This window comes from Pseudonaja textilis, chromosome 2 (assembly GCF_049901715.1).
Source record: "Pseudonaja textilis isolate UNSWEBS1 chromosome 2, rPseTex1.2, whole genome shotgun sequence".
Taxonomy (NCBI): domain Eukaryota; kingdom Metazoa; phylum Chordata; class Lepidosauria; order Squamata; family Elapidae; genus Pseudonaja; species Pseudonaja textilis.
The window spans coordinates 12054729-12126817 of record NC_141991.1 but is presented as its reverse complement, the minus strand read 5'-3'; the positions used below and the strand labels follow the sequence as shown (position 1 = coordinate 12126817).

Sequence of the window (72089 nt, the reverse complement as noted above, 5' to 3'; positions counted from 1 at the left end):
AAACTCTAATTGGATTAAACAACTATTTAAACTACAAACAGTGTTTGTCATCAGTGTGTGTAAACTCTAGGGCCCTTCCTCTCTCATTTGGCTGCCTGGCTTGACTGCTGCTGCACATTCTGTTTTGGGGGTTTGTCCCCAAACACTAACAATGTTCCCTCACTGGGGGGGGGGCACATTAATATGGACTTCTTGGCCCAGAAGGGGAACCAGGGAGCTGAGTGGGGCGGGGACTGAAGGGACAGGCAGGCCCACCCTGGCAGGGAGGAGCAGAGGAAGGCCCGTATCCCAAGTCCACCACTTGGATGTTCTCCCCCTGAACCTCCCTCGGATTCTGCTCTCAGGGCCTGCAGACCAGATCCTGGGTGGCTCCGGGCTCAAGCTGTGGCTTTTCAGGGCCAGGTTGATCTGCGATGAGACTCTTCTCGTCCAGGAGGTTCCCAGCCATGTCTAACCAAAGCCGGGTGAGGCCCAGAAGGGAGGAAGCCCCTCCTGGGTCAGGAATGAGCCCACCCCAACTTCTGGGTTTGTCCCATGGAGACCCCAGAGGAGGGGAGGAGGGGGCTCTGGTCATCCAGGGCTTCTAACAGGCCCTGAGGAGGCTCCACGTCTCTGGGGGCTGCAAGGACCCCGGCCTGGTCAAGCATGTTGTGTGAACGGGGTCCTCTCCAGAAGAAAAGGGTCCCCAATACAGGTAGTCCTTGACTTATGACCACAACTGAGCCCAACATTTCTGTCATTAAGTGAGACATCCCTCAAGTCAGTTTTGCCCCATTTTATGACCTTTCTTGCTACAGTCATTTAGTGAATCATTGCAGTTGATAAGCTAGGAACCTGGTCGTGAAGTGAATGTGGCTTCCCCATTGACTTTGCTTGTCAGAAGGTCCTAAAATGGGATCACAATGGCCCTGGGATGCTGAGACTGTCATAAATGTGAAACTGTGGCCAAGCACCTGAATTCTGATCTTTGCATTAGATGCTATAGAGGTCATTAATTGTGAAAAACAGCCCAAAGTCCCATTTCTCAGTGCAGTTGTAACTTGGATCGTTCACTAAATGAACGACTGTAAGTCGAGGCCTGCCTGTGTATCAGCTCCTCTTGTTCAGCTTCTCTCCCAGGAATTCATCTTCTTCCGAGTTCCCATCATCCACTGACTCCTCGGCCAACAGGCTCAACCTCGGGAAACAAACCATGGTTAAGAGTTGCAGTTGTGAATGCGGCCACTGGGGAAGAGACCGGGTTCAGAGGGTTGTGTGGATCCCACCAGAGGCAGTTGGGTGGGGTGGGAGTTCAATCCCGGGGACCCCGAGTTCCAGTCCTGCCTGGGGCACCAAGCCAGCTAGGAGGCTCTGGGCCAGCCGCTCTCTCGGAGCCCTGGAAAAGAGGCAATGGCAACGGCTTCTGAGCAGCCTTGCTAAGATCTCTGGGCCAGCTTCCCCTGAGGGCTTCCGGACAACCTTCCCGCCCAGCTGGCCGAGACTGAAGAGCCTCTCTGCACCTGGCTTCCTCCTTGCTGGTCAACGGCCTCCAACAGGCTGGATTCGGAGAGGGTTTAGAAGGGGGTAGTGCTGTGAGGAGGGGGCATGCAGGGTTCTGCAGGGCCAGGTGGGGTCTGCAGGGGGTCCGCCCCCTCCCTAGTGAGGGCAGGGAGGGAGGAGGACTGGAGGAGAGGGAGGCAGGGGGAGCCCCCACCCAATCTGGTCTGGGAAGTTCAGGTGCTGTTGGAAAGCCTGCCTCTGAGGGGCCCTCCTAGGGGCCGGTGGGGTCCAGGGGGAAGGGGAGGTCAGCCTGGGCCCCTGCTGCCAATTTCCACCTGGGGCAGCCCTTCCAGGGGTTTTTTCTTCCTCTGCTCTGGTAAGTGGGGCATCCCATGGAGAGGGCTCCCTCTGGTCTTTCTGGGCAGGTTGGGGGGATCTTCCCCATGGGGGGCCCAGGGCAGGGGGGGAGTGAATGGGGTGAGGGTCTCCAAGTTGCATCTCTTGCCAGGATCCGAGTCTGGTATGCCAGCTTTGCACCTGGCAGGTGGGGCTGCTTTCCCCCAGGTGTGAAGCCCACCAGCTCCTGGTCCTGGCCAGAAGGAAAGGCCGAGGCTGGAGGAGAGTCTCTTGATCCTTTCAGAAGTCAGGAAACAGCCTTCTGGGCAGCAGGAGATGCCAAAATCAGGGAGGTCAGGCTGAACCTCTGGAGCTCTGGGCCCCCCCGAAAGTCCAGCTCATTTCCCTCAGAACCCCGAAAGGGCTTCCAGGCCATTTCTTGGCCTGGAGGAAGATGGATGGACGGATGGACAACTGATTGGACAACTCGAGTGACTGTGATTGGCTCTCTAAGAGTCTGCCACGATTGGTCAATACCAAGAGCGGGAGAATTCAAAGCGAAGTCATTGGTCACTAAAGCCCCGGTGAGCCCTATAAAAGAGCTGCCGCGGCTACTATTCTTTTGAGCTGAACTGACTGATAAATAAAGAGCTGCTGTTACTGAACCAGAGTCTCTCGTCTTTGTGAGCCCAACCCTTCGAATATAACACTGGCGACGAGGATGGGATAAGAAGATGAGACTAACCAGCACGTGGCAAACAGCGCAGAGCAACCACCAAGATGGCCAGCAACGCCACGCCACCCGCACCTTTTAATCCAGCCACAGAGGACTTGGAGTCCTACATCGACCAGTTCCAAATGTTCTTGGAATGCAGCAACCTGAAAGACGCCAATGGCAACCGGAAACGGGCCGTATTCCTAACACACTGCGGACCCGCCCTTTTTAAAATGGCTAAGGCTTTGGCAAAACCCGCGGACATCAAGCCGATGGACTGGGGCAACCTTGCACCCATCCTATGAAACCACTATGCTCCAGCCGTACCCAAACTCATTCACCAACACGACCTTTACCGAAGAGACCAGCATGAAGGTGAGAGCATCAGCGAATTCATGGCTGATCTAAGGGACCTAGGAGGGTTGTGCGGATTCACAGACCTAGAAGAGGCCATGCGAGACTGGGTCGTCCTCGGCCTAAAAGACCCCACACTACAAAGCAAGTTAATGACAAAAGGCAGCATCTCCTTCGCCGACACCATAGCTGAAGCAACTGCAGCAGAAGCCACCTGCAAATCAGCGGCTCGAATGCGGCGATCAAATACAACCGATCACCATCCTGCCAGCGAGAAGGCCTCGACACCGGAGAAACACACCGCCTCCACCCACCACAGCAACATCGAATCCCACTCTGACAGTGAATACGAGGAGGAAGAAATCCACCGGCTTCAATCAGAACATGACCGAAGAGACCAGCGGGTTCGTAAGTCAGGGTTCCAGTGTGCCAGATGCAGAGGCGATCACCCCCGCTCTGAATGCCATTTTCTTGACGCCTTTTGTCGGCATTGCGAGAAGCGGGGGCACATCACAAAAGTTTGCCAAAATATATGCAACCACAGTCCCCGGCGCCGAGGCAGCAGCCCAAGATGACGAGAAGGCACCCCCCCAAAGCATCGAGATCACCAGACTGACAGTCAATGGAGCCGAGATGGCTGGACCAAACGTTTCAACGAGGCACCTCAGAAAGAAGAGACCCATCAAACGGTTGTCATCGGCCATTCTTCTACCATCGATGCCCGAAAAGTACGTGTAACAGTAAACACCGAAAACCAACCGTGCTCCATGGAGGTGGATTCGGGATTCTACCTCTCCATGGTCTCCTGGCACACCATCAAGTGCCTAATAGCCAGCATACGCCAACACGAACTAAGCGACCAAAAGCTGATTCTCAGAGACTACCAGGGAAACCGCATCCCCATCACCGGCATCGGGCACATCAAAATCACATTCAAAAGCTGCACCAACATATTGCCACTCACCATCATGGACAATGACCGCCGCAGCTTGCTCGGGCTACAATGGTTCGAGCCGCTAGGGATCAAAATGGCTGGCATCCACCACACAAATGTAGAGGATTGGGAAGTGGCACTTGCACGGGACTTCCAAGAGGTTTTCGACAACACCTTAGGCAAGTACAACGGATCCCCAATCTCTTTCAATCTTAACCCAGATGTCGCCCCTATCCGCCTCAAACTGCGGCGAGTGCCATTTGCATTCAAGCCTAAAATTGACGAGCAACTAAATAAGCTCATCGCCCAAGGGGTATTGGAGCCTACTCACCACACCCGATGGGAAACGCCTATAGTCACCCCAATCAAACCAGATGGCTCCTTAAGAATTTGTGGAGACTATAAGGCCACCCTCAACCATGCCCTGCAGCAAAGCACCTACCCCATACCAGTAGTCCAACACCTCCTGCACTCACGGGGGGTATTTGCAAAGCTCAACCTGGCACAAGCCTATCAGCAGCTGCCAGTCGATGCAGAAACCGCTGAGGCACAAATGATTGTGACACCCCATACACTCAACTATGCACTCAAAGCCATCAAGGAAGCCCCCAGACCGAAAAACAAAACGGAGCTTCAGGCATTTTTAGGACTCATTAACTTTTATAATGTTTTCCTACCCCAAAAGACGACCGTGGCGGAACCATTGCATAGACTGTTGGACAAAACTGCCTGCTGGACTTGGGGAAAATGGGAGGAAAATGCCTTTCAATGAATAAAAAACCTCTTAACTTCCAATGCAGTTCTCATCCAGTATAGTGAAACTCTACCACTAACAATTACATGCGATGCATCACCTTTCGGAGTATGAGCAATCATCAGTCACACCTTACCAGACGGAAAAGAGGCACCCATTGCCTTCTTTTCAAGAACCCTGTCCAAACCGGAAAGAAACTACAGCCAGCTGGACAAGGAAGCCTTAGCGATCATCTCCGGAGTGAAAAGGTTCCATGAATATGTATACGGTAGGAACTTTTCAATTATTACTGACCATAAACCTCTGCTTGGCATATTGGCGGGCAACAAGGCTGCCCCAACCATCCTCTTACCTCGCCTGACAAGGTGGTCCGAGTTCTTAGCCGCCTACAATTACCAGCTCATACACTGCCCCGGCAAGGACATTTTGCACACCGACGCTTTGAGCCGCTCACCCCTTCTGGATGTGCTAGATGACCCAGCACCCACCACTCAAGTCCTCCAAATAGAAACCCTACACAGCCCACTTCTCACTGCGCCAGACATTGCCCGTGAAACAAAAAAAGAGAAGTGGCTGGTGTGAGTCTTGAGTTGGGTAGAATGGGGCTGGCCAGAAAATGATAAAGACGAACGTTTTAAACCCTTCAGGAGCCAGCAAACTGAACTCTTTGTTCAAAAAGGGTGCATTCTTTGGGGAGATCAGGTGATGATACCTGAAACATTACAAACCAAAGTGTTGGACATGCTGCATGAGGGACACCCGGGCATTGTCCGGATGAAAGCCCTGGCACGAAGTTATGCTTGGTGGCCAGGAATGGACAGGCAGATCGAAACATGGGTCGCAGCTTGCAACAGTTGCCAACAAATGCGATCCACCTCCCCCCACACAGCACCACCCCTGGAATGGGAAACACCCAGAGGCCCCTGGTCCCAAATCCACCTTGATTCCACTGGCCCCACTCATGGACACACTTTTCTGATAACCGTTGATGCCTATTCAAATTGGCTGGAGGTCTGCACTATGAAAAGAACAACCACAGAGGCCGTCATAGCCAAACTTAACAAGCTTTTTGCCACTCACGGGTTGCCAGATGTGATAGTGTCCGACAATGGGCCACAGTTCACGGCACTAGCATTCGAACAATACCTAGCTGCCCGAGGCATCAGACATGCATTAACATCACCCGCTCACTTGGCGGCGAATGGGCGGGCGGAACGGATGGTTCAATTTACAAAGAAAACCATACAAAAAATTGAGGACGGCAACATCCAAGAAAAACTCAACAAAATGTTGCTGATACAACATATCTGTCAATGCGTGCTCCTTTCAAAATCCAAGAAAGAAATACCCAGACTCCATGGATCAGAGCAAAGTTATCCTTTTACTGGAGAATGAAAAGGAAGCTACAAATGGAATTCTGAAACTGAGAATTTGGCGCGCAGATCACACATACAAAGAAATGGAATTGTTCCCACCCCCCGAAGTCCAGAAGTCTCTTCCAATTAAAAGTTCTGAATATGATCATGTGGGCATCTTCAGGTGGTGATGAGGCCTCTGTCCATTGACCTTGACATATTTTGATAAGACTTCGCAGCTGCGCAAAAAGAGATAGAGGCTAGCAAGGAAATGGAAAGTTGAAAAGAAGAAATCATACACCCCCTCCTTTTTCTGCCCACAGTAAAGGAATGTAAAACACCTCCAGCTCTCTTCCCCCCCACAATTACCCCTCCCCCCATTGCTAATGACAGCCGAAAGAAGTAAGCCTAGCAGTAGAGAAAATAAGGGAGAAATAAATGAGATAGATAGCAGTTAGGGTACCCGAAGAGATCTTGAGGCTGACAATATCACACCTAACACAACCGCTAACAAATGCCCAGCAGAACTACTTATGGGCAGAAAACTCCGCTCACCACTAGACCGGTTGCATCCCACTTACAATCCAGAGAAACCCCCCACCTCCACAAGCCGACATCGCGCATTCAACATTGGCGACACCGTCTTCGCAAAACGTTTCACTGGGGACCCCCTCTGGGTACCCGCATGAATCACCCAAATAACTGGACCCAGGTCGTACCGCCTAGAAACCACCAATGGGCGTAGCTGGAAGCGCCATATCGATCAACTATGGTCCAGGCTTGCCAGCACAGACCTTAACAAAGAAATCAGAGGGGGGGGGGAAACCCTGAACATTGAAAAAGAAAAAAACTCAACGCAAGCAGAACACCCCCCAGGCAGAAATCAACCATACTCACCGGAATATACAGAGCCGTTGCAGACAGGTGCTTCACCTGAAAGGAGTAGCGGGACAAGCTTGACCAGCCCAGAGAATCCAAGCGGGTGCAGCAGAGCAAATAACTCGACCAACCCAGGTGAACCAGGCGGGAGTCGCAGCTATAGGCCCGGCTCTCCCTTCCAGACGGTTCCATCGGGAGAATTGAGAGCGACGCAGAGCCCGTCCGAACCGTCCGACGACCAGGGACTGAATGAAGCACACAAGTCAAGTAGGCAGATACGAATACCCGCCTACCTGCGTTACTACATCACCCCGCCCTTTGGATGATACCATATCAACAGACTTGAAACCCTGCGTTTCTATTGGTTCAATTAACCACTACCTGATTGGACAACTCGAGCGACTGTGACTGGCTCGCTAAGAGTCTGCCGCGATTGGTCAATACCAAGAGCGGGAGACTCAAAGCGAAGTCATTGGCCGCTAAAGCCCCGGCGAGCCCTATAAAAGAGCTGCCACGGCTGCTATTCTTTTGAGCTGAACTGACTGATAAATAAAGAACTGTTGTTACTGAACCGGAGACTCTCATCTTTGTGAGCCAAACCCTTCAAATATAACAAACAAGATGCCCCCAAGGAAGTTTCCTCCACTGGAAACGACCCCCCTCAACTCCTGAATTTGGCCACCCTGTTCTGCTCTGGACATTGGATCCCTCCCCACTTTTAAGCAATGGCTTTGATGACAGGAGGGAGGGAAGGAATCTTAGAATTTAAGAAGGATTTCTAATACCAGAGAAGACCGAAGGGGCCATTCAGGCCTTGGATTTTGGGTGCGTCCATGAGGCTGCCTGCATCAAAAGGGATTAAAATGAGGATTTATTTGAAATTGTTCACCTGGAAATGGACTGAAATGAGTCTTGCAGGACTGATGTGTTCCCTTTTGAAAGAAACCTCTCAAGGGGGAAAGGGGCCATGAGTGCAGGAGGGCCAGAGCCTGAAATTATGCAGGGACAATCAAGGCCTAAATCTTAGGCCAAGCCAGGAATTCTCCATATTCAGGTCTTCCTGGCTCAGGACAGGACATAATTCTGCATTATTCCTTGTATTTTTCCATTCACTGGACTGGTTTCCAAGGCAGCAGCCGGAAAACTCCCTGGGGAACCAAGAGGGGGAAAGAAGTAAACCCCAGCCTTTCCCTTCATCATAGTGGGGAAGAGGCTCCTCTGCAGGGCTGGGAATGAGCCCGTGAAGAAGTTTCAGAGCTCCAGATTTGGAAATTCATTTGTGGAAAGCAAATATGATTTTCTTGCTGAAAGGAAACAAGGCTGAGATGTGGTGATGAAAGAAGGAGCAATCCTGGTTAGTTCATGCCCAGGTTTCCTGCCCTCCTGAAAGGGCTCCCTGCAGATGGAGACCCTCAGTGGGCTCAGGGTCCCTCCATTCTCAGTGAGCTCAGGGTCCCTCCGTTCTCTGAAAGCCAACCCACCTGCGGGTCTCCTCTACCCTTTTCTGGCTCTGGGGCACATTTGTCCTTTGGTGGGAGGTCAGGTCCCACCACAAAATGGGGCTGGGGGCAGCTGAGGGGCCCATTCCCATTGCAGCAGCTGCATCAGACCGAAACAAACCCCAAACTTGGTCATCAGGAAGTTGCAGCATGGGAATAAAAACAAAATCCCTTTCCTGATAGCAACCTATCGATGCATGAAGGTCCTTCAGTGAATCCATGGCCCAGCCAGGGGAAGCTGGACACCTTAGATGGACTCCTGACTGAAAGGAGAAATAACAGATGGTTTCTGGGTTTAAGGGGTTTTTTTTAAAAAAAAATAATGGCAATATTTTTCCTTGTGAACTCTATTAACATCAGCTGGGATGGTAAATAAATAGATTAAAAATTAAGTTCTTTATTCAGAGAAAGAAAGCAAGTTGTTGGTGCTCAAAGAAGCGCCTCCCCTTTGGGTAGAGCAGAAACAAGGATGAGGCAGATACAGAGAATCAGGGGTGGAAGGGATCTTGTAGGTCATCTAGTCCAACCCCCCCGCTCAAGCGGGAGACCCTACATCATTTCTGACAGATGGCAGTCCAGTCTCTTCTTGAACGTCTCAAGTGATGAAGCTCCTACAACTTCTGAAGGCAACTTCTGTTCCCTTGGTTGATTGTTCTCACTGCCAGAAAATTCTTCCTAGTTTCCAGGGCTGGAAGACATGCTGGGTGATGTAATCTGCCCAGGTGCCAGGTAGTGAGATGGGCAGGGGGCTAATCCCATCATGCCCTGACGGCTGTGTCTCAATCCCATCATCACCCTGGAGCTAAAGTGGGGGCAGCAGTGGTGGGGTTCAAATAATTCAACAGCCAGTTCTGTGCCCTAATGACCATTTTAAGTATTAGAAAATGATCTGTCGAAAGGGTTCAGGCCTGAATATTTTTGGACCAGCCTAGAACTTTGAAGCGGATTCCTGTACCTGGTTCAGTTGGCTTCCTTCCTCACTGAGTACCAGGTACAGATTTTTTTTCTTCTATTTTGCTTTTCAAAATTTGTCACTGCTTTGTGAGTTTCTTCTGTTTTCCTGGCTGGTTATTTGGGCTCCACTTGATATGATGATACTTTGCACCAGTGGTGGGATTCAAGTTTTTTTTTTACTACCGGTTCTGTGGGTGCGGCTTGGTGGGCATGGCAGGGGAAGGATAGTGCAAAATCCCCCTTCCCTCCCCACCCCACTCACCTGCTTTCCAGCTTCATTCTCCTGTGCATGAGAACTTGGCTGGGTCTCCTACAGGGAGACAAGTGGAAAACAGCTTTTAACTGCCCTTTGAGTAGTTTCCAATTCAAAGACATGCCTTTCAGGCTTGATGGGTAGATGGGTAGATGGATGATGATGATAGATAGATAGATAGATAGATAGATAGATAGATAGATAGATAGATAGATAGATAGATAGATATAGATAGATGTGTGTGTGTGAGGGAGAGAGATGACAAACAGACATAGAGATAGAAAATTATATCCTTCAGAATTTTTTTGTTCAACTCTTAACGAATGCTTCTTTGAAAATGCTTGTAGTATCAACTGTTGTGGCAAGAAAGTATTTCTTGAAATGTAAAAGGACAGAAAGTTAAAGAAATATTGCTTTGTTGTTTTCTCAGATATGGAACAATGCATGAACTGTCCGGATGATAAATATCCAAATGAAGACTGAGTTCAATGTATTCCCAAAGTTATATCCTTCCTATTGTATGAAGAATATCTGGGCATCATCCTGGTCTCCATTGCCCTATTCTTGTTCCTAACTGCAGGTTTTGTCTTAGTTACATTCTTTCAATACCTAGAAACTCCCATTGTCAAAGCTAACAATCGTGACCTCTCTTTTATCCCCCTGGTCTCCCTCTTGCTTTGCTTCTTGTCTCCTTTTCTCTTCATTGGTCAACCAAGGAAAGCCACTTGCCTTCTCCGACAAACAGTTTTCAGCATCACATTCTCAGTTGCCGTTTCTTCTCTCTTGGCCAAAACAATCACAGTGGTGCTGGTTTTCCTGGCCACAAAACCAGGAAACCAAGTGAAGAGATGGGTGGGGAAGAGCTTGGCCAACTCCATCATCCTTTCTTGTTCTGCTGTCCAAATTATCCTCTGCTCCATCTGGCTTGGAGCTTCTCTCCCATTCCCTGACTTTGACTTTCACTCTCAACCTGGAGTGGCCATCTTGCAATGCAATGAAGGCTCCGTAGTCATGTTCTACATCACCCTCAGCTACCTGGGCTTCCTGGCCACCATCTGTTTCATAGTGGCTTTTCTGGCCAGGAACCTGCCTGGGGCTTTTTTTTTTTTATCATTCAGAGCATAAATTGCAATCAAGAGTATTTTTATATTATTGTCCATTATTTCCACCATTAATACTCTTCCATCTTCATCAGTGTAAATCAATTTTGCTGGGGTAGCCTCTTTAATATATAAAACCACTCCTCTTTTCTTACATTGAGTCAAAGAAGTAAATATTTTCCCTAATTTTGGCTGTACTAACAATTGTTCATGTTTTTTTTTAATGTGTACTTCTTGTAAACAAATTATGTCAAACTTTAATTTCCCTAATTTATGAAAAATCTTCTTTTTCTTAGCAGCTGAGTTATTTATATTCATTGTAATCAGTTTTTTCTCTTCCATGATTATATTATATATTTAGGTTTGGCAGCTCTCATAAATCTTGGTTCACATTGGTCTTTGATATCCACCTCTCCACCTACTGCGCCTTCTTCTTTTTCAATCTCCATTTGTTCCTCTTGGAATTCAATTAATGAGACCTCTTTTTCTGCCTCTTCCTCTCTCCTTCCAAAAAATTCTGCGTAAAAAAAGTTCTGCTTTCTCAATTGAATTAATTCTGTGTCTCTGTTCTTGCCATGTAAACATTAGTCCTTCTGGGATCAGCCATCTGTAATTCACCTCCTTTTTCAATAGCACTTTGGTCAAGAATCGATATTCTCTTCTCATCTCTCTCACTCTTCTGGGTATCTGTTTTAAAACCAGGATTTCTTTGCCTTTATATTTCAACGTCTTCTCTCTTGCCACTTGTAAAATTTGTGTTTTGATGGATTTTTTGGTAAATCTGATGTGGACTTCTCTGGGTAAATTATTTCTCATCGCATATCTTGTAAAAACTCGGTATACCTCATCTACTCCATCCATCATCTTTTCCTCTGTTATTTCCAAAGCATCAGCAAGAATTTCTATCATTATCGCAGCCAAATCTTGTCCTTTTTCTTCCTCTATATTTTGAAATCTGAGATAGAATTCTGACCTCTCCATCTCCCACTTCAGCATCCCACTTTTATCTTGTTCAACCACTGTTAATCTGCTATCAATATTTCCAATCTTCTCCTCTCTTCGTTTACCTTCTTTGATTTTTTGGAGTCTCTCATCATACTTCATCATGAGTTGGATATTTTCCACTTTTTCATCAGTCTTCCCTGTTCTTTGTTCAATGGTGTCTGTTTTTATCTTAAGATCTTGGATTCCTTGCATAATCATCTATAAAGTTACTTTTTCTTGTTCTTTGTCCTGCTTTAACATTGCCTGAATTAAACATTGTCCTCCAGATGGTGGGGAGGCAGAAGTAGATGTAGAAGCACCCAGAGGTATGAGTTTCCTACTCATTTTAAATGGTTCAAGATCTTCAAATTCTTTCAAATTTTAATCCAATTAGTAAGGTAGCCAATTATAATCTAAAATGGAAAAGCCCAATAGTAAAGGAAAAAAATAAAAAAGAAAAGATTCTTCAGGTTCTTCCAGACCCTAATCCAATTGAGAAATAATCCACAATAAAGAATAAAAATAAAAACGAGAAAACCCAATAATAATAATAAAAAAGAACAAAGCAAAAGAAAGGTTTCTTCAGGTTCTTCACACCTTAATCCAGTTAGAAAATCTCAACTTTAAAAAAAGGGAACCAAAATAATCCAAGAGCATAGATAAAAAAAGCAAAAATCCCAATGAAAAAGGGAAAAAAAATAAAAATGAGAGATTCTAAGGCTTCCCCTTTAAAATAAAAGGCAAGAATAAAAATATTGCTAAAATAAAAGTTTACAGTAATGCTGGTAAGGAGGGGTAGCGGAACTAAAAGAAGATAAAAAAACAAACAAACAACACACTGCACTTTGTTTAATTGTCCAAGGCTCTTGTTATGACTCTCTTCTCTTCTCCACAAGCTTCAAAGCCAAACCTCAAATATTAAATTGTTGATAGAAGTCCAGAAGAACACCTGTAATAATATTCTGCCATGCTCTTCCCTCTATCTTATCAAGTTAAAATGTCCTTGAGAAGAAGTCTTTCACAGTTCTCTCCACTTCAAGTAAAATATTTTCAAGCCTCTAGTTGGCAGTGTTACAAAGTTTCTTAATTCTCACTTTCCCCCTCCTCCCAAGAAAACGTAATTGGGATTAAAAAAGAATGGAAAATATATATATATAAAGAAAAATAACCAAAGGGAGCCTCTAGCCTAAAAAAAAAGATTAAGAAATCAAAAGGGAGAATAAGAGAGAATATGTATATGTGTATGTATGTATGTATGTATGTATGTATGTATGTATGTATATATATATATATGAAAATTCAGTCCGGTTATCTATATATATATATATATATATGAAAATTCAGTCCGGTTATCTACTAAGTAACAATAAAGTCCGGTAGCAAAAAAAAAAAAATTAGGAAAAGAAATAGCCAAGCCTCGCTTTGATGTCTCCCTTTAAAAAACGCCGCTTATTCAATTTTGTCAAAAATCTCACAGATTTCTTCTTATACTCAGAGTGTCCTTTCAAGCCTCAAAATGCTAATAAAAAAAAAAGTTTCTCACCCAGCTGACACACTTTCTCTTTCAGCCTCTTCCTTTCCAGAGCTGTCCCGACTTCAGCAGCTTTGGGGCTGCCTCTCCGCTGCCGGCAAAAGGAACTTCTCCTGGGTCAACCAGGGACTTTGCGGTGTCTCTGGGATCCACAGGGTATATCCCTCATGATGACCGTTTAGGTCTGTTTGGACCGGCCAGAGGCGAAGATATCAGCTGCAATCTTAGAGCTCGATTGCAAACCATACCGTCGCGACGCCAGCTCTTCCCCTCTCCCGAACCTGCCTGGGGCTTTTAATGAAGCCAAGCTTATAACCTTCAGCATGCTGGTCTTCTGCAGTGTCTGGGTGACTTTTGTGCCCACCTACCTGAGCACCAAAGGGAAATACATGGTGGCTGTGCAGATCTTCTCCATCTTGGCCTCCAGTGCTGGGCTGCTGGGCTTCATCTTCATCCCCAAATGCTACATAATCATTCTGAGGCTAGACCTGAATGTGAAGGAGCAGCTTACAAACAGAAGAAATGAAGAAATGTGAGACAGGGGGATTTTAAGTCTCAGAAGACTCTCAATCATCCAGGACATTGTTGTCCCAAAGGTGCTTTTTCAAGAGACAATTGAACTTTCTTGTCTTTCTTTGAAGATGTTTCACTTTTCATCCAAGAAGCTTCTTCAGCTCTGACTGGATGATGGGGAATGGAAGGATTTATGTTTTTAGACAGCTGGTCATTTTCATTCTTTTACAGAGTTATTGAGGCCACCTCGATATTTTTCTGTGTCATCAGGGTCACCTGAGTAGTGCAAATGGGTGTTGAGCCTTTTTGGAACTGTTGAAAGGAACTACACAAACAAGAAAGCCCAGTTGTCTGTTGAAAAAGCACTTTTGCGATAACTCTGACATGGATAGCTGAGACACCTTCTTGGAACTAGTCAAATACCCATGTCCTGGTCCACATCATACAGTTAATGAGGTGGTTTGGGGGACAAGGTGCTTTCAATCTCCTCCTGGGGGAGAGTCTGTCATCTTTCTGTGCAATCTTCTCCAGTCTTCCAATGAAAATTGATGTTTGAATAAGAAAAGGGAAATGCTGTATTTTAACAAATATTTAACAAATTTTAGAAGTGGAAAGGGCATGAATGCCACTAAAAGTTCTTCCAAAGCAGAGCTGAGCTGAGAAAGAGTGAAAATATGATGTTAACAATATGTAATTAGTGTAAGCTGCTTTGTTGTAGAGCAACAAGAAAAGTAAAATTATTATAAAATGGGAGTTGCTGTGAAGAAGCAAGCTGTTTCTCCTCTTGGAGAGGTAAACCTGGGCACAGGAAGTGCTTATCTCCTAATTCAGCTCAGTTATTGCACTTCTTCCTTCTGACCTCCAGAGTATGGGAAGTAGAATGTCAACTCATAAAACATTTTGTATACACGTTTTATAGTTGACAACAGAAAGAAGCGGGGGAGGTTTCAAAGAGCAGGCGGCAGTGTGGAATCAAAAGTACATTCCATTCATATTTTCTACAAAGACTGGAGAAAATGATGGCTGAAGCTTCTGCAGAGAAAAAATATAATTGGAGAGCATGATTGATGACTCTTGGCTATGGATGTTTTTCATTGGATGATACATCCAGTGGGGGGGAAGCAGGATCAAGGGTGATAGTGAATTACATATCTCAGAGTTGGCTACACGCAGGTTAGTGCCAGACGTAGTATGTTAACTTCAAATAAATCCTCTTTAGTTTTGGGAGTGTGGCTCGAGGCTCATGATTGCATTGGAGTAACTGCCAGAATCCTCACATAGGCTATAAAACATTGTACACAGATCTGTGGATTTTTAGGTGGGCAACATGGTGACAATCTGAGAAGAGATGTCAATCTTAGTCCCTTCAAGGACAAACATCCTTTAGCTTTCCACAACTGCAGGAAGGACCATTGGTCTCCCCACCTGAGAGCTGGTCCAGCAGAGCACCCAAAGTCATTCTGGGGTTCAAATAATTGTCATGGAAATTATAACTCAGGTCAGATGGACAATGGAAAGGAGTGGAGATTATAGCTTAACTCTTGGTTGTGTCAAAGATACTCCTTTCATCTTTTCAGCTGCCGGCAGAAAGGGAGTAGGGGAAAACAATGCATTCCTCAAGTGCCTAGATAATCGCCCTGACAGCCCAAAGTTGTCAGCGTGAAAGAATATTACTGGAGAGCATGATTGATGACTCTTGGCTATGGTTGTGTCCCATTGGAGAACATACATCCAGTGGGTGGGGGGAAGCCCAGGGTCAAGGGGGAAATGAATGATGTATTTTAGTGTCGGCTGCATCCAGCTAACACCAACATGGCCACTTCTAATAAATCAATTTTCTTTTCTCTGAGAGATGCGGCTAGAGACTTATGATTTGAATGGGGGTGGATTTTTTTGGATCCCTGACAGGAGGACAATTAGGACAGAGAAAACTTTCCAGGAGTATATGGATACTCTGCTAGTTAAAAATAATATAAACTAAATTAGAACTGAGACAACCAAAAGGTAAGAGAGGAATAATAGAAAAAATTAGAAGTACCAGAAAAAAAATAGAAGAGTTGAAAAAAAAGATAAAGATAAATAAAGATATATATATAAATAAAGATACAGAGGTATAAAGAAGTTGCTTTCAATGTTCTTCACAATTTTAACTATATTTTAACCTCTGACTGAAGTTATAATGCAACTCTCTTTTTCCTTTAATCTATCTTGTCCAATCGCTAAAAGCATAAATTGTGAGTTCATACTTTTGGGGTGTCTTTTTATGCAAAAAACCAATGTTGTTCCAGTAATCAATAAATGTAGATAGCCCTTTCTCCAATCAGTTTGCCCATCTCAACAACTTCTGTCAATTGCTCCATGACAGGTAGTGCTGAATGTTTCCAACTTTCTAAATGTAGTAATCATATATTGAAATATATTGAAATAATCATCTTTTGGATTTTTCTAACTTGTCACTCCTCAATCCTCAAATAAAGGATTCTGGCTTCAATTGAGTATTTATCATTAATGTTCTCTGCATTAATGTATGTATTTGAATCCAAATGTGTAAGCTTATTTACATGTCCATCAGTGGTGGAATTCAATTTTTTTTACTAACAGTTCTGTGGTTGTGGCTTATTTGGTGGGCGTGGCTTGGTGGTCATGTGACTGGGTGGGTGTGGCCAACTCAATGTCACTCACATCAAGGGGTGCCTCACCTGGCCCTTCCCCTCCCAGCAATTCCTTGTCACCCAGCCTCAACTTATCTATAATTCTGTAAAAATGTTGTTCACCTTTATTGACTTTAATATCTGCATACTATAGATATACTGTCAGCCTTCAAGATCTACTGCTTTGCATCTTTCCTACTGCCTTGCATATTTTGGCTGCCATAAGTAAATGGGGGGAGGAGGGGGTTATTGTCTGGGAAGAGAGCTGGAGGTGTTACATTCTTGTGTTGTGCAAATGAGGAGTGGGGGGGGGAGTATAAATTCCTGCTTTTAGATTTCTATTTCTCGCTGAACTTTCTTTTCTCTGCGCAGCTGCAAACCTTTATCAAAATATGCCAAGGTGAACGGACAGAGGCCTCATCACCACCTGAAGATGTCCACATGATCATATTCAGAACTTTTAATTGGAAGAATCTTTTGAACTATGTGGGGGGGAACAACTTCATCACTCTGTATATGTGATCTGCGCGCCTAAATTCTCAGATTCAGAATTCTACTGATGCTACCACTTCAATTTCAGTAAAAGATATCTTGTCTCTAATCTATGGAGTCTATTTCTTTCTTGAATTTTGAATGGAGCACCACCTGACATTATTCTGAATCTCATCACCAGCCCACCCAGAGAAAATATCCAGTCTTCTTCCGAGGGGGTTTGATGTCATGTCATCTTCAGCTAGTGATCAGGAGGATCCAAGAGCTGTGGGGGGGCAATCTTTGCTGATACCGGAGGTGCCAGCAGCTGAGTTGCTAGCGGACCTTACCCTGGAAGAGGTTCCAGCTGAGAAAACCAGATGGTCATTGGAGGTTGGCTGGAAAGATCCCGAAGATTGCCCCCCCTCCTGGAATCACCATTACCTGAAGGCATGGGAGAGAGGAGCCATGGCAAGAGAAAGAAAGAAGAGAATTATTACTGGATCAAGCCAGGCATCTTCTTAATGAGGCATTTGGACAACCCCACGCCGCATCAAGGTATGAAGGGGAAGGGGGAGCAAGTTCAGCCAGAAGCAGCCAAGCTGCCCCCACTCCCATAATTCAGCCTGCACCAACACAGCAGCCAGCTGCAGTCCTGGGGCCCCCAGTGGGAGGTGTGATCCCTAGAAGATGCAGAATCCTCAAGCTGCCTCCATTAGAAGTGAAATTTGGGGGAAATGCCAAAGACTTGGGTTTCTTCCTAGCACAAGTTTGGAGCTATATGGAAGAATATGGGGAAGAGTTCACCTCAGAAGCAGCCAAAGTGAGATGTGTTACCAGGTCCCTGGAGGGAATGGCTGCAGAGTGGATGGTGACTTTGTATAATGATAACTCCTCCCAACTGCTGAACTATAATGTATTCATGACTGTGCTGCAGGCAAGATTTGAGCACCCACTGGTGGAGCGAAAGGCCAGGATCAGGATGAAAACCATAAATCAAGGGAGGAGGTCAGTGGCCGACTACACCCAAGAGTTTAGACAGCTGGTGTGCCATATCCAAGGCTGGTCCTAGGGAGCCCTGATAGAAGCATTTAAAGATGGTCTAAATCAGGGGTGTCCAACCTTTCACCTTCCCTGGGCCACATTAGAAGATGAAAATTTGGTTTGGGCCGCACATAAAATAAAATAACAGTAACGATAACTGATCATCCCCAAAAACCACAGAAAACATAGTTAACATATTAAATTTATTTGGAAATGAAGTTAGTGAGATGTTTTTATTATTTATTATTATTTATTTAAAAATATTAATTTTTTATCACGGTCTTTTTATCACGGTTTATTTTCTGGCCAAATTTTGCGAGGGTGGGGAAGCTCGCCCGCCTCGCGCTACCTCTCCTCCTGCAAATGGCCCAGCTGGATGAGGCAGGACTGGAAGGCAGAAGCAGCGGTGGCAGGGGCAGAAGCGGTGGGGGGGCAGCGGCGGGAGCAGAAGCAGGAGCAGTGGTGGGGGCAGAAGTGGCGGTGGGGGCAGAAGCGGCAGCGGCAACAGCAGGAGGTGGCGCTCTGACGGCACCCACCTTTTCTGTTGCTGCTTGGCCTGGCGCTCACCTCACCCCACCTCGCGCCTGACTCTCTTCCTCCTCCTCACTGGCTCTGGCACAAAAGTTGGGGTGGGCACTGGGCTGCATTACAAGGCGACCTGAGCTGCATGTGGCCCGTGGGCCACGGGTTGGACAAGCCTGGTCTAAATAAAGACATATACCAGAGATGCATTTCCAGAAGGGACCCCAATGACTTGCAGATGTGGTGCTTGCTGGCAGAAGAGGTGGAAATAGATTTGACCTGAAGCAGATGCCGGGGGGGCTCTGGGTGGAGCAAGCCTTCCCCCCCATGTTTCCAAGAGGCCCCAAAGCTCCCGAAAGGAGGAGTGACGGCAAGACCCAAATCCACTGCCTGTTTCCGATGTGGGAAGGAGGGCCACCGGGCTGTGGACTGCAGGGTCAAGCTGGATCCAAAGGGAGTGCCAAAAGGAGGGGGGAAACCTGAAAAGCCTCCAGCAAGGCCTCGCGAAGCCGCACTAAAGACGAGGGAGGTTGTAGAGGTCACCCCTCTGGGAGGAGAGGAGCTGGGACCTCCAACCTCCTCTGAAGAGAGTGAATCTGACTTGGAAGACAACTTCCTGGTAAGTCCAAACAAGGGCTCCATGACCATTCCAGTAAAATTGAGGGTACCCACTTCAGGGACCGAAGGGGAGATGCTACCCTTACTAGACTCTGGGTGCAACAATTCTGTGCATAGTAGTACTGGCTTCACCCCATTTAAAGTGGTGTCAGGGCAAGATTTCATGCCCATACCTGAGCTTCCTTGTGAAAGACGTAACATCAAGTCATTAGACGAATGGATATCTCAACTCCAACTTAATTGGCCAGTCGCTCGTAAAGCATTAGATGACGCACATCAATCTCATAAGAAGTTTGCAGACAAAAAGAGAACTCCACAGAAATCTTATCAAGTGGGTGACAAAGTGTTCTTGTCCACTAGATACCTACAAACCACTCAAAAGTTGAAGAAACTTGGTCCTAAATATGTGGGTCCTTTCACGATTGAACGGATTGTAAATCCTGTGACAGACCAATTGAAACTACCGAAAACTCTTCAATGAATCCATCCAGTTTTCCATGTTAGCTTGTTAAAACCTGAACACACTTCTGGTCTGAGACCAACCCAGACTGATCCCCCTATACCATTGCTGATTAAAGGTGAACAACATTTTGAAGTTAAAGAAATTCTGGACTCTCGTAAATGGATGGGTCAGCTCCAATATCTCATAGCTTGGAAACATTTCCCTTCTTCCCAAGCTGAGTGGGTCAATGAAAAGGATGTTAGAGCCCCTAAGCTGATCAAAGACTATCGCACGAAGTATCCTGATAAACCCTAGAAATGTATTTGATTGTTAATTAGTATCTTTTATGTTTCTTTTTCTCTTGCAGGACTAACATCTTCTTTCTAGGAGGGCCGAATGTCAGCCTTCAAGATCTTCTACTACTGCTTTGCATCTTTTGGCTGCCATAAGTAACAGGGGGGGGGAGGAGGGGGCAATGTCTGGGAAGAGAGCTGGAGGTGTTACATTCTTGTGTTGTATAAATGAGGAGAGGGGGGAGTATAAATTCCTGCTTAGGTTTCTATTTCTCGCTTAGTTTTCTTTTCTCTGCACAGCTGCAAATCTTTATCAAAATATGCCAAGGTCAATGGACAGAGGCCTCATCACCACCTGAAGATGTCCACATGATCATATTCACAACTTTTAATTGGAAGAATCATTTGAACTATGGAGGGGGGATATTTCCATCACTTTGTATATGTGGTCTGCGCGCCTAATTTCTCAGATTCAGAATTCTACTGATGCTACCACTTCAATTTCAGTAAAAGATATCTTTTCTCTAATCTAAAGAGACTAAGTATTTCTTTCTTGAATTTTGAATGGAGCACACCTGACAGGAAGGCTGGAAGGCTGGGTCAACCTTGTGGTCCCTCTTCTTTTTCTTGTGTATGTAGTTGCTTGCCCCTTTGGCCTACCCATCTCTGAGATAAACCCAAAGATTTCCAAGAACTTGGTGAGTGTGATTGGTAGGCTCTTTGTTCATGATGTCACTAAGTCATTTTCTTTCTTTTTTGATTTCATTTCTTACCTTCAGGGAGAGGACATTGATATCAGAGGTGGTATTCAGCAGGTTTTGACCAGTTCTGAAAATTTTGATTAGTTTGGAGAACTAGCAAATACCACCTCTAACTGGGCCTGCCCTCATCTATTCTCTGCCTCCCAAGTCCCAGCTGATAGTCTGGGTCTTCTTTTGTTGCCCTGCACAGGAGAACAGAGTTGGAAAGCAGGTTAGTGGGGTGGGGAGGGAATGGGGTTTTTGCTGTATCCTTAGCTTGGAGTGGGGAGGGAATGGGGATTTTACAGTATCCTTCCCCTGCCATTCCCACCAAGCCACGCCCACCAAGCCATGCCCACAGAACCTATAGTAAAACATTTTGAATCCCACAACTGATAGATATGTATACCTTGCCCTATAAGAGTTAACTTGGGGGTTAGACAGTGAGAGAAGGAAGCTGTCAGGAAAGGTAGAACCATCCCGATTATGACAGGTAAAATGTGGGTCATTTTTTATAACACTGATCTGCTACTCAGAGGTTGTCCCACTGTATGGCTTTAGGCTTCTACTCACAGTGCCTGGTTACCAGTCCATTGCTATTTTGAATGCCATGTTGATGCCTTACAAGTTGGATCTTCTGATCCAGGTAAAGCCTTAATCACTGCTTAGAGTGGACAGGTAGGTTGAGTCTTGGATAACACTTCCAGCTCATGTTAATGTTGGAGTCTATTTTAGTTTACGGAGAAGTTCCAGGAGGTGAAACACTTGAAGGGTATCTACAGAACATTGGAGGAAAACCCTAAGCAAAAGTGCTTTTTATTTTTGCTCCTCACCTAACACATTAGGGAGATGGATGATGACTATCCCTAGATTAAATGGATTTCTTTTTGGTTCCTACTATGGATTTTGCTACTGGAGGGACCATCTTTCTTCAAGAGTTGCTACCTGTCTGAGCAGATCCAACAGATTGGGCACGGTGCAAGTCCCATCAGTCAAAAATTGCCAACTGCTGAGGTGGTGCAGTGTTTAGAATGCAGTACTGCAGGCTACTATTGCTGATCACCAGCTGCTAGTAGTTTGGCAGTTTGAATCTCACCGGCTCAAGGTTGACTCAGCCTTCCATCCTCCCAAGGTTGGTAAAATGAAGACCCAGATTGCTGGGGGCAGCAGGCTGACTCTGTAAAACTGCTTAGAGAGGGCTGTAAAGCACTGTGGAGCTGTATATAAGTCTAAGTGCCATTGCTAACTGGCGAGAGCCAAAAGGCCTTTTTCTTCTATAGCTTCTGCCTTATGGACTATCCTCCTCTTAGGAACTTAGAATAACTTTATTGTCACTTTTGAATGTACACTAATTGGCATACATTATTAAAATGAACAATAATAGATATATTGGAATATTATAGAAAGCATCCAGGAAGCCAAATGGCTTCGGTCTTCCTGGATGCACAAAAGGCCTTTGGCAATTTAAATTGGGACTTTATGAAAAAGCAGATTAATTTGATGGATTTTGGAGATAATTTCATAAAAATATTGAATGCAATCTATGCCACACAAAAGGCCAGTGTATTATTAAATGGAGAAATTACTAAATCATTAGAGATAAAGAAGGGGGGTCAGACAGGGATGTCCACTTTGACCTCTGCTTTTTATAACTATTTTGGAAACTTTGCTGGATAGAATTAGATTAAATAAGGAAATTAAAGGAATTAAAATTAAAAGTTAAGAATATAAATTACAAGGCTTTGCAGATGATATGGTTTTTGTCATAGAAGACCCAATAGGCTCAGGACCAGCTCTACTAAATGAAATAGACAAATGCAGTAAATTAGCAGGATTAAAAATTAATAAGGAAAACACCAAAATGTTAGTTAAAAACATAACAAATAGTAAACAAAAAAAATTGGAAGAAAAGATGGGATTTCAAATTGTAAATAAAATTAAATATTTAGGAATCTGGTTAAGAGCTAGAACATTAAACCTGCGAGAGGATAATTATACTAAATTATTGAAACAGATTGAAAAGGACTTGGAAAATTGGAATAAGATGCAAATTTCATTATTAGGTAGAATAGCAACAACCAAAATGGATGTTCTACCTAAAATATTATATTTATTTCAAACAATCCCGATATTGCTGGACAAAAAATTCTTTAAAGATTGAGATAAAATTGTAATGAAATTTATCTGGGCAAAAAAGAAAACAAGGATAAAAAAAATTATTTACAAGATAATAAAAGCAAGGGTGGATTTGGGCTACCTATCTGGGAGACATATTATAGAGCAGCAGCATTAGTGTGGATAAATGATTGGATTGACTTAAGGAATAACAGGATTGTACAATTGGAAGGACATGATTTACAACTAGGCTGGCATGCATTTTTATGGAACCCAAATAGTAAAAACAATTTATATTTTACCAGACATGTATTCCAAAAGTCTTTAATTAAAGTTTGGACTGAAATAAGAAATAATCATTACTCTAAATCAATGATGGAGGCAATGTTTCATTTAAACATGATGGACATTAGTAAAAAACTTAAATACTACCAAATATTAGATAATGAGGGAAGAATTAAAATGAAACAGGAACTAGAATTACAAGAGATAGCTATTAATAATTGGTCATATTTTCAAATAAAATTGAGATACAACAAAGATGTAAAGGAATATGGAATTGAGGTAAAAGATATATATTTGGATAAAATACTTCTAAATCCTGAAAAAGCTCAGTTTCCAAATTATATAATTATTTATTAGAATATGAAATGGCCAAGAAAATTGGCTTGGGAAAAAAAACTTTGGTTATAGCATTGATCTGGATGACTGAGAAGAAATCTGGCAGAAAAATTTGACACTAACCAAATCAGTAACGCACAAGGAGAATCTATACAAAATGATGTACAGATGGCATCTGGTGCCCTCCAGATTGGCCAAAATATTTCCAACAGCCAATCCTTGCTTTTGGAAATTTAAAGAGAAATTTGGTACATATTTTCATTCATGGCGGACTTGTCCTGAAATAAAGAAATATTGGCTAAAAATAAAAATGTGGATAGAAGAAATTATAGAGAGTGGGCTGGAGTGGAAACCAGAACTCTTTTTGTTGGGAATGATTAAAGGGGACTACCCTGCTAAAATAAAATATCTGACCATCCATTTATTAACTGTGGCACATATCTCACTAGCACAATATTGGAAAAAACCAAATGTACCACCAATTCAGGTTGTTATTCAGAAAACATATGAATGTGTCCAACTGGAGAGGCTTACACTTAAAATTAATGGGAAGGAAGATACAGATTATTACTGGATATAGGACAAATGGCATAAGTGGGTAGATAATAAATGGGGAAACATATAAATGAACCTAAGATACAAATTATATCCAGCGATTCATAATATATTATATAATTAAGTAATATAATATATTAAGTACAATCTTTTCTTTGTTGCTATTATTATTAGTATTAGCTATTTATAATATTTTTGTGTTTATTAGTTAAAAACATGAATGTATTAGTAATAGAAGAGTGGTTATAATCCAACGTGAAAATAAATGGAGTATATTGTGAATTATTTAGTACTTAGGATATGATAAGGTGTGAATATGTGACTAGTACTAGACAATAATGATTTTTGGACTCACCAAATTCGACAACAAATGTAAAAAACTATGTGTTATTATTGTTTCTGTATTTTTGAAATTGTACATTTTTAAATTTGTAAATAAAATTGTTTTTAAAACTTAAAAAACTTAAAAAACTTAAAAAATAAAATAAAATGACATTTCATTGCATACTGCTCTCACAAAGGGTCACTACCTCCAATATACACTACATAAACATGACTAAATAAATAAATAAACAAACAAATAAATAAATAAAACAAAACTATGTATAAACCATGGAGCTATTACAAGCCAGGAGACCATCACATTAGTATAGTCATCATTGCAATGAAAGTAGCACATATAAAGTTTCCTTTCCTTATAAACAGTCTTACTAGTAAGTCCTTTGGTGTGATGCTGTTTTAGTCTCTCTTGTAATACTCTTTTTCGTATTTCACTTACTACTATATTTCCAGACCTACCTAATTCCCCGAATCATTTAATTTCCATGGCTTTCCTCTTTCATCATATTTTGTGGGAAAGACACAAATCCAAACAGGAGGAAATAAAAACCATAAAGAATTCAGATTATTTTCCTCTTCTCAGTCAATCCTGGGACCTTCATTTGAATACTTATTTTTGTTCAAACAAAATATTGAAAGAGCTGTAGTTACCTCTTCATAGACCATTTCTATATCTAAATAACTGCTCATTGATTTTCAATGCTTGATCCTTAGACGGATAGAGGATAAGTTATTATTAAATTTGATTTTCTGGTTAAAGTATGAAATGCCCTCTTCCTTTTAAGGTAGTTATATTTTAATAATCGAATTATTTTTTTCATCCTGGTTACTGCTTATTTGTAGTGCTGCTACAAATAATGGTGTATTTGTGATTGTACTATAAAATCTCCAGTCAGAGGTCACATTTGCTGGTTCTCAGAACTACTCAAAATTTCCACTACTGGTTCTCCAGAACTGGTCAGACCCTGCCGAATACCACCTCTGGGAGATTCTACATCATTTCTGACAAATGGCAGTCCAATCTCTTCTTGAAAGCTTACAGTGATGAAGCTCTCACAACTTCTGAAGGCAACCTGTTCTCACTGTCAAAAAACTTCTCCTAATTTCCTGGCTAAATTCTCCTTGGTCAGTTTCCACCCATTATTCTTTGTCTGGCCTTTGGGTGCTTTAGAAAATAGCTTGACCCCTTCCTCTCTGTGGCAACCCCTGAAAGATTGGAACTCTGCTATCAAGTCTCTCCTGGTCCTTCTTTTCACTAAACTAGCCATACTGAGTACTTGCAACCATTCATTGTATGTTTTACCTTTAATCCTGCCTAATGCTATGAGTAGGAATTGTTTCTGATTTTCTTTTTCCTTAGATCTTCATTTATTAATCTTAAATTAAGCTGAATTGCTCATGATGAAGTTAAATTTCATTTTCCATCTATTGCAGAAAATCCCTTTTTTGATCACAGCTGACAAAGAGCCAGGAAAGTGTCAGGCTGTGGACTGTATTGTTGGGTAAATAGAGCTATAGAACTATATAGATATTTTTTCTTGATGCTCACTGTGTTGCTTTCCATATTCATGTAAGATTCTGAAGATCCTTTATATTTTGAAGGGGTTTTTTAGTTTATTATATAAATTATGGTATTGCGTTCCTAGAGACTGAGCCGAAGTTCTCATTTCGGTCCGCGCTTCCAGTGGGAACGTGGACCGTTCCTATTGGCTGATGTTGTTTGACAGCCCAGTATAAAAGGGAGCTGTCAAATGACATCAGCTGTTGCCCGCCAGCTGGCTGCCTTGTTATCGTGGCAGTCGCAGCAACCCTTTATGGTTAAAATAAAGTTACAGCAGAAGTTTGCTCTGTGTCAATCCACTGCCTATACTACACTGGTGATGAGGATGGAATCCGTCTAGAGGCAACCAAGCAAGATTGCTGAGTGAACATCACTTCAAAAAGAACTGAAGTCATTTCCAAGCTGAATGTCACTTTAAGAGCTGGTTGTTATTATTTGCGAGCACGAATTTCAATTTCCCTCAATAGAACCCAGTGCCTCCGAAGATGAGATGACTTCAACCCCTGTGTTCCCATCTTTCAGACCAACAGCAGAGACTTGGGAGTCTTACATAAATCGTTTTGACTGCTTCCTAGACACTATCGATCTCGCTGACATCTCTAGCCACAGGAAAAAATCGTATTTTTTAAGCTTTTGCGGAGCCACGGTATTTGACACTGCTACCACATTGCTGGCACCACGATCAGTAAAAACTATTCCATGGGAGGAATTGCAGGAAATCCTGTGTAAACATTATTCCCCTAAGCCTGGGTAAGCCTATTGCCAGGCACCACGCCTTTAGGAGACAAACCTAGGCTGAAGGAGAAACTATTACGGGTATAGGGCAGCTTTATGGACAGCTGCCTTACACTGTTATCTCGAGGACATGCTATTAGACCAACTAGTCTGTGAGTTAGAGACCTGAGGTTACAAAGGCGCCTCCTAGCTAAAGGGGATTTGACTCTTAATATAGCAATAGAGGAAAGTCAAGCCGCTGAGCTGTCAGCCTCTCAGCGGCAGAAATTCAAGGGAACCCTGTCAGTCAGAATAGCTCAGTCATTCATTATGATGAAGCCTCTATAGAGTAAAGCTCTGATGAAGCTAATGACATAAATCACCTCAGGCAACCCAAACCCATTCAAAAGGGATACAGGTCTGTTCCCAATCAGCCTCCATGACCTCAGCCCATCTGTTTAAGTTGTGGAGGGAATCATCTCAGGGCATCCTGCAAGTTCAGGAATGCCATCTGTCTAAAATGCCAAAGAAAGGGGCATTTAGTCAGGATCTGTCAGGCAGGAAAAACTTTTACTCAGTCTCAGCCACCTCAGACAACTCAGCATTTCCAAAAACAAGTTGAAGACTGTTTCACCTGCTACCAAGCTAAACCAATAGACAAAGGCTCTAACAAAATTGGTGTTATTGTCTCTTTAGAAGGAAAACCTTGTAAGATGGAGGTAGACATCGGCTCAGCACTCTCCATCATTTCCTGGAGCACCTTGAAGTGACTGTTTCCGAGAATGGCAATTAAGAGGCTTCAGGACTGCAATCTAACTCTGCGTGACTATCAAGGCAGAACTATCCCAGTCATTGGAAAAGGCAAGTTTTTCATTCATTTTCAAATTTTTAAGGGTCACTTGCCTTTGGTGGTGGTGGATGGTTTCCTCCCAAGCCTGCTGGGGTTAGATTGGTTTCCTGCCCTTGGTCTTCATACAGGAGGAATCTACTCTATCACCAATTTAGAAGTGGATGCCCTGTTTAATGACTATGCTGATGTATTCAGCGAAGGCCTAGGATGTTACGTGGGAAACCCAATATCCTTCAATTTGGACCGTCTAGCAGTTCCAATCTGTCTAAAGTGCATTTTGCAATCCGCCCTAAGCTAGACAAGGAACTGGATAAACTAATTAACCAGGGGATTTTGGAACCTGTGGACTCTGAAAAATGGGAAACACCCATAGTGACACCCCTAAAAAAAGATGGCAGTTTGAGAATTTGGGTAGACTATAAATGTTCAATAAATAAATATTTGCATATCAGTACATACTCTGTCCCAGTTATCCAGCACCTACTTCATTCCTTCGAGCCAGGAACCATTTTCACAAAACTTGACATGTCCCAAGCATATTGTTGATGATACTGTTGATGACTTAGCTGATGAACTACAGACTATTGTAACTCATAGGGGCGCCTTCAGGTATAGGCATCTCCAGTTTGGAGTCAGTTTGGCCCCAGGAATTTTTCAGTCATTAATGGAGAGGCTGCTACAAGGATTACCTGGCATAATACCTTATTTCAATGACATATTAATTTCTGCCTCTGACAAACCTCAATTAATACAAAGAGTTCAATGTGTCCTTGAGTGTTTCAGAAAAGCAGGCCTCAAATTGAAGAAAGAAAAGTGCACTATTGCCACACCGCAGGTTGAATTTCTGGGCTACAAAGTTGATGCCCTTGGCATTCATCCAATTGAATCCAAAGTGCGTGCGATCCATGACGCACCCACACCTTCTAATAAGACTGAAGCGCAGTCTTTCTTGGGACTCCTTAACTTTTATGCCTCCTTTTTGCCCCACAAGGCTTCCGTTGCAGAACCTCTGCATAGACTTTTGGACAAACACTCCTCTTGGCATTGGGGACCTAAGGAAGCCTATGCTTTTAAAGCAGTCAAATCTTTACTTACATCTGATGCTGTCCTAATTCAATTCAACAAAAATTAGCCTTTAGTCTTAGCCGCAGACACCTCACCCTTTGGCATAGGAGCCATTTTAAGTCACAGACTACCCAATGGGTCTGAAGCACCCATTGCCTCTGCTGACTGGCACTCCAGACTCACTAAATACCTTCTAAACCAGCACACAAACCCTTGTACTTCTACAAACAGGTCCCTAGCTGAGCTCCTAATGGGTCGACTTTTGAGAACCACCTTGGACAGACTCCATCCAAATTATGCTCCAGCCATGCCTTTAGGGTCAAATAGCCAGGTTAGGATGTTCATTGAAAATGAGCAGGTATTTGCTAGGAACTATGTGGGCCACCCCTTATGGCTGCCAGGTCGAATTGTGGTAGTAACTGGCCCTAAGTCATACAAGGTCCAGTTACAAGTTGGTCACATTTGGCGGCGCCATTAAGGGGCCGTTGGAGTGCTTCTACAGGTGGCCCTCCAGACGACTGCACCACGACCAGACCACCTGCATCCAAAGCAAGCCACCATGGTCCTGACAATGCCAACCTACCCGGACAGTCCTCGTTGATGCTTCCTGAGCTGTTGGACACTGAGAAGCCAGTTCCATCATCGTCAGAGGCTCCGCATCCTGCAGAAGGTTCTCACGCTGCGATGGTTCCAACTGAACTAAGAAGATCCACCTGACTGCGCAAGCGCCAAGAGTATCTGAAGGACTACGCATGCTCCATTCTAGAGACTGAGCTGAAGTTCTCACTCTGGTCCACACTTCCAGCGGGAACGCAGACCGTTCCTATTGGCTAATGTCATTTGACAGCCAAGTATAAAAGGGAGTTGTCAAATGACATCAGCTGTTGCCTATGGCTGCCTTATTAGCGTGTCAGTCGTGGCAACCCTTTATTGTTAAAATTAAGTTACAGCTGAAGTTTGCTCTGTGTTGCCTCTGTCAATCCACTGCCTACACCACATATGGGCTGTGAGTTCTGCAGCTAAGATGGTAGGAGTGCTTAGGGAAGCTGTGATCTGATTTCTTGCCACATTTCCCCAGAAACAGAAGTGAGGGGACCCGATGATCCTTTTTCTGGTTGTGTTGTCATATTTGGTGATGTGGGAATGAGAATAGGATAAATGAAATGTAAATTTAGAAGGAACTCCATTTAATATGCAAGAGTTTATTTCTGAAGATAATGTAAGCCTATAAGAATGATATTACAGGGTACCCTGACTTAAAAAACACTATAGTGATTTTAGCATACTCTTAAAAATATAAGTACTGGTTTATATGACTCTACAGACAAAAATCTAAGAGTGGTGAAGAATTTATATTGTATATTATAATAAATAACATGTTTGATCTTTTAGAGTAGTGATAATCAACCTGCGACAACTACATGTTACTCCCAGTGCCCCTCGCCAGTAGTCTGGTGTCCTGGGAATTACACTTTAGCAACATATGAATGCCACAGGATTATAATTCCTCTTATATTACTTTATGGTGGTGTTTTATTCAAACTACTAGATTAAAACAGTCATATAAGAATTGGAGAAACAAAGGTATGCTTTTCTTTTAAAGGCTGAGTTGTTACAGAGGTTAGTGTTATGTCTTTGGAACTGGTTGGAGTTCCCAACCAGGTCCGCACTTTAGGCGGGAGCATCAGCAGCTCCCATTGGTTGGCTCCGTTTGGCAATCGGCTATAAAAGCCGGCTGCCGGATGGAGCCAGCCGTTGTTGTTCTCCAGCAGTCTGCCTTGTTAGCGGGCAGGCACAACAACCCTTTATTCCCCTGAATAAAGCCTTTACTTGTATGCTCTGGTCTTGGCCTCGTTTGTCCCTTCGCTCTACAACACTGGCGACGAGGATGGGATAACTACCGGCCAACCAGAAGCACCGAAGGCAAAAGAGCTGAAGCCACGGCATCTGGATCATAGTTGCCTCGCTCACAGAGAGCTCGAGCTCAAACCGCTGCGTTTCAGAGCTGAAAGTCACGGCGCTGACAGCCTCAGTCGTCCCGCTCGCAAAGGAGCGCAAGATTCAAAACTGCTGCGTTCAGAGCTGAAAGTCACGGCACTGACAGCCTCAGCCGCCCCGCTCACAAAAGAGCACGTAATTCAAACTGCTGCCGTTTGAATTCAAATCAAGCTAGCGAAGCACTGAGCTGAAGTCATTGAAGCTAGTTTCGGCACTGTTAGCCACCGCCGCCATTGCACTCGGAAGGCGTGAGATTTAAACTGCCTTCACGAGGTTGTAGCTCACGGGGTGAACCTCGGGCGTTGCAGCCGCAGCCGCCGGTGCTCGAAGCTGCACAAATCCAAGGGCCACGACCACCCAGAGAGACAGCCTACCCCACTAAGAGGCTGAGAGTCCCAAAATGAATGCCAATCAGGCATTCCCACCGTTTAAGCCCAGTGAGGAGAAATGGGACTCCTACAAGAACCACTTCAACCATTTCCTGGATGCCATTGGCCTGGCTGATGCCGCAGAACACAGAAAGAAGTCGTACTTCCTAAGCTACTGCGGCGCTGAGGTTTTCGACACCGCCACCGCACTCTTCGCACCACGTGAGATCAAAAACGTCCCGTGGACCGAAATACAGGAAACACTCTCTAACCATTATTCTCCCAAACCTTCCCAGATCGCAAGGCATTTGGCATTCTGGATGAGGAAGCAAGCTGAAGGGGAATCCATCAACCAGTACATGGCAGCCCTGAGGACAGCCGCGCTTCAATGCGAGTTCAAGAACTACTTAGACGACATGCTTCTTGACCAACTCATTTGTGGGGTAAAAGATCAGACACTCCAACGACGCCTACTAGCCAGGAAAGATCTAAATCTTTCCCAAGCGGTGGAAGAAGCCCTAGCCACTGAGCTATCCGTGCAGTCCGCGGCCGAGATTCAAGGCACCGCACCAAAGCCAGGCAGTTCCACCGTCCACTCGGAGGAAGTGATGAGCGAAGCTGACCCCACTGAAACCGCTGATGTCCATCGCCTAAGGCAACTGAGACAACCCCAGGTAGGAGTGAGACAGAGAAACAGCAGTGGCCCGCAACAGATTCCTTTGTGCATGACCTGCGGGGGTGCCCATTCCCGGGCATCTTGCAGATTTAGAAACGCCAGCTGCCTTAACTGCCACAAGAAAGGTCACCTTGCAAGAGTCTGTCAGGCAGCACGAGCTCCATCCCAGAAGTTTCCCTCATCTCCTAGCCTCCAAAGGCAAGTAGAAGACTGTCACACGTGTTACCACGCCAACCACACTTCCCAAACTCCTAATAAGATTAAACTCTCTCTCTCCTTAGAAGGTAAACCTTGCACCATGGAGGTGGACACCGGTTCAGTGCTCTCAATCATCTCCTGGGAGATGCTGAAAAGGATTCAACCCAGACTGACCCGGAAACAGCTACAAAAGTGCCACCTCACGCTGAGAGACTATCAAGGCAAGAACATCCCTGTCCTCGGGAAAGGCAAGTTCCTTGTTAAATTCCAAACCTTCAAAGGCCATTTGCCTTTAGTGGTGGTTAATGGTACCCTCCCTAGTCTCTTGGGGTTAGATTGGTTCCCCTCTCTCGGCCTTAATGTCACAGGAATCCATGCTGTCTCAACTTCTGATGTAGACACATTATTCTCTGACTATTCCGACGTTTTCAGTAGCGAGCTGGGTTGCTACAATGGCACACCCATCTCTTTCTCTGTAGACCCCCAGGCAGTTCCTGTCCGCCTGAAATTCCGTAGGGTTCCCTTCGCCATCCGCCCCAAATTGGATGCGGAACTTGACAAACTCCTCGAGCAAGGGGTAATTGAGCCCACAGATTTCGCCAAGTGGGAGACCCCCATAGTCACCCCACTTAAAAAGGACGGTAGTTTGAGAATTTGTGCTGATTACAAAACGACACTTAACCGTTATCTCCAGGTTAGCGCATACCCCGTTCCAGTTATCCAGCACCTATTGCACACTTTTGAACCCGGCACAATTTTTGCCAAGCTAGACATGTCGCAGGCATATCAACAGTTCCCTGTCGACAGCCACACAGCAGACTTACAAACAATTGTAACACACAGGGGGGCATTTAGGTGCAAGCGCCTCCAATTTGGCGTTAGCGTGGCCCCGGGGATTTTTCAGTCGCTAATGGAAAGAATCCTCCAAGGTCTTCCAGGAGTAGTCCCCTATTTCGACGATATTTTGGTCTCAGCGAAGGACAGACCCCAGCTCCTCCAGAGGGTGAGAGCAGTATTGGAGAAGTTTAGACAGCATGGTCTCAAACTCAAACGGGAGAAGTGCACCATCGCCACTAAACAGGTGGACTTTTTAGGATATAGACTTGACGCCTCAGGCATCCACCCAGTGGAGTCAAAAGTAAAAGCCATCCACGAGGCACCCACACCAAATAATAAAACGGAACTGCAAGCCTTCCTAGGTTTATTAAATTTCTACGCCTCGTTCTTGCCACACAAAGCTTCAGTCGCTGAACCGCTACACAGGTTGTTAGATAAAGACGCTCCGTGGCACTGGGGCCCCAAGGAGTCTTTCGCATTTAAAGTAATCAAATCGCTACTCACCTCTGACGCCGTTTTAATTCAATTCAACCAACGCCTACCTTTGGTTTTAGCCGCTGATGCATCCCCCTTCGGGATAGGAGCTGTCCTTAGTCACAGGCTCCCCAATGGCACAGAAGCACCAATTGCCTTTTTCTCCAGGACCCTTTCCACGACTGAAAGAAACTACAGCCAGATTGACAAGGAGGCTCTGGCTGCAGTAGCGGCAGTCAAAAATTTCACGAATTCCTTTTTGGCCACCATTTCGAACTCATCACAGACCACAAGCCGCTCTTGGGACTTTTATCGGGAGACAGGCAAACTCCACAAGTTCTGTCCCCCAGGATGACCAGATGGACATTGTTTTTGGCAGCCTATTAGTTCAAGCTGGTCCATCGCCCCGGTAAGACTTTAAGCCACGCAGATGCTCTCAGCTGCTGCCCTTTACTGACCCCAGTTGAAGACCCAGCTCCGGTGCACGCGATCTTCGAAGTCAACGAACTTAAGCTACCAGTAACTGCTGATGACATCGCGGCACACTCCAAGAAAGATAGACTAATCGCCCAGGTTCTGGACTGGGTGGGGAGGGGGTGGCCAGAAACAAAGTGTTCAGTTGATTTTGTCCCATTTAAAACTCGTCAACAGGAACTATCAAAACTCCAGGGATGCCTGTTGTGGGGTACCAGAGTCGTTGTCACATCCACCCTTCGCGTGCCCATATTGAAGGTGCTGCACGAGGGCCATCTGGGTATCGTGCGAATGAAGGCGTTGGCTCGCAGTTACGTATGGTGGCCCGGGATGGACGATCAGATCGCAGAGTGGGTAAGCTCCTGTAAACCCTGTCAGGAATCCAGAGCAGCCCCACCAGCAGCCTCACCCACAAAGTGGGAAAGTGCCAATGCCCCCTGGTCACGGTTACACATCGACCTGGCCGGTCCGGTCCATGGCAAGTCTTTCTTGGTGGTCGTGGATTCGTATTCTAAATGGATAGACGTTGCCTTGCTCCCCACGACCACCATGCAGGCAGTTGTCAAAGCCCTGACCAGACTTTTTGTGACTCATGGGCTCCTGGACACAATAGTCTCCGACAACAGGCCTCAGTTCTCGTCCTGCGAATTTAGCAGGTATGTCACGAACCTGGGCATCCGACACGTCCTCACGGCCCCCTTTCACCCTGCTAGCAATGGGATGGCGGAGAGAGCCGTCAGGTCGGCTAAGGAGGCACTAGCCCGATTCGGTCAGGAAGACTGGCATTCCAAGCTATCCCATTTCCTCCTCAGCCAGCATACAACCCCATGCACTAGCACTAACAAATCCCCGGCTGAACTGTTAATGGGGAGACGCTTAAGGACCACTCTTGATAGGCTGCATCCTCACTACTGTCCTGATACCCCTTTGGGTTCTGACAGCCAGGTGCGAGACTTTGCCTTGCAGGACCCAGTCTTTGCGAGGAACTATGCAGGAGATCCATTGTGGGTACCAGGGCAGATCGTAGCCATCACCGGTCCAAGGTCCTACCGGATCCAATTAGAAGACGGTCGAGTATGGCGGAGACACCTGGACCAGCTACGCAGGTGGAGGAGTGACGGGAACAGCGGTGAGCCGAATCCAGCAGCCAACCCTCGAATCCTCACCCAGTTTCCAGAGGGAAATTCCCTGAGGGGCCAGACATTCCCACTCGAACAAAGTGAACCAAGAACGGACCTAGACCGCCAGCCGGAAGCTCCTGCACGTCCACCCGGCGGGAGCACCGACCGTCCAGGCCGAGGCACTCCACCGAGCCAAACCGAACGAGGGGAGACTTTTCGTTCCCCGGATCCTGTGCCAATCCCAGAGGACTCCATAGCAGCCTCGGATCCGCGCTCCTTGGACTCAATGCCAACCAGCAGTTCTCCTGAGCTACGACGTTCGGGTCGCCAGCGGAGTCCTCCATCATACCTCAAAGACTATGCATGCACCCAGCCAGGGGGGAGGGGTGTTATGTCTTTGGAACTGGTTGGAGTTCCCAACCAGGTCCGCACTTTAGGCGGGAGCATCAGCAGCTCCCATTGGTTGGCTCCGTTTGGCAATCGGCTATAAAAGCCGGCTGCCGGACGGAGCCAGCCATTGTTGTTCTCCAGCAGTCTGCCTTGTTAGCGGGCAGGCACAACAACCCTTTATTCCCCTGAATAAAGCCTTTACTTGTATGCTCTGGTCTTGGCCTCGTTTGTCCCTTCGCTCTACAACAGTTAGTATCCTCTTCGTGGAAGTCTTTGTTAAGTGCAACATTCCTAGCATTCTTAAAGCTACTCTTTAGATCTTCAGCTCTGATTTTAAGCAGAGAGGGACCTTGCTTAGCACTGAACCAGTGCAGACTCAGCTAGCCGATGGCAGGAACACAGATATCTAACTGAATCTGTGATTCTGTGAGCAACTCAATCTGCCTGCCTGATTTGCCTGAATGTGGGTAAAAGTTGCTCTTTTTCTATAAAAATATCAATATTTATATCAATATTTATAATATTTACATACAAGCCATGCCCAGCCACCTGTCACGTGGCCACCAGTCTGGGCCTCGCCTTCCCCTCACCGTAGCTCCTTGTAGCTGCCTGCGCCTTACCTTGCCCTCCCTATAGCTCCTCATAGCTGCCTGGGCCTCGCCCTGCCCTCCTCAGGCCTTGGAAACAGGCAAAAAACACTTGCTAAGCAACTGGCCATTAAGCAAGGACCTAGTCATTAAGCAAGGACCACTTAAATTTGCTTTGCCAATCACATGGCCACCTGCCCTGTCCTCCCCAGGGCTCCCCTGGACTTGGAACTGGCAAAAAACACTTGCTAAGCAATTTGCCACTAAGTGAGGACCTGGCCATTAAGAGAGGACCAGTTAAATTTGGTTTCCCAGTCACATAGTCACCTTCCCGGGCCTCTCCAGCCACATGATCACCTAGCCTTGACCACCCCTGTCACATGACCACCTAGCCACGCCCAGTCAGCAAGCCACTCCCATCCCAGTCACATGACCACCTAGCCACACCCACAAATTAGGCCATGCCCACAGAACTGGTTGTTAAGAAATTTGAAACCCACCTCTGGAATGCCATCAACCTGGAATATCACCAAACTCCATAACTCTGGATGGATGAACTTTCCCAATGGTCTCCGGAGACAAGTTACTACATTGAGAAACAACAAAAGTCACCTGGGTGTTGAACTACCTTCATCCAGCATCACTTTTTGGACAAGACCTGACAGGAAGGCCCACAACCACAACAGAACAGGGCCCCAGGGATGGAGCTATGATTTTCTTTTTTCCAGCTTCTCCTCTGGAAATGGAGCTCTGGAGAAGTTTGGGCTCCCTAGAGAAGTGGCTTCTCTGTGTAATTTTCAAAATTCTGGCCTCTTAGATCTCATCTGCTACTTCTCCAGTGATTGTCTTTGAGGTAAACATCAGACAGAATCGAAATCTTGCATCAGAAAAGGATAAATGCCTCAATCACACACATTGTGGCACAAGTTTGGGGACAGATAGGGACTGTGCTATTGATTGTACTTTCTGTCTTTTCCAGGTGAAGCTTGGTTTGTGTCTGATTTATGAAAGCTTGTAGAATTTCCAAATTGGGAAGGTGCTTTGAATTCAACTCTTCTTTTTCTTCCTTAGAAACAGGACGGGGATTGATTCAGACCTATAAATTATGGATCTTCTGCTTCCATTTCTGTTCCTTCTATCCCAGCCAGTTTCTGGGAGGCTTGGAATGAAGTGTCCATTGAGTTTGAAGCCCCCGGGTAGTAAAAAACCATGGAGCTATTACAGGCCGGGAGACCATCTCATTAGTATAATCACCACTGGAACAAACATAGTGCATACAACAATGATGCCTTTCAACAGGGCTCCTTATGGTCAGTTTGACATGTAAGTCATTCAGGGTGGTGATGTAACACTAACCTCTATTTGCTCTTCTAACATTCTCATTCTTTTCTTCTTATTTCACTTATTGCCTATATCGTAGGACCTGTCTAATTTCTTGAACTGTTTTGATTTCCATTGTTCCTCTCTTTTGACTTATTTTGTAGAAAAAGCTTGAATCCAGAAACGGAACAGGAAAAATAATATCTTAAAAAGGGCAGATTCTTTCCTGGTCCTATCATGAATTATTGCTTGAATACCAATTGTAGTTTAAAGTAGTTAGTGAATGAAGTGTAGTTGCCTCTGCCCAGCCCATTTATATATTTTTACAACCATTCTTTCATAGTCAATACCTGATCCTTATAGGAACAGAGAATGACTTGATTTTAGAACTGCTTTTCTCTGTCACTTAAGAAGCAATCTCTTCCTATAACAATGATTGTACTTTAATGACTGAATGATTTTGAATCCTGGTTACTTGGCAGTTGAAAATTAGTGCTGTTACAAATAGCAATAGCACTTACTTATATATCGCTTTTCAGTGCTTTACAACCCTCTCTAAGAAGTTTACAGAGTCAGCATATTGCCCCCAACAATTTGGGTCCTCATTTTACCTATCTTGGAAGGATGGAAGGCTGAGCCAACCTTGAGTCTGGTGAAATTGGAACTGCCAAATTGCAGGCAGGCAGCAAGCAGCAAAAGTAGCCTGGAGTACTGCACTTTAACCACTGTGCCACCAAGGCTCATATAACGATTTATTTATAATTCTTAAGCTTAATGGAAAATTATGTCCAGTTGATCTTCCCAATACTTATTAAAAAGAAAAGGGGATGGGGAACTATCATTTGACTCTTGTTTGGGATCAATATTGGCTTAAGCATCAGAAGCAGATGTGGTATTCAGGCACTTGGGACCAGTTCTGTTGGACCAGTAGTGAAGATTTTTACTAGTTTGGAGAACTGGCAAATAGCACCTCTGACTAGCCTCGCCCACCTGCCCCCGCCATTAGCTCTCCAATATTCCCTTCTTTTTTAGCTTAGCTGATTTGCACAGGAGAGTACATTGCCATGCCTCAGCTAAGCTAAAAAGCAGCTCAGCTCACTCACCAGCGTTCCAAAAGGGTCGGTCCTTGAGCCCTGAAAGGGCATGCAAAGCATGTGGGCATGCACATGCATGAATTGAACTACTCATAGAACTGGTAGGAAAAAATTTGGAAACCCATCATTGATCAGAAGGCAAAGAGAAATTAAACTGAAATGGTATTTTGCTTTTGATCGTAATGATGATGATGATAACATAAACATTTTATGTTAGTTTACCTTTTAATAAGCTTAGACTACTTTGCTATATTTTTAATATTCAATTGGTCAACAAGACTCCTGGACTTCTGAAAAACCTCACACTTGGCTACAACATCCATGATAATTATTTGAACAGACTTATGACTTCAGATGCCTTGCTAGATATGCTCTCAATGGGAGAAGCCAATGTTCCAAACTACAGCTGTGGAAGGAAGGACCACCTTTTTGCTCTTGTTGATGCAGCTAACGATGACATCTCCATCCAGATGTCAACATTAGTAGGCACCTACAAAGTCCCTCAGGTTTGTGTGCATGTATTTTTCTACAGTTAATTTGAATGGGGTGGTAAACTGGCCTGTGATAGATCCATCTGTATGTTCACTTTGAAATTGGAGAACTGCTTTTCAATGTGGCCATTCTAGGTGAAATGGTTAGGAATTGGGATCTACAGTCTTTAAGAGGCAAAGATCAAAACAGTGATATCCTCTCATGACATCCTCATCATAGCTTTAGGTCTTCTGTTTCATCCTTGGGAAGGTGAGGAGAGACTATATGTTCAAACAAAGGGTCATCTTTAAAAAGGAAGGTATAGAAGAGATGGGAAATCATCCTTTCAATATAATGTTAACAAAAATAATGATATTTTCAATGGTAAACATTTTAGCCCACATGCTTGCTATTTTTTATCCTTAAAGTTCATCATAAATGGCTTGAAGAGCAATAAAGACCCTTGAGAGGATTTTTCTAGCAGATAAAATCTTCAAAAAAATATTCCTAATAGTGGTGTGTTCTCTATTGGCAGGTTCATCTACACATATCAATACATAATTCCAATACATATTGAAAACAGAATAAAACATAATTTACAGACCCCTTGGTCTATGAGATATTGTTGCTAAAATACTGTATATGCTAGGATCCTCTTGATTAGAGCTGAGAGTGCAGAGATGAACCAATTATTTCTTGTTGAAGAACAAGAAGATTTTAGACAGAGTATTGGTTGACCAAGAGCAGTTAGTGTGTAGTCCTTAAAGAAATTAAAGCTACACAAAAGGAAGCAACTCGAAGATTCTGTCTTAGGCCCAGTGCCAAATTATTTGTATTACATTTATGGAATGTAATAAGACTCCCAAAATTCTGTCTATTGGAAGAGGCAAAATTTCAGTTAAGGACTTCTTGAATTATACAACTGAAAAACTATATTAGTACCATGCCCCTGTCGGAATCTGATTGGGAGGGGGAGGTCGAGCAGCTGACAGGGCATAGGAGTGTGGCTCTGTTGGCTGTGGAGGGAACTGGGGAAGGGCACAGTCCAGCTGGGCAGAGTAGGGGAGAGGTAGTGCAAGGGAGAGGTTATTCGGAGGAAGACCCAGGCCCACCCCCTCTTCATCCTAGGGCACGAAGGGAGGAACAGAGAAGGGAGCAATGTGGGTTGCATGGCTTATGGGGGAGGAAAGGACCCTGACTCCCTTCATTAGCTGCAGCTGGAACACAGTGTTTAAAAAGGGAAGCTGCACACAGAAACTTGTTGGGAGCAAATTGTGAATTATCTGGCATTGTCGAGGCTTATCTGTGTTCCTGGCATCTTCCCAACCGTGTTTGCTTTCAAGTCTGCAATTCCTTCTCCTGCCCTGTCAAGTTAATGACTGCAGCATGGTTTGTTTGAATTTTTATTTACAGTTTGTATGTACTTTGTTTTTGGAATGAATTTCCTCCACTTAAAGACTGTTCCTGAGAGAGTTTTTCTCCAGCTAAGGGTAACCTTGACATTGGGGTAAAGTGTGGTGGACTGGCAATTGAAAAATGATGGGAGACGCAGGGAAGACGTCTGAGCAACTGCCAGCCCCGAGAGCCCCCGGGTAGCAGTATTTATTAAGAAAATGCAAATACAAAATCAAAACAATGACTTCAACATTAGCTCAGCAACATTATCTAGCTAGGCCTTGGCGAAGGTGATAAAGTTCCCGTGAGAAAGCAGGGCACCAAAGGTCTCATGGGAATGGCTCGGATAGATACTGTGAACTCCCACACAAATTCCTGGCCTCTGAGCTTTGCAGATAACAGGATCAAACTCTCATCATAAAGACACTACTGCCCTCATGAGGAGCGTTTGTGATACCCCCAGATCTTACAAAGCTGTACAAGAACTTGCAGAATATGATGGATATATTACCACATTCCCTCCTTTTTTATTTATTCAAAGATAGGGGGTGTTTCAGTGGCAAAATACACAGTTCCCTCGCAAACTTGGTTTCGTACACTTAAGGCTGAGGCACACATTTGAAATAGATTAGGAATACATTGAATACAGCAACATAACATAATAAGTGTAATAACAATTATTACAACTAATTGAAACAATAAACGTAACCATGAGCTGTCAGGAAGCCAATCCCATAGCAAAGCCCAAAGTGACTTATTGAAGCCATCTTTCCCTGCTTCGTGTTAGCTATGCGGTCTTCCATATCATGAACAGTTCTTGTAATGTTAGGCTCATAATTATGTATAAAAAACACAACAATGTAAATGAATTAAAGCACAAACTCCTAACATTATATCTAAAGCATAAAGTAACTTGGCGAATTTCAGACACTTCTTCATTTAACATCTTAATATTCTCAACAGTATCATAAAACATAGCAACAGTAAAATTATTTAAAATATGAATATCTCTATAGTTCATAGCTATTCCAAAAGGTGGGTACATGCATACAAAGCTAACAATTAGTTACATTTAAACTCTTTGCTGCAATCCGAACGTCCTTGATGTAGGAATTTTCCTTCCTTAAATTATCACCAAGGTCTCTAGTTTCTGAGATAATGGCAGCTCTCCGCCTCCGCATTAGAGTCCGTGGAGGCATAAGACGAATGGAAAAAGAAGTTGTGTAAAGTAACTTAGGCAACTCCAATTGACACCAATATTGTCCATAGTCTGAAACAGAAACATTAAACAGGATCAGAGTTGTAGCACAGGCTGAAGATATAATATCCTTATCAGGTCCCGAGTAAAGAATGTCTTGACCCTTATGCCAGGACCAATATGCTGGAAAAATCAAAAGATGCCGCTGTTTGCAGATTAATTTAGTCCGATTCCCCAAAGGAACCTGCTGCATACAAGTTGATAACCTCAGATAAGCAGTCATCTTTTCCCAGCTTTCACAGCGCCACGCCTGGACTGCCGGCATCAAGAGAATCAGGAACCACGGAAACACCATCCTGAGAATCAGGAACATCAGGAACGGAATCAGGAACCACAGGAACGCCATCCTGAGAATCAGGAACATCCCTCACTGGCACCTGCGAAGGCGCTTGTGAATGATCAGGCCGGATACATCGACCAGGAACCCAACGAATTTGACCAAGATGTTCTACTGCTGCATAACCACGTCCCCACGTAATCAGCTCAGCGGGAACCCATGCCGGATCCGGAAGGAATCGCACCAACACTCGAGGCCTCACTGCATCTGTAGAAGGGAAGAAAAATGCCTGCTGGCCGCGCTAGAGGGGTTACCAGACAAATTTAAAAAATTTAAAGTATACAAAGCAAGATTTAAATGATCTTGAATTGCGGAAGCCCCAGGAGCTTCCCTCCTTTTTATTTAATTTAGCTAACATGTTCTTGAGCGTGCCATTATAACGCTCCACAATAGCTTGTCCTGTGGAATTGTATGGAATTCCAAATTTATGTTCCACGGACCACTGTTTGCAAAACTGATCAAAGACTGTACTCCGATAAGCCGCACCATTGTCTGTTTTTAAAGTTTGAGGCGTACCAGCAACTGAAAATGTCTTAATGCAATGATTGATGACATGTTTAACCGCTTCACCTCTTTGAGGAGTAGCCATTAGAAATCCTGAATAAGTATCCACAGTCACATGTATATACTTCCAAGGTGCAAATGATGGATACTGAGTAACATCCATTTGCCAAATCATTGAAGGTTTCAACCCCCTGGGGTTGACTCCCATAGGAATAGCCGTGCCTTGCTTTGAACAAGTTGGACATTGTTGAATTATGGCAGCAGCTTCTGCAGCAGTAAGCTTGAATTGATGTGCCAACGCTTTAGCATTTTGATGAAAATAACTATGGCTGTCCCATGGCTGGACAGTGAGAACTGAAGTTACAGCACTGTCAGCTTTGGCATTGCCTTGTGATAAAATTCCAGGTAAATTACTATGACTACGGATATGGGCAATAAAACACACATTCATACGCTGCTCCAAACATTCTTGCAACAACAAAAGCAAACGTAGAATATTAGGTGATATTCCAGGAGACAAATAAGAACCTGCTACAAAGGGTAACAAATTATATACATACAAAGAATCCACTATTAGATTAAAATCCTGATTTTGAAAATTTTGAAAAGCCAAAACTACAGCAGCAAGTTCTGCCTGCTGGGCAGACTTCTGCTCTGATGTCACTTTTGTATGCCAAATTCCAGATTTATCTTTCCAAACACAAGCACCAAAAACTTTCCCTCCATCAGTAAAGACTGTAGGAGCATCTGATATAGGCTGATTTACAAAAAAGATTTGCTAAATTAATTCTAACTGATTTATACAAAGATAACCTAGGATCAGCTGGAGGATGACAAGAAAACTTCCCTGGCCAAGAATCTACCAAAACTTGTAAAAACTCACTATTGCAAATCATTTGTTCCCAGGTGGCTAAAGCAAAAGGAACATAACATGTTACTGGTTCCATCCCAGCAATAGCCTTGCAGCGCTGACGAGCACGATTAAAAATATCAGCAAGTTGTTCTGTGATACAATTTATGGATTTCGATGGTGTATGAGACAAATGAATCCATTCCAGAATCCTTAAAGCTGTTTTTTCTTTTACCTGAACTATCAATGCAGTAACTCTACGTTCTGAGATTAGAATCACTGATAATGGACAATCTGGCAAACATCTATCTGTCCACCTACGACTCAAAGCTTGCTCAATTAATGACAAAATTCCCTTCTGTTCTTTATTCAGGGTTATAATGTCAGATGCTTGCTTAGCACTAGCCAAAGCTTGAAACAAAGGACTTAATTGAAGAGTAGTTAAACCCAAATACGGTCTGATCCAATTTATATGACCCAAAAATTGTTGTAGACCTACCAAAGTTAAAGGATCAGGAAGAACAAATTCCAACTTCAGAGGTGTAATGTGACTCAAGAATAATTTATGACCTAGATAGGCAAAAGGATATTCCTTTTGCAATTTCTCAGGGCTGACTATCAGCCCTTTCTCCTTCAGCATAGCAGTTAAAGAAGGACAGCAGAATCCATTGCAGCATCAGAAATATTAGCAGCTATCAAAATATCATCCATGTAATGATAAACCTTCCAATCCGGGAATTTATTCCGGAAAGGTTGCAAACCCAATCTACAAACATTTGACACATGGTAGGACTATTTAACATCCCCTGTGGAAGGACAGTCCATGCATATCGCTTAGCGGGCTGCCCCTGATTTATACTCAAGATAGTAAAAGCAAACAAATCTACATCTTCAGGGTGCAGAGGAATGGAAAAGAAAGCATCTTGCAAATCTAACACTCTTATATTCCATCCATCAGGTATTAAATTAGGATTAGGTGTCCCACACTGCAGTGGGCCCATTGGCTTTAAAATTGAATTTATCCCTCTCAAATCATGAAGAAATCTGAATTTCCCAGATTTCTTCTTGATAACAAAGACTGGAGAATTATAAGGACTAGTGGTAGGCACTATATGTCCCTTTTTCAATTGTTGTTGAACCAATTCATGTAAATGAACTAATTTCTCACTAGTCAAAGGCCATTGATCTATCCACACTGGCTCCTGCTGGAGTAACTGTAATTTTAATAACTCCACAGGTGGGTGTTCAGTCATCATGAATGACAACTGTTGTATCAAACTGTTGCATCAAATCTCTGCCCCACAAGTTAACGTGAAGGCGCAAAACAATCGGTTGGAAATGTGCAATAGCACTTCCCTGCTTTGTTTTGGCAGAAAGAATCCTCCTACTAACCCGTGCGTCTTGAAGTCCTCCGACTCCTCGAACAGACGGTGTAGGATCTGTCGGCCACTCCCTAGGCCACTCACTTTCGCTAATCACCGAAACATCTGCTCCAGTGTCCAGCAATCCAATAAACTGTCTGCCTTCAACCAAAAGAATTAATTTTGGTTTCTGATCAGCCTTGACATTTTGCATGATGGAAAACACACTAGACTCACTAAACATATCTGTAGATCCAAATCCACCCTGGCGAATTCTATCTGACTCCTCCAATGACAGATATGGCAAAACTAAAAGCTGTGCAAAACAATCCCCTTTTTCAAAGATTGAGGAACAGGTGAATGAACTTGAATTTTGATCTGACCCTCATAATCCGAATCAATAACCCCTGGAACCACAAACAATTTACGCTTATGAGCTGATGATCTAGGAAGAAGAAGACCCACAGAAGCCAGAGGCAACGGTCCATAGAAATCCGTTGACCCTAAACAAACTACATGTGGATATCCTAATTCCAAATCCTCAGCTAATGGAAGATCAATTCCTGCTGAACCTTTTGTAGCTGGTGACCATATTTGATCCCTACCTCTTTCTGGTGGCTCCAACCCTTCGGACATTACTTCACTCTTTAGAGTAGGGAGAATGCCCGATCCCTGCTTCCTAGTTTTTCCCTCAGAATGAAGTCTGCACTGATTTGCCCAATGGTATCCTTTCTTACATTTCGGGCACACTGATTTAGGACGAGCACCCTGTCCCAATAATCTCTTTTTTGCTGACTTTGACCCCCAGGAGCCCGACATTGCGCTTTAAAATGTCCAGGCTTCCCGCAATTGAAACAAGTGCCTTTGTTATTTCCTGCCTGGAGAGCCAGAGCTAAAGTCTCCATATTAAAAGTCTGACTCCCCACCTTTCTACATGCGTTTATCAAATCCGCTATCTCTCTCTCTCCACTCGCAATAAGCGGATTTAGAATTTTTACAATCTGCATTTGCCTGCTCTACTGCTAACTTCAAAAGCAATTCATTCCGGGCAAATTGATTGTCAATTTGCCTTTCAATAGCCACTTTCAATCTGCTAATGAAATTTTCATAGGGTTCATTGTTTCCTTGTTTGATGTTAGTAAAGGTCTTCTCACCACCTTCGCCGTCAGGGAGAGCCCGTACGGCTTGAAAAATTAACTGTGGGAGAAGAATGAACCCCTCCTCAGGCATTCCATCTCGCTGTAATTCCACTGTTGTAAAATTACCAGATCCATAAAGCTGATCTGGAGTAACATTTGCTGTTCCCCTTTGAACTGCCAGCTGTCTCCATTTCTGATCTAACACCAAATATTGAGCTGGAGTTAGAATCATATTAAATAGAGCTCTCCAGTCAGCTGGAATCATTTTATTTCCATAGCCAACTGCTTCTAACAATGCCTGAGTGTATGGCGATCTAACACCATACTCTTTTGCTGCTTGCTTAACTTCCTTTAAAATCTTAAGAGGCAGAGGCTTCCATATTCTCTGTGGATTTAAAGCAGCATCTACACCAATTTCTACTGGATTAAGTTGAATCTCCACTCCAAAATCTACCAAATCATCTCCTGATAATTCCCCTCTATTTGTTGCTTCTTGAATAGCTGCAGTAACTGCATCTACTTGAACTCTTAAAGGCAAACTCTTCTCTTCTGACAAAGTATTTTCAGTGCCTGACAGCCCTCTGGATTTATCTGGAGGTGCTGTCGGTGGCAATATACGTACCGCATTGTAAGGCGGCAAACCTTCTTCGGGGGTGATAGGAGGCGGTTGTTCATGTGTAGCTAATGCATCCATAACCACCCTCCAGGTTAACAAAATTGAAGAAGGGGCACGAGGCTCCTCGTGCAAAAATTTCCCTATCTTTCTCCAGCGCTCTACTTTAATACTACCTCCCTCTGGATAACACGGAATATGTTTCCAAACATACTGTAATAAGTCCTCAATTTCTTTCTTTCCTACTTCATGTCCTCTACTATGAACTCCAAACTTAAAACTATTCCCAGCGATCTCTCTCATTTCTCTAAGGTGCTTTGTCTGAGCTTTGAGAGACCTTCCCCCATACTCACGAAAAGAATCTGTCTCCGTCCAGCGAAGAAGATGAGGGCCCAGTCGGCGTCCGACGATGAGTATAGGATGCGGGAAGCGTGTAGCTTTCAAGCTATCACGCCAAAACGTATAGCCTTCCAAACTATCACGTCGGGGTCACCACTTGTGGTGGACTGGCAATTGAAAAATGATGGGAGACGCAGGGAAGACGTCTGAGCAACTGCCAGCCCGAGAGCCCCGGGTAGCAGTATTTATTAAGAAAATGCAAATACAAAATCAAAACAATGACTTCAACATTAGCTCAGCAACATTATCTAGCTAGGCCTTGGCGAAGGTGATAAAGTTCCCGTGAGAAAGCAGGGCACCAAAGGTCTCATGGGAATGGCTCGGATAGATACTGTGAACTCCCACACAAATTCCTGGCCTCTGAGCTTTGCAGATAACAGGATCAAACTCTCATCATAAAGACACTACTGCCCTCATGAGGAGCGTTTGTGATACCCCAGATCTTACAAAGCTGTACAAGAACTTGCAGAATATGATGGATATATTACCACAGTAAAGTTAAGATATAATAAAGGGACTCTTGTTGCTTATTTGAATGTGTTGTTTTTGTGCCAAGCCCTGGGTCATCACAATTAGGAGATATGGTCTTCTGATCTCTTGTGTTACAGGAGAACAAGCTAAAAGATTGCTGCAGAATGAATTCAGATCTTCAAGCGGTGAAAAATATTCCCATGCTCAGTAAGGATGGCACACTGAAATGGATGAGCCATTATAAATGTATTTCCAAATTGGCGATTATTTCAATGTGGAAATGTCTTAAGGCATTTGAGCAGCTTGACAGAACGGTTAAATATGGAAGATTTAACCAAGACCTTTATAATAGACTTGTATTTGTCAAACTCCAGAGAGACAAAACAGATCTATTATGTGAGGGAGATGGGCAATTAAGAGGTTTGATATATAAATAAATATGATAAATATCTGAATGTCAATTGTATAAGAAAGATGTTGACCTCTTTCTTACACAAAGAAGGACTAGGGAGACATAATAGCGGTCTTCCAGTATCAAGGGGTTGCCACAAAGAAAAGGAGTCGACCTATTTTCCAAAGCACCTGAAGGCAGGACAAGAAGTAACGGATGGAAACTAATCAAGGAGAGAAGCAACCTGGAATTAAGAAGAAATTTCTTAACAGTTAGAATCAAGAGTCAGTGGAATGGTTTTCCTCCAGAAGTTATGAATGCTCCAACGTAGGAAGTTTGTAAGAAGGTGTATGACAAAAGTACAACCATTTGCCTGAAATGGTAAAGGGTTTCCTGCCAGAGCAGGGAGTTGGATTAGACCTCCAAGGTCCCTTTCAACTTTGTTATTCTGTATTCTGTAATCTTCGATCACAGATCGAGCAAATAACCTATTGGGATTCTTATATTAAAACAATATATTTCCTGTTTGATTAAAATTAAAATGTATTTATGAAGCATATATATGTATAAGGTATTCAGCTTTGTTCGGGTATTTTCCCAGGTCATTATAGTTGTGCTTTTAGAGTTGTAGCGATGTTTCGGCAGAATCTCATCTGCCATCATCAGGCTTCTGTATTGTGTTCACACAAGCATGAAGGTGAAAGCACCAGCCTGAGGAAGGCGAGGGGACCTCGTTGAAATGTTGCCAAGATGCTCTCAATCTTATACGGGAAAAGACCCGAGCACATTTATCCATTTATTATTTCTTTTTGTTCTTCTGAAATTGAATTCAAACAATTTTCTTCTAAATATTGTATTATCTTTTCTTCCAAAATTTCCTCTTGTTTGTCTAGCTCACCAAAATAGCTTAACGCAATGTGTTTTTTTTCCTTCATTTGGCAACAGATGTTTCCTTCTTTATTTTTCAGTTATTGGATTAATTTTTTTCCTTTTCTACTTTTAGTTTATGGGATAGTTGTTTACCTGGTTTGTTAGCTGATTCGAAAAAGTTTTGTTTTATAGATTTTCAGTTTCGTGCTCTTTCTTCTAGGAATGTTAAGTTAATTTATGTCTAGTCTTCATTCTTTTTAATTGTCGCATTCTTTGGGTCCTTTTGAAGTTTGTGTTCTAGTTCTTTAATTTTCATCTGTAGTTCATTTTGTTGTTTCTTTTCTATCTTGATTTTTCTAATTGTATAAACTATTGATACCCCTCTCATAAAAGCTTTTGCTGTATCCCATAAATTCTGCAAATTAGTGTGGAGCTTTAAATTTACCCTGAAAAATATTTCCAATTCACTTTTCATTTTTTGTATGAATTCTTTTTCTTTTAGGATTTCTGTGTTTAGCGTCTATCTCATTTTCTGTTTCCTTTGTCCTTTTCAGGTAATTTTTAACATGTTGTGGTCTGCCCATATATTGGGAATTATTTCTACTTTGGATATTTCATTTCCAATTGTCTTATTTGTCCACATCATATCAATTTGGAACCAAGAATGATAGGGATTTGAATAGAATGTATACTCTTTTTCATTTGGGTGTCTTTTCCACCATATATCTTCTAGGTTAGTTTCTTGTACTAAGTCAAAGAATGGTTTTGGTAGACAGTTCTTTTTTCTTTTTTGTTCTTTGCCAATATAATCTTTTTCACTATCAACTATGGCATTAAAGTCCCCAAAGCAAGCACATATTAGCCTGTCCTGTCTCTATTACTTTATCATATAATTTTTGGTAGAACGTTTTTTAATTCACATTCGGTGCATATATTCCCACTAACAATACTTGTTTTTGCAATATCTCCAATTGTACATTAAGATTCTGCCCTGTCCTTCTGCATAAATTTGTTTTGCATTAACCCCTTTTTTATATAGATGGCTACCCCTCTTTTCTTTTGATTTGCCAATGCTACATACAATTCCCCTAATTTGGGGAATTTCAAATATTTATTCTGATTTTTTGGGATATGCACTTCTTGAAGGCATATCTTGAAAATCAAATCAAGAATTAAAACAATAAGGAATTACAATTGATTGGTGGCCATATCTCCAAATTCAAAACAGATACAAACCAGATTCAGAAGAATTTGAGTTTGATAAGACAAAATCAATTGGATTAGATATGAATTGGACAAGAGCAAAAATTTATACCCAAAGCTTACAGATACTTGCTTGATTTTAGAATGGAAGAAGAAAGAGAAAAAAAGTTGAAAGCATGGGCACGGAATTTCAGTTGTAATATAAATTTAGACAAGTGGGAAAAATTATGGAGTATAATTATACATTTACAATGGCTGCATCATACAAGGAAAATTTATATAAAATGTTCTATCAGTGGCACTTAGCCCTGACAAGATTAACCAAGATATATCTGAACACCCGTCCAAAATGTTGGAAATGCCAACAGGTTGATGGTAGTTACTATCACATGTGATGGCTATGCCCTCAGGCCAGGACCTATTGGAATAAAATTAGGAAGTGGACACAAGAAATTATTGGATGCCAAATTGAATTCAAACCAGAAATCAATTCAAAACAAATTAATCAAAACTAAATTGTTTTTCTTTAAAGCTAATATTTTGGAATTAATCTGACTCCAAATATAATGAAATTTTCTTAATTGCTCTTTCAGATCAATTTTGAATACTTTTCAGAGTCACTGCATGATAAAAGTCAATTGCCCTTTTATCACCAGTTTTTACCCCCAAAAGGCATCCTGTACCCAGCAATTGTCCAACTGCTCCTCCATTTCAGATGGACCTTGATTGGTCTTTTTGCTTCAGAAACAGAAAATGGAGATAATTTCATGAGGACTTTGACTCCTTTGCTTGTCAAGAATGGAATCTGTGTGGCTCTGTCACAGCAATTCTCAACAACTGGAAAAACAGGACACATCAGGGATGGCCTCTCTAAATGGACACAAGTTAATGTCTTTCTTCACTACATAGAATTTGGTGCTGTTTTGGACAGAATTCTTCCTTTCCATTTAACATTTATGCATTTGCCAGGACCCATTGAAAGGAAAGTCTGGATCACAACACTCATTGGACTATTTCCATTTAAAAATGATATACGTCTCAAATATATTAATAGTATCTGGACTGTTGCTTTAGGGGAAAAAAAACAGCCCCCAAAGGATGCCTTTAAACTCTTTTTCTATCTGAAACCACCCTTGGGAGACGAGTTGTTTCTTTGTTTTTTTTCAAAGCACATCTTTTCTGTCAAAGGCCGGAAAAGATGCATTGAGAAAGCACCACTGGACACCCAAAAGAAAAATAACATGATTACAGGCTGGAACGACCACCATGTTTACACTGCCATTAATGCTCTGGCCCATGCCTTGAATGCTGCGTACTCCTCCAGATCCAGGAGGAGAAAGAAGAAGGGGAAAGAAAGGTTGGAGGCTCCAAGGCTGCAGTCATGGGAGGTAAGGGGACCTGACAAGAATTCATTCTACATTACCTTTGAAGAGAGGAATTACATCATTCTAGTTGTGCTTGTTGTTGTTAGTCTTGAAGTCATGTCCGACCCATTGTGGTCCCATGAGCAATGTTCCTCTTGGCCTTCCTGTCCTCTACCATCCCCTGGAGTCTATTTAAGGTCACGCTGACTTCTTCAGTGACTCTACCCAGTCACCTCATTCTCTGCTGTACTCTTCTTCTTTTGCCCTTAATCATTCCTAGCACTAGTCTCTTCTCCAGTGAATCCAGTTGTGCTACAGAATACCAAAAGGTTTGGCTAATCTAATTGTTTAGACCAAGGGTCTTTAAACTTGGCAAGTTTAAGACTTGTGGACTTCAACTCACAGAATTCCTGCTCCAGTCATGTTAGCTCAGCAATTCTGGGAGTTGAAGTCCACAAGTCTTAAACTTGCCAAGTTAAAGACCCTTGGCTTAGACGATAATGTTCACAAGAACAAGAACTATGACAGGTATTGTTTGATAATAAACACTGCTAATATTTTAAAGGTATGCATTTTTAAATAAGTTCCTGTACAATTAGCATTGTAGAATTTTACCTTCATACATTTGAAGGAATCTTCAAGTCAACCTATCTCAGCCTCTCATCTTTGCAGGAATCTCAATCAAAGCTTCTCTGACTGATGGCTGCTCAGTCTTTGGATTAAGACAATCAGTGAAGAGGAGAATGAACTTATTTGGTTCTCTGGCTCACTGCTAAAACTCTCCCTTTTTAAAGAAGGTTTTCCCCCCTCATATTCAGTCAGAATCTCTTCTCTTGTAACTGAATTCATTTTTCCATATCTGACACTCAGGAATAATAGTAGATCTTAGCTTCTCTGTAATATATTTAAGTTATTTGATGGTTGCTTTCTACAGCTAATAGCAATAGTACTTAGATTTATATATCACTTCACAGTGCTTTTACAGCCCTCTCTAAGTGGTTTACAGAGTCAGCATCTTGTCCCCAACAATCTGGGTCCTCCTTTTACTGACCTCGGAAGGATGGAAGGGTGAGTCACCTTGAGCTGGTGAGACCCGAATTGCTGGCAGCTGGTGATCAGCAGAAGTAGCCTGCAGTACTGCATTCTAACTACTGCGTCATCATGGCTCCTAGATTGTATTAGTTGAAACAGGTGTTCCCAGACTCCTGATTTTCTGCTACAATGGATTAAGATCGCTCTTCTCCTTGTTGTCTTTTCTCATGGTTAAAAGCAGCTCCTTTTGTCAGAGTTCCAGTCGTTGCCCTAATTAAATCATGAGCTTCAAGCCAAGCTTAAAAAAAAACCCTCAGATTTATTAGGAGCTACATGCTGGCATTAACGTAAATGAAGCCAACTCTGGCATATATAATTCACAGTCAGGTTGTCCAGATAGACTGGTCTCACCAGGAAAACACTTAATCTCCCACCCCCCAGTATAGCTGACAAGGTGAGGGTGTCAACTCAAAAATATTTCTCTAGTCTTTTAGAGTTGTCAGCAGAAAGGGAGTGGGGGGAATAATGCATACCTTAAATATTTTCATAGATAATTGCTAGGCGGCCAAAGCTTCTGGTGTGCAAGATTATTACTGGAGAGCATGATTGATAATTCTTGGCTATGGATGTGTCCTTTTGGATAATATACATGCAGGCAGTGGGGGGAGACCAAGCAGGGGTGGGATTAAACCGGTGTTACTACTAGTTTGGTGATGTTTTTGCATGTGCAGATGTTTTGGTGATGTTTTTGCTTTGCGCATATGTGCACCTGATGCACCTTACATGCTGTGTGAAAAAACCATCAGCAGTGCTGCCCGGACAACTGTAAAGCACTATGCGCTGGTGCACAACATTTGCAAAAGCCTCTTTTTCCTGCTTTTTCAACCTCAGCTGTGCCGCGCGAAGCAGCACAAGGGGAAAGAGCCTGGGCGGGTGGGTGAGCCAAACAGCAGCAGACACCAAATCAGTTCGGTGTCTGCTGCTCTTCAGAGCTGCCAGTTCTGTAGAACCGGGCTGAACATGTAGCATCCCACCCCTGAGACGAAGGGGAGATGAATGATGTGTCTCAGAGTCAGCTACATGCAGGTAACGCTGACATGTTCACTCCTGATAAATCTTGTTCTTTTTTTAAAAAAAAAGCTCTGAGAGATGCAACTAGAGACTAATGATTTGAATGAGGGTGTATTGTTGGAACCCTGACAGAAGGGAGCCCATGACCAAGAGGTTAATACATCTGCCTAATAGGCCAGCAGCCTGGGTTCAAATCCTCGAAAGGTATGGCTAGCTGATGAGAGCTTAACAGTTTGAAATAGCTATACTAGTCTTCCTTTATTTCTTTATCAGTAAATTTAAATTTAACACAAAATTGTTTTTCATGGAAGCGACTACTAAGATTCCTGGATTAGGGCTGAAAGGTGAAAGCAGAAGCAGTATGCTGTGTCCCATTTTTGGGTAGACCAAGTATTAGAAGGTTTCTGTTCCTTTTGGATTGTGTTTGATTTGTCAGAAAAGGACGTGGGTCAGAACACCCTTAGAGACCATTCTCCTGAGAAAAACACTGAATACGCAGTTCCATGTTACCAGGCTTTGACCAGCCATCTGCAAGGAGTATAAATCCTTCTATTCCCCACCATCCAGTCAGAGCTGAAGAAGTTTCTTGGATGAGAAGTGAAATGTTTTCACAGAAAAACCAGAAACTCCAGTTGCCTCTTGAAAAAAGCACCTTTGGGTCAGGTTTCAGTGATTAAGGAGGGTTTATTTTTTTAAAGGGAAGCTTTATAAAACTCATATGAAAATAAAATTAAACTGACAGAAACCTTACAATAATGTAAAATTAGCTGGTCTGGATATGTTTCAGTCTAGTCTTCTGGGAAAATATTAGCCTGGAAGTTTCTTCTTTGATAAATCCATGCTTTCTGGTAATCACCTGTTGTTTTCAATGAGTTTATAAATATTCTCTTCATTTGTGTAATTTATCTGTGATCTGCTCAGGAATCTGTTCCTATAATTGACAAATTTCATATACTGTCATTTTTCCCTGTGAGATGAGAATATAAAAATAACAGACTTGATGACCAGGATCAGTAAGAAAGCTATCAGGCCTCTAATAAATCCACCCTTCCTCAAATCAAAACTCTCGAGTCGCATCTCAGAGAAAAATAAATTGGTTTATTAGAAGTTGCCATGCTGGCGCGTGGCTGGGGGCAACCGATAATAAATTACAACATACATTTCTCCCTTGACCCTGGTCTTTCCCCAATCCCCTGGATGTGACTTCTCCAATAAGACACATCCATCTCCAAGAATCATCCAAACTGCTCTCCAATAACCTTCTTATGCTCCAACAACTTTGGGCTGCCGAGTTGATTATCTAGGCATTTCAAGAATGCCTTGTTTTCCCCCACTCCCTTTTTCTGGAAGCTAAAAAGACCAAAGGAGTATCTTTTTAGTTGACATAAGCTTTATTAAAGATATTTGCAAATAGGACCCCAATTCCCAAACAAATAGGAGAAAGGAGACACTGCCTTGAAGATGGTTGCAAACATTTATAGTATATCACATAGAAAGGGTTACATAATCCTTCCTGTTTCTCACAGATAGGATTTCTAGGGACTTCCATCACAAAAACAAGGTCAGGATTGCCTAGTACTCCTGACGTGAAATCTCAAGCCAAATTAAAAATCCCACTTCAGCCGAGAACATAATATTTTTAACTTTGCAGAATAACAAGTTACAAAAACATGATATACGTATATAAGTGTTCAGATAACTTTCTAAAAGGTCACATTGAGAACAAAGATGGAGTCTCTTTGATTTTATAATTTCTTAGGTATAATAGGAAAATACATATATTTTTAACATATATAACATTTCCAATATACGAATTGTCAGCATTATTCATAATTTTGCTGAACTTTTATTTTTCATTTTTAGTGGTAAAACCTGTTCTCCCAAACAGGACTATTTACAAATTAGACCACTGTAGCAGAAAAAAAGAACAAAAAGGGATAAGTTGCCATGTTTATTGCTTTTAAAATTTCTGGATGTTCCCATTCTAGTTTCATCCCTTTCTGGAGAAGAATGAGTTTCTCAATCTTTCCATATATGAACTGTACTTGGACCAAAATGGAGCTTTAGCAGGTAACGTGAAGATTGTGAGCTGGGTGTATTTCCCTAAGAAGAGTCGTATCAAAAAGGAAATGGTGACTTTTGAAAGAAAGAGAATTATTATCAACCAAGCTCTTTTGTCACAGCTAAAGTTGCACAACAGGGTGAGAGAAACATCTATGTCTTTTCTCTCTTTTCCAAAGGATTGTGAGACATTTCATTGGGCTAAGTCTATACACCTTAGCTTCTTGTTGAAATGGAGAAAAATGGTAAAAGACCTTCAAGTGCTAGGAATGATAGCCTCAGGTTGTCCTCTAATTGTAAAAGAAGGCAATTTTGTTGATCAGTGCCTGGGTTCATGAAATTGAATTTAAACTGGATGAAGGCCCTTTTAGTTCCAGTGGGAAATAAGCTTAGTAATCTGGATTCATCTTCTCCTTGTTGGGGTGAGTGTCCCATGAAATGGCGGTAAAGACATATTGAAGCAACTCAGACCTGGCCAGAGTTATCCCTGCCTCCTTTTTACCCAGAGAGAAAGAGCAATAAACCTTCTGCTCCTAGGAAGGAGGACCAAAGCTGTGAGTTCCCATGGAGTTATAATGGTTCTGCTATGCCCTGACCCCAAAAACGGAAGCATTGAAACATGACTTTGATGCAGAGAATAGAATAGAATAGAATAGAATAGAATAGAATAGAATAGAATAGAATAGAATAGAATAGAATAGAATAGAATAGAATAGAATTCTTTATTGGCCAAGAGTGATTGGACATACATGGAATTTGTTTTGATACAAATGCTCTCAGTGTTCATAAAAGAAAAGAGACATTCTTCAAGAATCATAAGGTACAACACTTAATGTTAGTCACAGCATACAATAAGCAATCAAATCATACTAGGAAACAGTCAATATAAATTGTAAGGATACAAGCAACAAAGTTACAGTCATACAGTCACAAGTGGAAGGGTATGGGTGAGAAGGAGTGATGAGAAGATTAATAGTAATAGTAGTTCAGACTTTGTAAATAGTTGGACAGTGTTGAGGGTATTATTTGTTTAGCAGAGCGATGGCGTTTGGGAAAAAACTGTCCTTATGTCTAACTGTTCTGGTGTGCAGTGGTCTATAGCTTCGTTTTGAAGGTAGGAGTTGAAACAGTTTATGTCTGGGATGTGAGGGGTCTCTAAATATTTTCACAACCCTCTTTTTGACTCATGAAGCATACAGGTCCTCAATTGAAGGCAGGTTGGTAGTAATACTGCAGAAACATATGGACTACAAAACTTGATCAGGGCAAAACAATAGACACAATCTACATAGAGTTCTGTAAAGCCTTTGATTCAGTGGTACATGACAAATTACTCCTAAAACTAAAATCTTATGGTATCTCTGGACAACTGCATAACTGGATAGAAGCATTCCTGTCAAACAGACAACATGGTCAAAATTAGGAGTGTCCTATCAAATTCTGTACCTGTCAATAGTGGTGTCCCCCAAGGCAGTGTTCTAGGACCAACTCTCTTCATACTCTACATAAATGACCTCTGTGATCATATCAAGAGCAATTTCATTCTCTTCGCTGATGATGTAAAGCTATTCAATAGCACAGACAATGCTGCTACCCTTCAAAAAGATCTTGACTATGTATCAGAATGGTCAAACAACTGGCAACTTCAAATCTCAACAAATAAATGCTCTGTGTTACATATTGGCAAAAAAATATCAGAAAATAAAATAAAAACTGAATAGTCAAGACGTTGTTGATGATCCAAGCTCTGTCAAGGACCTTGGAATACTCATCTCTAATGATCTAAGTGCGAGAACCCACTGTAACTACATAGCCAAAAAGGCATTAAGAGTTGCTAATATTATACTACTAACTAGAGCATACAAAACATTTCCTAGACCAATACTCGAATATAGCTCATCAGTCTGGAACTCACATTATGTATCTGATATTAGCACAGTTGAGAAAGTCCAGAAATATTTCAAAAGAAGAGTTCTCCACTCCTCTACTCCTTGTAGAATACCTTATGCCACCAGATTTCAAATTCTAGACCTAGAAAACCTTGAATTACATCGTCTTCGGTCTGATCTAAGTATGGTATATAAAATCATACATTGCAATGACTTACCTGTCAATGAATACTTCAGCTTCAACCATTACAACACAAGAGCACACAATAGATACAAACTCAAGGTTAACAGCACCAAGCTTGATTGCAGGAAATATGACTTCAGCCACAGAGTGGTCAATGTTGGGAATACTCTACCTGACTCTGTGGTTTCTTCCCCAAACCCCAAAAACTTTAACCTGAGTGACCTCACCTGTTTCCTAAGAAGTCTGTAGTACATAAGTGCAACAATGTGCCTACCATCCCTGTCCTATTGTTTCTTTTATTTTTCTTATAGGTACCCATTTCATGTATTCATAACTATTTATATACTTATACCTATTATCTTGTAAGCAATTGACAAATCAAAAAAATAATAACTGTTTTTTTCTGCAGTCCTAATTACTCTCTGAAGTCTGTGTCTGTCTTGTTCGGTTGCAGAACCAAACCAGACAGTTATAAAGGTGCAGGTGACAGACTCAATCATTCCTCTGTAGAACTGTATCAGCAGCTCCTTGCGCAGTTTGAGCTTTCTGAGTTGGCACAGAAAGAACATTCTTTGTTGTGCTTTTTTAGATAGATAGATAGAATACTTTATTGGCCAAGTGTGATTGGACACACAAGAAAATTGTCTTGATGTAAATATTCTCACTATACATAAAAAAGATGCCTGACTCACTCTTTTTGAAGGACATGTTCTAATGACCTCACATCTATCTCATATCACTACAGTTCTAGAAACTGAGCAGTCATTTTAAATCTTACTTCAAAACATGTCAGCATGTCAGGCTGGTTACTGCTAATGTTTTTTTTTTTAATTCCCTGTTTTTCTTCTTAGTCTCTTCCTCAGTCCAAATGTGTGGAAAAATGTCAACCTGGATTTGTCAAGCAAGCTCGAGAAGGAGAGCCAGTTTGCTGCTATGACTGCATTCCTTGTCCAGAGGGGACCATCTCCATTCAAGAAGGTGCTCAGGCTGAAGATAATGGAAGGGCTTGTAGAAGTGGATTCATCCAGAGTGTTTATATAGAACTGCAACTTAAAAAACAGTTTGAAGCTCAGCTGCTTTCTTGTTAATTTTCATACCGCGCAATTTATGATTTAAAGGAAAGAATAGTAAAAAAAAATTCTTGAAGGAGAAGGTGGATAGAGACAGAAGTGTGAAATACTGAGCAAACTTTATTACATCCAGAGCCAATATCTCATCTGCTTTTTATTTTTGAATGTGATCTTCCACGTTTACATTTCTAGGAACATTCTTTGAAACTCAAGGCATTATTTTAGGTCCACCTAATGTAAGGCTAATTTTGATGCATTCTCCATGGGCTTCCCCTTAAGGGTCACTGGGAAAGTGTTGCTGATCCACAATGAAGTGGACAGTTATGACTGCACCTCATTTGACACATATTACCATTGCCGCCAGCAGCCATTTCTGCTTTCTTGCAGGACTAGTTTTCTCTTTGAGTTAACTAGGTTTTATAAGATAAAGCATCCTTGGGATCCAGTATATTAACAAGTGTCATCTGACAGAACCCAGGATGTTTGCCTAGAAAAGTTAACTATTTCATTTTCTCACTTCTAATAATGTAGCTTCCTATCAAGTATCTGCATGTTACAGAGAAATTATTCATTTCTTGGAACTTCCCCCAATTTTATACACCTTAGCAATATAGATACAACTGATAGATCATTCATAGAGAGATAAATAGACAGACAGATAGACAGACGGACGGATGGACAGACAGACAGATGGATAGATGGGTAAATGGATAGATGGGTAGATAGATAGATAGATAGATAGATAGATAGATAGATAGATAGATAGATAGATAGATGTATGATGAGATAGATGATAGATAAAAAGATCTATATAGACAGCTGATAGATGGATAGAGATGGATAGATGGGTATTGATAGGTAGATGATGATAGATAGATGATTGATGGCTGATAGGTAGGTAGGTAGACAGACGATAGATGGTTGGATGATGATAGATAGATGAAGATAGCTCGATAGACAGCTAATGGATGGATAATGATAGATGGATGGATGGATGGATGAATGGATAATGATAGATGATAATGATAGATGAAGATGATGATAGACAGACCGACAGATAGATGATAGATGATTGATAGATAGATGATGATTGATAGACGATAGATGACAGCAGATAGATAGACAGATAGATAATGATATAGATAGCTAATGGATGGATGAAAGATAGATAGGTAGACAGGTAGATGGATAGATAGATAGATAGATAGATAGATAGATAGATAGATAGATAGATACATGTGTGTGTGTGTGAGAAAGAGAGAGAGAGAGAGAGAGAGAGATGACAAACAGACATAGAGATAGAAAATTATATCCTTCAGAATTTTTTTTGTTCAACTCTTAACAAATTCTTCTTTGAAAATACTTGTGGTATCAACTGTTGTGGCAAGAAAGTATTTCTTGAAATGTAAAAAGACAGAAGGTTAAAGAAATATTGCTTTGTTGTTTTCTCAGATATGCAACAATGCATGAACTGTCCAGATGATAAATATCCAAATGAAGACCGAGTTCAATGTATCCCCAAAATTATATCCTTCCTATTATATGAAGATTATCTGGGCATCATCCTGGTCTCCATTTCCCTATTCTTGTTCCTAAGTGCAGGTTTTGTCTTAGTTACATTCTTTCAATACCTAGAAACTCCCATTGTCAAAGCTAACAATCGTGACCTTTCTTTTATCCTCCTGGTCTCTCTTTTGCTTTGCTTCTTGTCTCCTTTTCTCTTCATTGGTCAACCAAGGAAAGTCACCTGCCTTTTCCGGCAGATGGTTTTCAGCATCACTTTCTCAGTTGCCATTTCTTCTCTCTTGGCCAAGACAATCACAGTGGTGCTGGCTTTCCTGGCCACAAAACCAGGAAACCAAGTGAAAAGATGGTTGGGGAAGAGCTTAGCCAATTCCATCATCCTTTCTTGTTCTGCTGCCCAAATTATCCTCTGTTCCATCTGGCTTGGAGCTTCTCCTCCATTCCCTGATTTTGACTTTCACTCTCAACCTGGAGTAGCCATCTTGCAATGCAATGAAGGCTCCGTTGTCATGTTCTACATCACCCTCAGCTACCTGGGCTTCCTGGCCACCATCTGTTTCATAGTGGCTTTCCTGGCCAGGAACCTGCCTGGGGCTTTTAATGAAGCCAAGCTTATAACCTTCAGCATGCTGGTCTTCTGCAGTGTCTGGGTGACATTTGTGCCCACCTACCTGAGCACCAAAGGGAAATACATGGTGGCTGTGCAGATCTTCTCCATCTTGGCTTCCAGTGCTGGGCTGCTGGGCTGCATCTTCATCCCCAAATGCTACATAATCATTCTGAGGCCAGACCTGAATATGAAGGAGCAGCTTACAACCAGAAGAAATGAAGAAATGTGAGAAAGGGGGATTTAAGTCTCAGCATTTTCCAACAAGCCACACTTAGAAAATGCTCCAAGCTGCTCTCCATACCTAAGCAGGCCAACAATTTTGGTTGAAATGATTAAAAGGCTGATGCAAGATTCTGTTCCACATCCTTATCTAGTAGAATTCCTAGATGTTCACTCAGCTCTTTTGAATTCTTAAGATGGCATATCTGTCCTGGACCTTTAGCCTACCTGATATCAGGTTTTTGAAACATGATATTTGCGCAATGGGAATCTTGTGCTTATACAAAAAATATATGGTGGTGGTGCCCTAAAATTTCCATTATTTTAGTTGTATCATCGTTCATCTGCAGTTGGTGTGCTTTGCAATATTGGACTCAAGATCACATTAGGAGTAGTATAATCTGGATACAACAATTAGTCAACTAAGTTATTATAAATAAGTTAAACAAGAAAGTAACTAACATAGAGCATAATAAGATTTTTAGAAATGAATTTCTACAGAATGGGATGATTGAATGTCCCATTGATGTCATGGAGAAGTGAATGCTCAATCAGAAGCTGTGGTAATTTATACATCACCATATTCTGCCTTTGGACAGTCCAAAGAATCCAAACCAAAGAGTCCAAAGATTGTCATTGGGAAATGAAAATAGGCCCTGGTCTTATTTATGAGACTTATTCTTCACTGTATTATCACTTTCTATCTTTCTAGCATCCAAGAGGTTCTCAGCCTTCTTCAAACCCTTCTTGGAGCTATCAAAAGAATCTCCATTTGGTCTTGACTGAATTTCTATGCAAATTCTCAATCATCCAGGTCATGGTTATCCCAAAGATGCCTTTTCAAGAGACAACTGGACTTTCTTGTCTTTCTTTGAAGATGTTTCACTTCTCATCCAAGAAGCTTCTTTACCTCTGAGTGGATGGTGGGGAAAGGAAGGATTTATAATTGCAGACAGCTGGTCATTTGCATTCTTTTAGAGAGTCATTGAGGCCACCTGGATATTTTTCTGCGCCATTAGGGTCACCTGAGTAGCACAAATGAGTGTGCCGTCTTTTTGGAACTGTTGAAAGAAAGTATTCAAACAAGAAAACCCAGTTGCCTCTTGAAAAAGTACCTTTGGGATAACTCTGACATGGATGGCTGAGAACCTCCACAGACGCCTTCTTGGAACTAGTCAAATACCCCCGTCCTGGTCCACATCATACAGTTAATGAGGTGGTTTTGGGACAAGATGCTTTCGATCTCCTCCAGGAGGAGAGTCTGTCACCTTTCTGTGCAATCTTCTCCAGCCTTCTAATGAAAATTGATGTTTGAATAGGAAAAGGGAAATGCTGTATTTCAACAAATATTTAACAAATTTTAGAAATGGAAAGGGCATGAGTGCCACTAAATGTTGCTCTTCCAAAGCAGAGCTGAGCTGAAAAAGAGTGAAAAGATGATGTTAACAATATGGTCCAGCCCGATCTTGACAGAGTAGAACCCTGGGCCGTATCTAACAAAATGAAATTCAATGTTGACAAAAGTAGAATCTTACACTTAGTCAAGAAAAACCAAAAGTACACATACAGACTGGGTGAAACCAGGCTCTATAGCAGTAACTGTGAGAGGGATCTTGGAGTCTTAGTGGACAACCAGCTAACTATGAGCCAGCAGTGTGCAGCAGCTGCCAAAAAAGCTAATTAACAGAGAGATACAATCAAAATCAAGTGAGGTACTAATACCACTCTATAAAGCCTTAGTAAGACCACACCTAGAGTACTGTATCCAGTTTTGGTCACATTATAAAAAAGATGTTGAGACTCTCAAAAAAGTACAGAGAAGAGCAACCAGGATGATTAGGGGACTGGAGACTAAAACATATAATGAACAGTTACAGGAACTGGGATTGGCTAGTCTAGTAAAGAGAGGGACCAGGAGAGACATGATAGCAGTCTTCAAATATTTGAGGGGCTGCCACAGGGAGGAAGAGGTCAATCTTTTTTCTAAAGCACCTGTAGGCCAGACAAGGAATAATGGATGGAAACTGAACACGGAGAGATTTAATCTGGAAATAAGGAGAAACTTTCTGGCAGTGAGAACAATCAACCAGTGGAACTAATTAGGATCTTTCCCAACAATTGATTTCCATTCCTCAAAGTCTTGGACCTCCTGTAAATTGAAACCCGACACCTCTTAAGACTTGTTTTCCAGTTAAATATGAGAAGTCCATTCCCCCATCTCCCTCAATCTTCTGGAAAGAATCCATCTCATCCATCATCTGTTCTGTCCACTGTGAGTCTTCGGGGTCCATGGCCTCTCCAGCCATCTCCAAGCAGCCTTCCTTCCAACCAGACTCCTCCTTCAGGGATGCCAGCAGCAAATTAAGTTCCATTCCATCCCACCATCCATCCATCCATCCAATCCATCTGATTCATCAATTGTTGTTTGCCTCTGATTATCACCTTTGTTGATTTAAAACCATTGTTATTTTATCAAACTTTTAAAATAAAGCTTCAAACAAGACTTTCAAGTTTAAAAAAATTATATTCTTTAAGTCACGTCAAATTAGCTTACTCTTAGATCTATTACCATATTAATGACAATATAGAAAAATTGATGACCAATGGTAAATTATTATCCATCACCTTCAGGTTTTGTTCTGTCCTTTATATTTCATAGGAAATATTAAAAAGATTCAAAATTATTTCAGTATCATTTTGAAGACAGTTTTTATCCACTTAGTCATCATACCATCTCTCAGGTCTCTAATCACATCACAAAATTGTTTGTTTCACTTATAAAGCTAATGGCAGTATTTGTATCCCAATTAAGCCTATTTGAGATTAGACAATTGTAGAAGATTTAATGTGGGATAGGAAACCAAGTTTTCTCCTCTTCAAATTCCTGGATGTTCCCATTCTAATTTAATCCCTTTCTGGAGAAGAATGAATTTTGGAATTTTTCCCACTTTAAACTGTACTTGGACCAAAAGGGAGAGATAACAGCAGATCTGGCCATTGACACTTGGTTCTTGGTTCTCCCCAAGAAGGATCTCAGGAAAGAGACTGGAGAATTTTGAAAGACAGAAACTTTCTATTGAACAAGATGCTCTTTCACGGCTAAAATTGCTCAATAAGGTGGGAGGGAATTTTGGTGTCTTTTCTGTTTTCCAAAGCCTGAGGTCCCATTTCCAGTGGGCCAAGCCCAGAGTCTCCAGGGTGGTTGGCCTTCCATGCCAGTTGGACACCAATGGTAGTTCTTCAAGAGACAGGACCTCAGTGGGGTGGCTTTGCAATGAAATCTTTCAAGATCTTACTTGTCAGAGGTGATGCAGTTTTATGCTATATTAAAAAATCTAATGGAGTGAAAGTTTCCTAAATCTTTTTCAGTAAACTTTATTCTCAGTTTTAATATGACTATATCATCATATTTAAATATTTTTTCAATTCCATCCCTGTAAACTTTATTAAATAGTCAAGTACTTTATTGTAATGTTAAATTCCAAAAGCAAAAGGGAGGAACTAAATCAGGGGTGGGATTCAACCAGTGTTACCACCGGTTCGGTGAGAGTGTGTTTTGCGCACGCACAGCATTTCCAAAAAACCTCAGTAGTGCCACCCGGACAGCTGACAAGCACTGCGCGCAGGTACACAGTGTTTGAAAAGCCTCTTCTTTCCTGCTTTTCAACCTCAGCTGTGCTGTGCAAAGCAACTGAGGTTGAAAAAGCAGGAAATAAAGAACAGCCAAGGCAGGCGTGTTCTGCATTTGATTTCTAGATGGATATGATGCAGACAGTATAACTGCACAAAGTATTCATACAAAGTCCTTTTATTGATTCATCAGGTATCCCCATAATAACTCACATGACAGGATTCATCTCAATGTCCAATCCTTTGCATTTCTGACTTTCTGGTATAGAAAGATGGTTATCGCTTATCCCTTTCATCCCATATCTTAGAAGCAGGGGGGTAGAGAAGCTACCATGAGGTTGTGATAAAGCAAGAAGACAAAGAGACCCCCCCAACCCTCCAATGGTCAATTCAGTGACCAATCAGGGTTATAGATGTGGCCACATGGCATGGACTACATTTCCCAGGATATCTTGACTACATTTACCATGATGCATTCCCTTAAGGGGACAGCTCTCAATTTCTAAGTAACTATGCCAATTCCCATTAACTAAATTGGCTGGACAGCACACTCCCCACCTGGAATTATAAATTCCACCACTAATAAAAAGGCAAATAACCATATAACTAAGATAAACAGTAAACAGTATTAAAGCTAAATAGCAATTAACTGTTTAACTATGATAAACAGTAAATAGTAATAAAGCATCAAACAAAGCAAAGCATGCAAAGCTTGAGGTTCAATCTTCAAGGTCAGCCTTTCTCCGCAGCAACACTAGATCAGTGACTGGTCTGGTGGCCATTTAAGGTGGACAGGTAATCTTGCTTCCAACGGTTCTAAGGGATGTTGATAAGTGGTAGAAAGGGAAGTTGCGAAAACATCTGCCCACGTAGAGCGTTTTGGTGAAAGTCTGTTGGTTGCTCTTGGCAGCCTTTTAGGACGGGCCGGTATTCTTGCTTCCGATGGTGCCAAAGGGCATCAGAAGGCTGTTGAAACTAATGGTGTGAAGATATGTGCCTGGGCTGGAGTCTGCTGTCGATCGACATCGATTATTCCCCATCCCAGGTCTGTCTTGAAAGCAAAAGGGGAGCCTCTTGGGCCTCTGACCACTTCATTGTGAGCTAAAGCATCAGGGGCATCTAAAGCAGGAAAGTGATGAGCCACATACTGCAGGTGAGGTATGTTGCTTGCTACCTTGGGCATCGCAATCTTGCTGTGGTCATCTGGTATCCCATCCCATTCTAGCACAGGTTGCAGTGGGAATCGGGAACTCCCATCTAATGACTCTATGCAGAGTCCTGTAGCTTTCCTCCCCACCGTGCATCCTGTTGCATTGCATATTGATAGTGTGAAGTACGTCTCTTCCTTCTGAACATCAAAGAGATCAAAGAATGCAGACCTGGCCAGCGAGTGCTCACTCTGAGGATCCAGTATTATGTATATCTTCACTGCTTCTTCTGGGCGTCCATCAGGGCAGACTTTGGCTAAGCAGATCTGAAGACAGGCACAAAGGTGTAGTGAGTCATTGCACACCACTATGCAAGTGACACTCACCACCAGCTCCAGGTATGCATCTGTAGCACACTGAGGTGCATTGTGTGCTTCGGTAGCATGCTGAGGCTCCTTGTTCAAAGGAGGGTTAGGAGTTGTCTGCTGTGGTGGCACAGAGTCTGGATGCAGAGAAGCTGAGTGCTGTTGCTGTTGCATAAGTAACATTGTACCTTGGCTGTGCAGTATTTGGCCGGGTGTCTGGATTTGCAACACTTGTAGCAGAATCTGTACTCCCTTATCAAATCTTTTCTTTTGTCCAGGGGTTTTCTTGCAAACGTCCGGCACCTGTTCAGCGGGTGTGACATGTGGTGTAATGGACAAGACTGGACTCTCTTGGGTCTCAGAAGTCCATTTTGGTTTGTCTCTGACATTTCTTCAGCCACACTCTGAAAGGGTGAGGTAGCGATCTCCGTTTTGTGTACAGAAATAAAGGGTTTTTTCTTATTCGTGAGCATAGGGCCTGTGGACAGCACATAGTTGCTGTTGTATCATTTTTTACTTGGAGGACTAACAGCTCTGAGTGTGCGGATCCAGGGTTTGTTGCATGATGATGCCTGGTGGGCCACAAATTCTTTGAGAAGGGTAAAGGGTGTACATTTCTGGTGACCCTTGGCCACGAAGGCCTCAGATACCTGGATCCACTGTTCAATTAGCACCTGCGGTAATTTTCAAATGATTTTATTTTGCATTTTGATGTGGTCAAGACAAGCAAGGCCCGGGAACTCAGGATCCCGTTGTGCCGCTCTCAGCTGTATAAGTATATTAGATAAGTCCCTGACCAGATGAGACTTACCGATAGGAAATCTGTTGAGTCTATCCAAGAGCATTGATTCTACGTTTGTGGGATCACCGTACTCTTTGTCAAGTCTTTTCCACATCAACCGTACGGCAGCATCTGGGTTGTCTAAGTGGCATGCTTAAAGTTCCTGTGTTGCTCTGGCAGACTGCGACCCTAGCCATGCTATCAAGTGTATGAGTACTTCATCAGGCTTCAGGCGTACAGCCTGAATGGTGCGCAGGAAAATTCTCTTCCATAGCAGATATGGTCTGCTTGGCTCGTCAGAGAATTTGTATATGCCGTTGGTGGCCAAATCTAGTTTTCCTCTCCTTATTGCTAACTCTCTCCAGTAGTCTGCATCATCTGCTGAGGTGGAGTAGGAGTTGTGGGTGAGGGGCATTGACGTAGAGGGGTTGCCCCTTGAATCCTCATAGAGGAGATTTGGGTTATGTCGCAAAGATGGGTCATAGTCTTCTTCCCAGTACTTACTGAGAAGGGTGTCCTGCCATTCTGAAGTCTTTGTTGGAATTTCACATTGGTGAGTAGGCCAGCCACGGTTGTCTTGCTGTTCCTATGAGCTCGAGTAGAGTTATCTGGGCATCATCCTGGTCTCCATTGCCCTATTCTTGTTCCTAACTGCAGGTTTTGTCAGTTACATTCTTTCAATACCTAGAAACTCCCATTGTCAAAGCTAACAATCGTGACCTTTCTTTTATCCTCCTGGTCTCTCTTTTGCTTTGCTTCTTGTCTCCTTTTCTCTTTGTCGGTCAATCAAGGAAAGTCACCTGCCTTTTCCGGCAGATGGTTTTCAGCATCACTTTCTCAGTTGCCATTTCTTCTCTCTTGGCCAAGACAATCACAGTGGTGCTGGCTTTCCTGGCCACAAAACCAGGAAACCAAGTGAAAAGATGGTTGGGGAAGAGCTTAGCCATTTTCATCATCCTTTCTAGTTCTGCTGCCCAAATTATCTTCTGCTCCATCTGGCTTGGAGTTTCTCCCCCATTCCCTGACTTTGACTTTCACTCTCAACCTGGAGTGGCCATCTTGCAATGCAATGAAGGCTCCGTAGTCATGTTCTACATCACCCTCAGCTACCTGGGCTTCCTGGCCACCATCTGTGGCTTTCCTGGCCACCATAATGGCTTTCCCGGCCAGGAACCTGCCTGGGGCTTTTAATGAAGCCAAGCTTATAACCTTCAGCATGCTGGTCTTCTGCAGTGTTTGGGTGACTTTTGTGCCCACCTACCTGAGCACCAAAGGGAAACACATGGTGGCTGTGCAGATCTTCTCCATCTTGGCTTCCAGTGCTGGGCTGCATCTTTATCCCCAAATGGTACATAATCATTCTGAGGCCAGACCTGAATATGAAGGAGCAGCTTACAACCAGAAGAAATGAAGAAATGTGAGAAAGGGGGATTTAAGTCTCAGCATTTTCCAACAAGCCACACTTAGAAAATGCTCCAAGCTGCTCTCCATACCTAAGCAGGCCAACAATTTTGGTTGAAATGATTAAAAGGCTGGTGCAAGATTCTGTTCCACATCCTTATCTAGTAGAATTCCTAGATGTTCACTCAGCTCTTTTGAATTCTTAAGATGGCATATCTGTCCTGGACCTTTAGCCTACCTGATATCAGGTTTTTGAAACATGATATTTGCGCAATGGGAATCTTGTGCTTATACAAAAAATATATGGTGGTGGTGCCCTAAAATTTCCATTATTTTAGTTGTATCATTGTTCATCTGCAGTTGGTGTGCTTTGCAATATTGGACTCAAGATCACATTAGGAGTAGTATAATCTGGATACAACAGTCAACTAAGTTATTATAAATAAGTTAAACAAGAAAGTAACTAACATAGAGCATAATAAGATTTTTAGAAAAGAATTTCTACAAAATGGGATGATTGAATGTCCCATTGATGTCAGGTAGAAGTGAAATTGGCCCTAAATGCTCAGAAGCTGTGGTAATTCATACATGAAAAAACAAATTACCCAAAACAATAAGGAAGCTTCAATCCAAAAAGAAATCACTTTGGCGGAAAAACAAATCTGATCACGTTGCCAACTTCAAAAGCCGATACAAAAATTTATGCCACCAGATAAAAACTGAATGCACCAATTATCACATTAAACAAGAGGAAAACCTTCTAAGCACCAATTCCACCCGCGCTTTTTACAATTTTGTAAAAACAACAAACTAAAAGACTCAAGGTCCATCCCACCCTTGAAAGGACCTAATGGTAAAGACTGTGACGATGACATCATTAAAGCCAACATCTTTAATACATTCTTTGGCTCATTATTTGTAAACAGCAATGGATCATGCCCAATATTTCCTAGTCGAACCACAGACAACTACAATGATCTAATACATATTTATTTTACAGAAGACAATGTTGAAGAAGCACTACGCAATCTAAAACCATCTCTATCTATTGGACCGGATGGAATATGTGTTTACTTCTTTAAAAAGCTATCCACTGCCATAGCCAAACCTCTAAGCATAATCTTTGAAAAATCTTTCAGGACCAGCTCCTTGCCAAAACTATGGTCACAAGCCACGGTCATCCCCATGTTCAAAAAGGGAGACCCCAGCCTAGTTGAAAATTACAGACCAATCTCTTGATGCTGCAACACCCGTAAAGTCATGGAATCCATTATTAACCAATCCATCATCCTCCACTTAGCAACAAACAACCTATTCTCTAATAAACAACTTGGTTTTAGGAAAAATCTATCATGTAATCTGCAACTCTACACTGCAAAAACATATGGACTACACAACTCGATAAGGGAAAACAATGCATGCAATCTACATAGACTTCTGTAAAGCCTTTGATTCAGTTGTACACGACAAACTACTCCTAAAATTAAAATTTTACAGTATCTCTGGACAACTGCATAACTGGATAGAAGCATTCCTGTCAAACAGACAACAAATGGTCGCACCCTGTCTTCCAAGGAAGTTAATACCTAGCCAGGGAGGGGAGATGCGGCTGGCAGTCTCCCTCTCTCACCCCACCCCTCAGAGATGGGTCAGATGGTTCCAGTCCAACAGGGACCCTTCCAATAAGGTAAACATGGATCAAACCACTCATGATGGTGGTTTCTGATCCATCTTTGATGGAAACGCCACCAGAAATTCTAACTCTAGTGTCTTCTAATGACAATCAGCACCCTTGATCTCTGCCCAAGGTTAAGAGTAGGCCCCGTTTGGAATTCTGTTTTATATCAGAATCCCATATATTGGTCCTAATTGCAGCCAATTTTAAAATTGCTTGTGCCTGAAGTGAAATTTCATTCCCCATTTTTTCTAGCAATATTAATTTTGGGATAAAAGCTCATTAAGAAGCAGGAAGTGACAACTGGTGGGCTATATCATTGGGTAAATTGGGAGAAAATTATACAATGGATGGAAATTTTTTATTTTTTTGTCATTCCTGTGTTATCTTACCATGTTCCTATAATACACCCAAGATTCTTTATATTTTGATGTTTCTTAGTTTTTTTAAATAAAGAATGGACTGTAAGGTCTGCAGCTGAGATCTATCTATCTATCATCTATCAATCTATTTATGTATTTATCTATCATCTATGTATCTATGTATCCATCCATCCATCCATCTATTAAATTTACCGGCCACCCATCTTATCACAGGGAAACCCTACAAAGATGGCGGTGATGCCCACAGTGTGGTGGATGGTGCAACCTGATTTCTAGCAACATGGTTGAGTGAATAGGGGTTGGCGGAATGTGTGAAATGGATCAGAGTTTTCCATTCAGGGAAAAGAGTTGGGACAATGTGTGGGAACTATGATTCTTTGTTCTTTGTGTACGTGCTAGGACAACGGAACCTTCTGGTGGTTGGCTGGAACACGGAGCAAGGACTGTAGCAAACTTAAACTCTGCAGCCTTGTATGCTTTATGCGAATGATCAGTGCATGTTGTGTGATGTAATGCATTTGTGATAGGACGTTAACAAATTGCTACGTTAACAAAGATTGCTTCTAATAAAAGAGGCTTTCGGAGTTTGCTCTGGGCTCTCATCCCAAGACAACTTTGCGTAGTGTCTTCTTTTCATGAGAGACCACCACAACAATGGGAGAGGAACAGAGAGGCAGCTTTGGGGTGGAGGGGGGTCAGTGATCCCCCCCAATTTCTGGACAAACCTGGATAGAAACCTGCAGAGATCTCTCCATGGGTGTTCAAAGGATCAATTGGTGACTTTGATGCTCTTTCTCCTGCTTGGGGCCCCACAAAAGGTTTCAGATACTGGTTTCCAGTATTCCCAGTGAGGCCAGGACTGAGGATACTGCGGCTGCTGCTTCCCAGGGCAGAAAGGCTGGGGGCTAATCCCAAGACTGAGAAAAAAGGGAGAATGTGGCTGTGACCCTCTCCGGCTTCCTCTCTCTCTCCCCCTCCTGCCAGGCATTGAGAGGAAGGAAGGAGGGAGGGGCTGCTTCCCAGGGTTTTTTTCCAGGTCCTCCGGGTAGATCTCTGTCCTGCCCAGATCAAGTGGGTACCCATGAGGGTCTCCCAAAGGCCTGGACTCCAGCCCTCATCATCCTCTGCCCCAGCCGTGCCCTTAGCAGAGGCCCCAAAGGGAGGCCCAGTGGAGGTTCTTCCATCCCCCAGGGAGGAGCCAGGGGGCTCATGGGTCCCAGCAGGAGAGCAGCAGCCACGGAGGAGGAGGGAGGAGGAAGAGGAGGAGGCTCTCCTGGAAGGTCCTGCCAGCTATGCCTGGTCCAGGGAGATTTGGGGCTAGAGAGCCTCGCTTGGGATCCGGGGAACTTGGGTGACTCTGCCCAAGCCTGAAGAAGGGCCAGGAAGGGGCCAGATTCGCAGGGCGACCCAGGCTTGGCTCCAGGGCAGCCTCAGAACCAGTCAGGATGGCTCCCAAACCAGGATATAGGTCTTGGGGTCATTTAGGGGCAGTCCGATTGATGGAGGAAAGTTTTACTTCTGATGGCCATAAGAAACCATGGTTCCTGCATTCTGCAAGCCAGCCAATGACTGAGGGTGTCTTCAGGTGTCTTTGTTGTTCCCCAAAATGGAGGCAACACGTGGAGAGAGGTTGGTCTGCATGAGTGTTTTTCAAACTTGAAGAGGAATGGACTTCAACCTCCAGAGTTCCCCACCTAACAATGCATGGATTTCATCATGCTGGGCAGGGAATTCTGGGAATTTAAATCCATTCATCTTCGAGTTCCAAGTTTGGAAAATGCTGGTCTACCTTCTTCCCTTATGTCAGGAGTTAAAGCCCTGCACCAAGACTTGGCTCACTCGCAGGTGGCTCAATAAACCAGAGACAATTCTCCTACATTTTCTTTCTTTCTTTCTCTGTCTTTCCTTCCCTCTCCCACTCTCCTCCCAGGTAACCCCAGATCCCCCTCTGAAGACCCAGCCCTTGCATGGCTTCTTCCTGACAGGAGCCTCTCCTGGAAAGACACGGAGCCCAAGTGAGGCTGGAGAAACCCTGGGGCTGCGTCCCCCCCCCAGCATTCAACCAGGGACTTATAAACCCCCATTTCTCTTCCCAGAAATGGGGGCCTCCCTCAGATCCCTTCCTCTTTCCTAGCCCTCTCTATGGATCTGGGCTTTGCTTTCCCCTGAGTGCCCCATGTATGAAAAAAAGGGGCAGTGGAACATGGGACTTGGGCTTCCCTCTTCCCAGGACTTGCCTGGCTTCTACATTGGAAAAAGAGGCAGGGGAACTATTTGGATTTTGGCACTAAATAGGCATAATTAAACACTGAAGTTGAACGTGTTAAAAAGAAAGAATAGCTAATAACTGGAATTAATGAAATCAATGAAAGTTTAAAAAGGGAGAAAGTGAAAAGAAAGGGTGGAACGTGGAAACAGAACTGAGCCCGCCATTTAATGGCAAAGGGAAAATTTCAGTGACTCTTTGAAAAGTGCTTGGTCTTTTTAAAATTGGAATTTGAAAGGAAACAAAAGGAATTCCATTATAATAAAATAAAAACCCTGAAAAGTGAAATACTAGAATATTACAAGGGAAAAAAGATACATGAAGAAATTGCTCTGGGATTATTTGGTGACTTTGGGAAAAAGTGGGAAAAGAAATC

The 72089-nt window shown here is 42.8% G+C and overlaps 1 protein-coding gene and 1 long non-coding RNA gene across 2 annotated transcripts; both read left to right on the top strand.

Moving 5' to 3' along the window:
• Positions 1–36255: 36255 nt before the first annotated feature.
• LOC148126727 (vomeronasal type-2 receptor 26-like) lies at positions 36256–61209 on the top strand. The gene is made up of 8 exons (XM_087923123.1): positions 36256–36343; positions 36436–36687; positions 37996–38284; positions 50210–50428; positions 54496–54708; positions 57493–57619; positions 59164–59798; positions 61084–61209. Exons 2-8 carry the CDS (start codon positions 36470–36472, stop codon positions 61207–61209), a joined length of 1827 nt encoding a protein of 608 aa, XP_087779249.1. The 5' UTR covers positions 36256–36343; positions 36436–36469.
• A 7788-nt stretch (positions 61210–68997) lies between these two features.
• LOC148126726 (uncharacterized) lies at positions 68998–71950 on the top strand. The gene is made up of 2 exons (XR_015742515.1): positions 68998–69076; positions 71378–71950. It is a non-coding gene; the product is annotated as an uncharacterized LOC148126726 (long non-coding RNA).
• Positions 71951–72089: the final 139 nt, after the last annotated feature.

Excerpts from the sequence above, each read along its gene's own strand:
- LOC148126727 (XM_087923123.1), top strand. The coding sequence starts at position 36,470 with ATGGATCTTCTGCTTCCATTTCTGTTCCTTCTATCCCAGCCAGTTTCT. Across the intron at positions 38,285-50,209 it reads GCACCTACAAAGTCCCTCAG|CACATCTTTTCTGTCAAAGG; the intron begins GTTTGTGTGCAT and ends TTTTTTTCAAAG. Across the intron at positions 50,429-54,495 it reads CAAGGCTGCAGTCATGGGAG|TTTCATCCCTTTCTGGAGAA; the intron begins GTAAGGGGACCT and ends TTCCCATTCTAG.